The 72,089-nt window shown below is 38.3% G+C and overlaps 1 protein-coding gene across 1 annotated transcript; it reads left to right on the top strand.

Moving 5' to 3' along the window:
* The first annotated feature begins 11,721 nt into the window (after window positions 1-11,721).
* On the top strand, window positions 11,722-59,944 carry MYO3A (myosin IIIA). Its single transcript, XM_049885222.1, has 6 exons — window positions 11,722-11,889; window positions 14,467-14,601; window positions 31,977-32,081; window positions 34,177-34,276; window positions 50,987-51,063; window positions 59,786-59,944. The coding sequence occupies exons 1-6, from the start codon at window positions 11,722-11,724 to the stop codon at window positions 59,942-59,944; spliced, it is 744 nt and encodes a 247-aa protein (XP_049741179.1).
* Window positions 59,945-72,089: the final 12,145 nt, after the last annotated feature.

Raw genomic sequence — 72,089 nt, 5'->3', positions numbered from 1 at the left:
TCTCAATGGGAATGCTTTCAGACTCTCTCCATTTAGAACGATGTTGGCTGTTGGCTTTGTATAAATGCCCTTTATTATGTTTAGGAATTTCCCTTCTATACTCTGCTTTGCTGACAGTTTTTATTATGAGTGGGTGTTGGTGTTTTTCAAATGCTTTTTGTGTACCAATTGATAATATCATGTGGTTCTTGCTTTTGTTTTATTTATATGATGGATTACATTGATTGTTTTTCTAATGTTGAACCATCCCTGCATACCTGGTATGAATCCCACTTGGCCATGTTGAATTATTTTTTTGATATGTTGTTGAATTTTATTGGCTAGAATTTTGCGGAGGATTTTTGCATCGAAGTTCATGAGGGATATAGGTCTGTAATTTCCTTTTTTTGTGGTGTCTTTACCTGGCTTTGTTATCAGGGATATGGTGGCTTCATAGAATGAGTTTGGAAGTATTCCATCGTTTTCTATGCTCTGAAATACCTTTAGTAGTGGTGGTGCCACCTCTTCTCTGAAAGTTTGGTAGAACTCTCCAATGAAGCTGTCTGGGCCAGGGTTTTTTTGCACGGTGCGGGGAGTCTTTTAGTTACCTTTTCAACCTCCTCTTTTGTTATGGTCTATTTCATTGTTCTACCTCTGTTTGTTTTAGTTTAGGTAGGTAGTGTGTTTGTAGGAATTCATCCATTTCTTCTAGGTTTTTGAGTTTGTTAGAGTACAATTTTTCATGGTAATCTGATATGATTCTGTTAATTTCAGTTAGGTCTGTTGTGATATTGCCCATCTCATTTCTTATTTGGATTATTTGCTTCCTCTCCTGTTTATCTTTTGCAGTTTGGCCAATGGTTTATCAATTTTGTTAATTTTTTCAAAGAACCAGCTTTTGGTCTTGTTAACTCTTTCAATTATTATTCTGTTCTCTATTTCATTTAATTCTGCTCTAATTTTTATTATTTGCTTTCTTCTGGTGCCTGAGGTTTTCTTTTTTTGTTCTCTCTCTGTTTTTTCAAGTTGCAAAGATAATTCCTTGATTTTGGCCCTTTCTTCTTTCTGTACGTGTGCGTTTATTGATATAAATTGACCTCTGAGCACTGCTTTAGCTATGTCCTAAAGGTTCTGATAGGAAGTGTTTTCATTTTCATTGGATTCCATGAATATCTTTGTTGCATCCTTAATTTCTCCTATAACCCAGCCGTTTTAGAGCAGGGTATTGTTCTTTTGCCAAGTGTTTGATTTCTTTTCCCTGCCTTTTCTGTTATTGATTTCTTTTTATGGCTGTATGGTCAGAAAAGATGCTTTGTAATATTTCGCCCTTTTGGATTCTGTTAAGGTTTGCTTCATGGCCTAATACGTGGTCTATTCTGGTGAATATTCCATGTGCGTTGGAAAAGAGTGTACTAGAGTGCTATTGGGTGCAGTGTTCTGTATATGTTTGTGAGGTCAAGTTTGTTGATTGTGGCATTGAGAACTTCTGTGTCTTTATTGAACTTCTTTCTGGATGTTCTGTCCTTTTCAGAAAGTGGTGTATTGACGTTTCCTACTATTACTGTGGACCTGTTATCTCCCTTTTCAATGCTGTTATTGTTTGTTTCATGTATTTTGGAGTCCTGTCATTCAGTGCTTAAATATTTATTATGGTTATATCTTCCTGGTATATTTACCCTTTAATCAGTATATAGTGTCCTTATCCTTTGTGGTGGATTTTACTTTAAAGTCAGTTTTGTCAGAAATTAATATTGCCACTCCTGCTCTTTTTTTATTGTTGTTTGCTTGATATATTTTCTATCCTTTGACTTTTAGTATGTTTGTTTCTTTAAGCCTATGTGTGTCTCTTGTAGGTAGCATATAGAGGGATCTTTCCTTTTTTTTTTTCAATCCATTCTGCCATTCTCTATTGGTGCATTTTGTCTATTTACATTCAGCATAATTATTGATAGGTATGAGTTTTTTTTTATGAGTTTACTGCTGTCATTTTGAGGTCTTTTTTTGTGTATTGTTGATAGTTTCTTTTTGCCACTTAATTTTTTATGCTGATTAGTTTATCTTTATATATATTCTTTTTCCTTTTATTCATTGTTGTTGATTTTGTTCTTGCTCAGTCTTTATTTTTTTCTTGCATTTTAATTTGAGGAGTAGGATTATTAGTCTCCTTTGGGGTTACCTTAATACTTTCCCCTATTTTTCTAAGTTTAAACCAAACTTTTATTTTTTTTTATATTGTCTTTCCTTCCTGTCCATACAAGAGATCTATGACTACATTTTTTAGTCCCTCTTTATTGTTTTAATGTTGTCATCTTTTACATAATGACATCACTGTTTCCCTGTTTTGAGTGTTTTTTTTACCTTGGTTTATTTTTGTGATTTCCCTGTCTGGGTTGATATCTGGTTGCTCTGTCCGGTGTTCTAGTCTTGGGTTGATGTCTCTAACCAGAGAACTCCCTTTAATATTTCTTGTAGTTTTGGTTTGGTTTTTACAAATACCCTAAACTTCTGTTTTTCTGGAAATTTCATAATTTCGCCTTCATATTTGAGAGACAGTTTTGCTGGATATATGATTTTTGGCTGGGAATTTTTTACCTACAAGGCTTTATATATGTCATCCCATTGCCTTCTTGCCTGCATGGTTTCTGCCAAGTAGTCTGAGCTTATTCTTGTTGACTCTTCTTTGTAGGTGACTTTTCATTTATCCCTGTCCATTCTTAAAATTCTCTATTTTTTATTCTGGCATGTTTGATTATAATGTCTTAGTGAATTTCTGTTGAGATATACTGTCTGTGGAGTTTGATGAGCATCTTGGATAGATATCTTCCCATCTTTCGTGATATCGGGGAGGCTTTCTGCCAGCAAATCTTCAACAATTCTCTTTGCATTTTCTGTTATCCCTCACTCTTCTGGTACTTGGTTGTTTCTCTTGATAGAGTCTGACATGATTCTTAGGGTTTCTTCATTTTTTAAAATTCTTTTATCTGATTTTTCTTTGAATATATTGGTGCCAAGTGTTTTATCTCCAGGCTCACTAATTCTGCCTTTCATTTCCTCAATTCTGCTCCTCTGACTTTCTATTGAGTTCTCTAATTCTATAATTTTATTGTTAGTCTTCTGAATTTCTGATTGTTATCTCTCTATTGATTCTTGTAGCCTATTAAATTTTTCATTGTGCTCCTGAATAACCTTTTTAATTTCTTCAACTGCTTGATCTGTGGGTTCCTTGGCTTGTCCTGTGTTTTGCCTGATTTCATTTCTGATGTCTTGAAGAGACATCTGGTAATTCCAGGAGGACACCTTCATCGAGAAGATTCCTTGATTCTTTGTTTCGAGACATTGTTGAAGTGGTCTGCTGCTTATGTGACTTGATATTGACTGTTGTCTCCAAGCCATCTAGAAATTATTGTATTAATTTATTTTGTTTGCTTACTGTATACTAGCTTCTTGCTTTGTTTTGTTTTGATATGCCCAAATAGGCTGCTTTGGTGAGCTAGCTTTATTATTTTGCCTTTGAAGCTCAAACGTCTTGTCACCAGATGGCTAAGCTGTTACCAGATATATGAGCAGTGGGGTCCATTTACTTTTCTTGTATGGTTTCAGCTCAGGTGTCCAGGTAGTTGGTAATCAAGCATGTGGTACAGGCTCTGTCCTACAGCCTTAGAGGTGTAGGGGTGATTGATGTAGGCACAGTTATCTGGTTGCAGCTGGGGGTCATGGGCTGAACATGGCAGGAGGCTGACAACCATCTCCTGAGTGTCTCTGAGGAAAACGTGTCCCTGTTCCCTAGAATACACAGGTGGGTGGGTGTGCAGCCAGACCATGGGCATCCAAGGCTTTTGGTTGTAAGGACTGGGAGGTACCACTTATCCTTGGAACCCTATTGCAGTTGGCTAGGTGACGTTGGTGAAGCCAGTATTCCTTAGGCCCCTGATGCGGGTAGGTGAGGGCGCTGTTTAATAGGCGAAGTGGTGTCAAACATCAAAAACTCACCTCTCCACCACACAGCTGAAACAGTTGCAGTCTTCCTGCAAGTGGCTATTCTCCTGAAATTAGCCCACACAAGTCTGTGCAGGGGTGAAAGTTATTCAAAGTCCACAGACTGTTTATGCCTGGACAGGAGCTGCTTCTGTCCTCAGCTACCCAGCTTAGTGGAGCTGGCAGATTATCCTTTTCCCAACTGTTAATTTATTCCTTCTCCAAAGCTGGGAGAATGGCTCAGGACACACAGCCAGACCTATCTCAGGCCCAGGGAAATTGACAGACACTGAAGCCAACTTGGGGGCTAGGGGTGCAGAAAAATGAAGGCAAGTACTTAGGTTTTGCCGAGAGCACCGTTCTTCTCTGGCTCCAGAGGTATGAGTAGGCTGTGCAGCTTGCTGTCTCTCCCTGAGGAAATCGCATCCGGAATGGTATCACCAGCCCCGCCATGGTAGCCCTAGGGGAACGTGCCTGAGGGATGCTGGTTTCTGCCGAGCCAGGTCCGGCAACTCATCCCCGCTTCTGAATCGTCTCTGCCTCCCCCTGCTGCTCAGTCCATTTTCTAACTTTGCCTTTGATGTTCGGGCTCCTACCTTGTCGTATATACAATCGTTTCACTTGTTTTTTCGGGTCTATGTTGTAAGAGGGATTACTGGAAGCATTTGACTACTCTGTCATCTTGGCCCTGCCTCCCTTGGGGCTTTTTTTTTGGAGTTTTTTCTTATTACCTTTTCAACCTTTCTCTTGTTATGGGTCTGTTCAGATTTTCAATATCGTTTTTTGTTAGTTTGGGTAGCTAGTGTGTTTCTAGAAATTTTTCCATTTCCTCTTGGTTTTTGAATTTGTTGGCATATAGTTTTTCTTAATACTCTGTTTTGATCCTTTTAATTTCAGTTAGTTCTGTTGTAATGCCTACCATTTCATTTCTTTTTTGGGTTATTTGCATCCTCTCCTGTTTTTCTTTTGTCAGTTTTGTCAGTGGTTTGTCGATTTTGTTGATCCTTTCAAAGAGCCATCTTTTGGTTTTGTTGTTTTTCTATTCTCTGTTTGATTTGTTTATGCTCTGATTTTTATTATTGCCTTTCTTCTGTTGGCTGTGGGCTTCTTTTGCTGTTCTCTTTCTATGTGTTTGAGTTGTGTAGCCGCCTTAGCCATCTAGTGCTGCTATAGCAGAAATAAAGCAAAGGGATGGCTTTAACAAAGAGAAATTTATTTCCTCACGGTAAAGTAGGCTAAAAGTTCAAATTCAAGGTGTCAACTCCAGGGCGAAGGCCTTCTCTCTTTGTCAGCTCTGGGGGAAGGTATTTGTACTCCATCTTCCCCTGGTCAAGGAGCTTCTCAGGTGCATGGTCCCCAGGTCCAAAGGATGTGCTTTGTTCTGGTGCTGCTTTCTTGGTGGTATGAGGTCCTCAACTCTCTGCTTGCTTCCTTTTTCTTTTATTTTTTGAGAGATAAAAGGTGCTGCAGGCCACACCCCAGGGAAACTCCCTTACCTTGGATCAGGGAGGTGACCTGAGTAAGGGTGCTGTTACAATCCTACCCTAATCTGTTTAACCAGAGGCAGAGATTATGGTTTATAACACATAGGAAAATCACAAAATGGAGGACAACCACACATGGTCTAACCAAGTTGACACATATTTTGGTGGACAAAATTTAATCCGTTAGAGTAGCTGATGTTTCGATTTTGTCCCTTCTTTTTTAATATGTGCATCTATTGCTATAAATTGACCTCTGAGCACTGCCTTTGCTGTGTCCCAGAGGTTTTGGTATGATGCATTTTCCTCCTCATTTGATTCTAGGAATTTTTTTATTCCATTTTTTTTTCTTCTGTTACCTGATGGCTTTTAAGCAGGGTGTTAGTCAGTTTCCATGTAAATGATTTTTTTTCCTTACTCTTCCTGTTGTTAATTGCTACTTTGATGGTGTGATCAGAGAAGATACTTTGTAATTATCTCCGTGGTTTGGAATTTGTTGAGGATTGCTCTGTGGCTTATGATGTGATCTATTCTGGAGAATGCTCCATGCACATTGTTTTTTTTATAGCTGTTGGGTGGAGTGTTCTATGTATGTCTGTGAGTTCAAGTTGGCTGATTGTGGCCTTTAGATCTTCTGTGTCTTTGTTGAGTTTTTTTCTGATGTTCTGTCCTTTACCAAGAGTGGTGTTTTGAAGGTCTCCTACTAATATTGTGGAACTGTCAATTTCTCTTTTCATTGTTATTAGAGTTTGTTTTGTGTATTTTGGAGCCCTGTCATTGGGCAGATAGATGCTTATTATGGTTATGTCTTCATGACGGATTGCTCTCTTAATCATTACATAATGCCTTTCTTTGTCTTTTATGGTAGATTTTGTTTCAAAGCCTGATTTACCTGGGATTAGTATTGCCATTCCTGTTCCTTTTTGATAGCTGTTTGCTTGACATATTTTTTTCCATCTTTTATTTTTAATAAATTTACATCTTTGTTTCTAAGGTGTGTCTCTTATAGACAGCATATTGAGGAATCTTTTTTTTTTTTTTTTAAATCCATCTGTCACTCTGTCTCTTTATTTGTGCATTTAGGCCATTTACACTCAGTGTAGTTATTGATAGGCATGAGTTTATTGCTGTCATTTTGTTGTTTTTTTTTTTTGTGGTGCTTAATTTTTCTTTATTCCTCTTAGTCTCCTGTGCTGATTTCCTTTTGTTTGTGGAGTTTTTTTTTTATCTTCATTTCTTTTGTTTTTGTAGATATTGTTTTTACTGAGATTTTATGTTTTTCTTCTTTATTTTGATGAGTAAGTTTGTTAACTTTCTTTGTGGCTACCTTGAAATTTACCCTTATCTTCCTAGGTTTGAACTGGTCTTTTATCGTTTGATATCACCTTGCCTTCTTCTCCAGTAGAAAGTTCTATACCTACACCATTTATTCCCTCTTTTATTGCTCTACATTGTTGTTCCCCATTGTAAATCTTTTAGTTTTGAATGATTCTTGAGAGTTCATCTCCTCAGTTGGTGTCTGGCTGATGCGATCTTGCATCATGGATTTAGGCTGTTTTCTGATGTTGTTTGTTTTCAAATAAAGGAATCTCTTTAATAATTCTTGTAAGCTTGCTTTGGTTTTTACACATTCCCTTAATTTCTATGTATCTGGAAATGTCCTAATTTCACCATCATATTTGAATGGCCTTGGAAGCAGCATTCAAGAAATCAAAAGATGCGTTGCATTGGTCAGTGGAAAAGAGGAAGACTCTGAATGAGATGGATTGACACAGTGGCTGCAACAGTGGGCTCAAGCATAACAGCGATTGTAAGGATGGCACAGGACTGGGCACTGTTTTGTTCTGTGGTACATAGGGTCTGTATGAGTTAGAATTGACTCAATACCACCTAACAACAACAACATGTGAATGAGAGTTTCGCATAATATATTATTCTTGCTCAGCAATTTTTTTCTCTCAAGGTTTTATATATGTCATCTCATTGCCTTCTTCCTACACAGTTTCTGCCAAGTGGTCAGAGCTTACTGTTTCCCCTGTGTATGTGACTTTTCAGTTTTCTTGAGCTGCTCTCAAGATTCTTTCTTTGTCTTTGGTTTTAGTGAGTATGATTATGATATGCCTTGGTGATTTTCTTTTGGGGTCTGTCCTGTGTGGGGTTTGTTGAACTTCTTGCATGGTCAGCTTTTCATCTTTCATGATATTAGGGAAGTTTTCTGTCAGCAATTCTTCAGTGATCCTCTGTGTGTTTTCTGTTTTCTCCCCCTATTCTAGAACTCTGATCATTCACAAATTTTTGCTTTTGATTGTATCCCACATTATTCTCAGGGTTTCTTCATTTTTCATCCTTTTCTCTGATTTTTTCTCAAAGAAATTGCCATCCAAGTATTTGTCTTCAATTTCGTTGATCCTGTCTTCCATTGTTTTAAATTTGCTCCCCAGCCCATCTCTGACACTGTCCAATTCTGAAATCTTTTTTTTTTTTTAGTCTTTTGGATTTCTAATTGTTGTTTTTGTATGAGTTCTAGTTGTGATTTTATTTTGACATTTTTTTTTTCTGTATTATTTTCCTGAATTCTTCCATTGTTTTGTTTGTATTTTCCATGGGTTTTTTTTTTTTTTTTGGCCTTTTTCATGAATTTGTCTATTTCTTCCTCATTTTTCCCTGCTTTTTACTTCCACTCTTGGATAGCTCTGAATATTAGAGATTTGAGTTCCCTGTCAGGTAGTTCTAGTGCCTTTTCTTCTACTGGCAAGTCATCTGGTGTTTTCTTTTGAATGCCTACTGGAACCATCCTGTCCTGTTTTTTTAATATGTTTTGATATTGTCTGCTGTCTTCGGGATATTCAGTAGTTATTTTCTTCATTTTTTGGTTATAGATCTTTGTTTTTTCTGCTTTTTTGTTTTATTTGGTTATGTCTGAGCAGGTGGGCTTTGTGTTCGTTGTTGTTTGTTCGTCTGTGGTCATGATACTTTTCATCTCCTTGTCCGATGGACAGGGCCATTTGCTCAGCTATGATGCAACAGGGTAGGTCCAACAGGTGCTCTCTGTCCTGCTGGGAGCTCTGTGAAGCTGTTTTACAATACTCCCTGTCTGCTGATATCCAACAGGAGTCCAAGATAGTGAGTCCGTGATGCGTTAGCTGATAAGGGACTCTGCTCCATAACTCTCCATGCTCTCTCTCTCAGTTTCTTATTCCATTTGGTGCTTGGTTGACTTCTTTATCTCTTCATTTTATGCTTAGAGTTCCAGGATTGACATTAGTCTCTGTTTTACTTAGTTTTTCTGGTCTTTGCTGTGGAGGGATTGAGTGCAGTTTCTGTCTATAGTGCCATGTTGGCTCTACCTTCGATGTTCAATAATTTTTAATTAAATTTTTATGCCTGTATATTTAAAGATCAACAGTTAATTCTTAACTGTTACTGTATCAGAAATTAAATTTTTGTTCACTTACATTACCACTTGAAAGGCATTATTCCATATAATGAATTTTTTCTTTTGGTTTCAGACTCCAATTTCAAGCATTTAACAAGATTTAATTCGGTCTTTTGGTCTAACCTTTACATCTTAAGGATGGCATAAATGCTTATTTGCATGACTCAAGTGGATAGATCTAAAGAGTAGTTATCTTGTCACTGATTATGAAATTGTTAAAGAGGATGATTATTACTGATTACCTCTTATTTGTTCCTTTGCATTTTGCATGAAAGGCAAAATTTTCCTAAAGAGTAAAAGGGTAAGTGTTCTGAGAACTATTCATTAGTGATTTTTAATGCACTCATGTAATTTTTTGCAGGCATTCATAACCATTTAGTAGATTATGTGCCTTTAAGTATAATGATGTGGAACATGATCTTCATTTTGTTTTGAATTTTCAAATTCATTTCAGTTTTTCCTAATTCTTGTTTCCCCTCCTTAAAAAAATTTTTTTTAAAGAACCGTATTTATTCATTTATTCAACAGCTATGTCTTTAACACTGCAGCCTTCCAGGCACAGTGGTTAAGAGCTATGGCTGCTAACCAAAAGGTCAGTAGTTCAGACCCACCGGCCACTCCTTGGAATCCTCTGAGGCAGTTCCACTCTGTCGTATAGGGTTGCTATGAGTTGGAATCAACTCGAAAGCAACAGGTTTGGTTTTTGGTTTTATGTCAGGCACAGAGTTAGGCATTGGTCAGATATAGAAGTGAACAAGATAAAGAAAGTCTCTGCCAATAGAACTAACAGGTAAACAAATAAACATTTGCCCGTTTAACAATCATTTTCTGATTGCCTACTATGTGCCAGGCATTGTTCTGGGAATTGTGGATACAGTAGCAAAAATAACAGTGTATCCTCATGGATCTTACATTCTAATGGAGGAGTAACAGAGTAAGTAGGGAAGGGTAACTTTACATAGCTTGGTCAGGAAAGGGCTTCCTGAGGAAGTGTTATTTGAGCTGAGATTGGAAGGATGAAAAGAAACCTGTCAATCAAAGAATAAGACTAATTGAGGCCAAACAGCAATCACTGATGGTAGGAATGAATTTGCTATGTTTGATGTGCATTGGTTTGTAGTTTTGGAGGTAAGAAGATTAAGTTTAGTATTGCTTCCATTTTCTCAATTAATTGTGAAATGAGGGCATCAACTAGGAAGTTTTATGGGAAGCGGATAGACAGCGAACAGAAGAATTTGAGGAGAGAGAAGTCTGTGAAATAGTCACACCAGAGAGAGGGGAATATACAAACCAGGAAGTGCAGTTGGACTGCTAGGCAGTGTTGAGGATCTGCTTGTAGGTTTGTTGTCCTGAATTAGAGCAAAACTATTCAATGTGACATGGTTTTTTTCTAGCCATAGTCACAGGTGTGAAGAAGACATAGGGTTTAACCAGTGTTGTTGCTTTTCCCCAGGAGAATGTGGTGGAGAAAGAGGACAAGGGTATTGAAGGTTTGTGCAAGGGAGTTATAATAATACAAGCCATACAATCCATGTTGGAGAAGGAGGGAATGAAGACTGAAGAGGGTTGATAAATATAAAGGAAGGGGGAAAATCAGTGTATTGGTGGTGTGGATGAAGCTGAAAGTTGTTATTGTGGTCAGATAGGCGAATTTCAGGGGCTGATATTAATACATATCTAGTAATAGATCTGTTTCTATGTGTGTGCATACACCTACACACCCAACTGCAATCAACTTTTTAACATTGAAAACAATGTTTTTACACAGAGAGTCGAAAAACTGCTAGGGTCACCAGAAGTGCTCAGAGCCCATGGTTCAGTGGCTTGCCTTTCCTTCTTTTTCTTTTAACTGGCTTTTTTTTTTTCCCCCCTGGTAATTTTATAGAAATGGTTAAATGTCATATAGAAAGGACACTGAAGAATAAGAGCACTAATTGGAAGTCAGGAAACCTGGGATCTTATTGCAATAGATAGATAGATAGTTATTCTCCTTTAGAAAGTCACTTAACCTCTTTGACCACATTCTATTAGTTAACTCAGCACTGTACCAGGCAATGAGCATACAGTAATGTCATCAGATAACAGTAGATATGGCTTTCTGTCAGAGCACCGAGATGGGGCATGCAACCCAAATGAGGTGGAGAGTGATTACATTCGGAGGAAGTAATATCTAACCTGAGACTTGAAAGATAAGTAGAAGTTAGAATTTAGCAAAGAAGCCAGGGACAGAGATGGGGGTGGATAGCTGTATTAAGACCCTCAAACAAGAAATATATGAACTAAAAGATCCAGGGTTGCTGGATTACAGCATATGAAAGAAGAAAACTAGGGAAGTAAGGAAGGGCCATATTCTAAAGGAGCTGGTGAGTTACGTTAAGAAAACCTCATCCGAAAAGCACCGGGTTTTACATAGAGAAGTGTCAGAGGACTTGGTCGCTTATAAAGTGTGGGATCTGCTTTGATGGAGAAGTTGAATTTTATCATCTCTAAGATTCATTCTAAAATTCTTTGATTCTGTGCACTAATACCTGAGTATAAAGAAGTAAATCAGGATGATTTAAATATGTGCTTCTTATTTTAATCTGAAAAAAAAAATATTAGTTACTAATAAGTTTATTTTAAACATAGAAATAAGTTACAAAACACTATCAAACTCATATTAATTTGTTTTTTCAAAAAAAGAATCTAAAATTTTTCTATGACTCTTGGTTACTGAGGTATATATTCCATCAAATCAGTATAAATATTAACTCATCTTTTCGTAAATATATATGTATCATCTAATATCCTCAATGAAATGTAGATTGAAACTCTCTATATTTTTTCTCTCCAGTGATTTAAGCCTTTGAGATGCTTCCATTAATTGGAAAAACAATTATCTTTGATAACTTTCCTGATCCCTCTGATACCTGGGAAATCACTGAAACAATTGGCAAAGGAACTTATGGGAAAGTTTTTAAAGTGCTGAATAAGAAAAATGGCCAAAAAGCAGCAGTCAAAATTCTGGATCCAATTCATGTGAGTTCTATACTTTTTTCCCTGATTTTGTTTTATCTGTTTTAATTTGTTAAAAAGTCTATAATATCTTGTCTTGACTTATTACTCAAGGGCCATTCTAAAACAATTTATAATTTGAAAAAAAATTCAAAAAAAAGTAAAGAATGTCTGTTTGTTATATTTTCATGGTTTATATATTTACCATATATAATAGGGCCCAATAAGTGCTTGATAAATGAGTAAATAAATGCATAAACACATAAAAAAATACATCTCTCAATAGCTCAATAGTTGATTGAATATCATTTTAGATTTCATAAAATTGTAAGAATGCAGATTCGTGGGTCTAGAAGTAACCCTAAAATGTCATCTTGACTCAATTTCCTTTCTTGCTGCATTTATTTAGGCATCTGGCAGAATTTCTCTTAAGCCAAACCAGAAAGATTTTTTTTAATTTTAAATTTCTTTCAGAGAAGCAAAATCCATTTTCAGGTTTGTGTAAATGTTTCTAAAGCGGAAATGGTGTCAATTTACAATCAGGGTGAGATTCCTTGCTGCGATTAATTGAATTTCATGTTCAGTTCCCTTGGCCCCTGCTTAAGTGAGACCCCACTGGGGTCTCACTCTTGCTTTTTTTGGGTAGCAGTTGTGATAAAGGAACCTACCAACCTTTTCTTTTCCCTTAAGGGCATGAGGAGACTGGTGATATTCTGTTTTCTGGGAATAAGAGCTGGTAGCTTTTGGAATATCTTCAGACTCATGGGAGATTTGTAGCCTTCCCATAGAACTGGGTGAGCCAGAATGAGCTATGTGATCATGTGATCGCAGAACTTTCATTGAGAACAAGTTCTCTGGACTCTTGCCTCTTGCACACGTGGGGGAAGCCCAGCCTGATGGAAATACTGCATGCGGGGAGGACATGGAAGCCCTGAGTCTTTGCCGCAGCTCTTCTACAAACACACTGGAGGACCCTGAGAAAGGTTTCTGGGCCTCGGTTTATTTTCCTTATGGCTGGTCTGTTCTTTTTGATAGTTTATTTTTTCATAAAAGCATATATACAATGTCCCACATTATTTTGGGGGATTTATTTTAAAGTAATAAATAAGGTACAGTGGAGGAAAAGAAAAGTGAGAAGTGCCATGCTTAGGCATAACTGATACTGAATGTTACCACATTCTGCTATTGGAAATTTCGTACCATTGTGAATGAGGGAAGAGAGGCACAAGTTAAGGTCTGCCAAAATGACTGTACCTTTTAGGCATTCGAGTTCACAGAGACAAGAGAAAGGACTCCAGTTTGATCGCAATGCCTGGTCCCGTAATCAAGATGTCCTACCCATTCTCCTAATTCTTGATGAAGAAAAACAAATGGTTTATGAAGACATGTAACCACTATTCTTTTATAAGTTACTCTTGTATGGAATACTACAAACCTTAAAAATCATGTTTCATAGTATTATATTAGTGGAAGACATTGATTTCATAACTATAGTGTTAAATATGTTCTTTTGCTGCTTTTACTCTTGTCACAGTATGTATATGGTTTTCTAAGGATTATTTATTTACTGTTCATTCATCATGTCACAAGTCAAATAAAAAAGATTTATAACAAGAGATTATAATCTTACTAAAATAAATTTAAATGCATCCAAGCATTTCACAAAGAGTAGCTTTTTATTAAAGGACTCTTACTATTTGGAATTTTGAACTGTAATTTTCTCTTTGAGAGCGGTGAAATGAGAGGGATAGAAGTCAGTGGGTTTGGTGTCTAACCCTGTATCTTTCACTAACCAACTCTATGACTCTAACTTCTCGGAGCTTGGCTTTCTTCCCTTAAAGTTCAAGTGCTGAACTAAAATTCTTTCCAGCTTTGTGATTCTATGATTTTGTAATAAAACAACTTATACTCTAAATGTCACTGTAAGAGCAATATTAATAAGGCTTTTTTAAGTTTATTGTTTTGTGAGTCATTTCATGTGTATGTGGTTTTCCTGAGGCGTGACCAAGTGGCTATGTTGCGTTTTTAAAGATGCGATAGCAGTCTGTTCTACTTCTGGTGAATGAGCTTTTAGCTGACTAATGGCCATTTTATATAATGTAACTCTATCTTACTTCTTTTGAGAAGTCAGAATTTATTGCACATACAACTCATTCTTGATAGCTTCCAAATATTCAATATTTCAAAGAAACAAAATGAACCAGCTTCTTGATCCTAGAAGTTTCCATTTCCAGTCAATGGCTTGGTGATTGTAACTAAGTTAAGACTACAAAGAAATCAAAATCATCTGGGGTAGTTCTCCGTTCCGTATATGTTTCTCCTTAATTGAATGCAGAAATGGCCTTTATACTAACCATTTATTTGTCCTTTTTCAATTCAGTGGAATTAACATAATTTGAGATGCATTTGATTAGTGCAAAAATCTCTCTCTCTCCCTTTAAGCAATGTAATGTGAAATTTTAATACGTACTACTGAGCACAGTAAAAACTATTATGACCTTGCTTTGAAAAATTTAAATTTTATACTTGGTAGTCTATAAGTGTCTTTGACATTACTCACATTTTTCTCACAGTTCTATTTTTATGACTTTTTAAATCTAGGATATTGATGAAGAGATTGAAGCAGAGTATAACATCTTAAAAACACTTTCGGACCACCCTAATGTAGTCAGGTTCTATGGGATGTACTTTAAGAAGGATAAAGTAAATGGGGATAAACTCTGGTTGGTTCTTGAGGTAAGTGTTTCGACATTATTCGTATGGGTGGAGATTTGCAGGGTGGTCTTAATATTTATGTAATGTAATTCCTGAAGCAACCATTTTCCTGTTAGAATTTATAACTGGTTGCCATCAAGTCAATTCTGACTCTGGATGGAGCTGGACCTCCAACTTTTCGGCTACAACCGAGCGCAGTTACTGTTTGTAACACCCAGGGACTCTGCTAGAATTTATAGACACATAAAACAATTCTTCTAGTATGCTCCTGACCTGTCATATACTCAGTAGAACATCGTGCCTGGTTCTGGCCTTGTCATCCTAAGATAAACATCAGGAAATGTCATCCTAAGATAAACATCAGGAAACAAAAGAAAAGCCATAAAGATGATTAAAGATTAAAAGGAAATGACTCCACAATAAAAAACTAAAGCAACTGGGATTATTTTTTCTGGCAGAAGAACATGCTATAAAAGGACTTCATTATGATGTTTCTTTATTCATCCATAATTTGTTCAACTAACATGTGACTAAGACTCTACACCAGGTGCTAGAATATAAAATTGATGTCAGTGAGGTTTTTAGATAAAAATGGTGAGCAGCATTTTTCTTTTTTTGACTTCATTGGCTGTTAATGGCTTAAATAACAGAACAAGGTATTTACAGATATGAGGAAAAGACTTACTAAAAATGGTGTTGAATATCGAATAAGTTTCCAATAGGAAGCCATAGAGTCTCTTTTTTCAAGTCCTGAGAGTAGATTTCCTTGCATTTGGACAGTTTTCTCTAAGCCAGCTGTTCTAGAAGGTAACAAAGGTAACTTTGAGTCCTAGAAGAATGTAGTTTTTCTTTCTGACTTTCACTGGACATTATTATTCAAATATGGTAACTGTTTGTTCTAGTAAAGTTCCCCTTATCAAATTCAGTCCTAGTAAACACTTTTATTAGACCAACATAATGACATATATTTATTGTGGTTTTCATTATTTTATTAGCATTTGCCTTTTTTTTTTTTCTTTTTTGAATGTTCCATGGGTTTTCCTGCAGTGGCATAATAATCATTTGTAAATTATATTGTTTCCATACCTTATATTCAGATTTTTTTCTACCAAGAGTCTTAAAAGATTCTAAAATTAAGTTTAGAATAGCTTTACATTTTAAAATTTAAATCATATATTTAAAAAAATTTAAATTTTGTTGATTTAAACTTAATTACCCAAGTAATAGAATGTAAGTTATGAACTTAAATCATTTTGCCTTCAAGTTACTGGAGAATTTTAAAGAGTCCACTTTCATGTCTGTGTTTATATATTTAAAGTATAATGCTGACCAAATGTTTCATGTAGTCTTAAGTAAAATATTGCATCTTTATATCTTTCAAAACATTTTCAACAATCCATTTTCCCGTGTAGAATCATTGACAGATTAAATGAGAATTCAGGTATTCTGCCTATTGTAGGCCTAAATGGGCGAGGAATTGAGTTATTAATCTTTGCCCAGAGGTTAAAAAAAAGTGAATGACATCAGTCATTTTCTTTTATGCCCACCAAATCCTTAATCTTATACTGGCATTTCTCAGTATTATCACTTGGAATTAGGTTAGCATTGGAGACTTATGATCATAGTTTTATGTTCTTTTGAGAGAGCTGAAAAGATTGATTAAAATAGTTTCAGAACATGCAGTACAAGTGAAGCAGTGTCCTGCTATAAATGAGTCAGTAGGGAATTAATGACGTCTTCAAGGGTTTTTTTTAATTTTTTTTTTCAAGCTTTGTCCTTATATTATCAGAAGGATGTATTGGAAATATTCCTAAATGGCTTGAAAAGAGAACAAGTGATAGTATATTATGGCATTTTAGAAATTTGCTCTATCTGAACCACAGAGTATGAAAAAAGGGTAACAAAACTGAGAATTGGCAAACTGTATATAATTGACTTGCATATGTAAATTAGACTAATTACAGATACACGTAAGTGACTGGATGTACAATTACCTGATTTATAACCATGAATGGTGCAGGTGCTGCTTTAGAGGCATTTTTCAGAAAAGGGGCTTGTGGCATCAATACTGTGTTCCATGAAATGACTGCTAATTACAGCTTTTACCGTAATAAGGCCCGAGTAAATTAGTTTCCACAAGGATACCAAAAGGGTGGTCAGAGAGGGGCTGCCTGTGTGACCCAGAGAGTTGTGCTAACAGTGCCAGGCATCTAACGCAAATCAACGTAAAGGAGGTGTGCCCTGTCTTTCTGGGTGGTAGGGCATTATATATTATAAATTCTTGTATTTTAGACCTTTGAAACAACATCACCTTCTATTGTTTTTCCCTCATTAAAAAAAAAAAAAGTGTGTACTGGAGGGAATATCTGAAGGATGAGGTACACCCCTCATTATCAGCCTGGCGTGTGGGGAGGGGCGCTACCACCCTGGACAAACCCACTCACTGCGACTCTTCACCAGGAGTAATCATTTTATTTATATTTCAACCCAGAATTGACATCCTGAAAAGATCAACATTTTCTCTATTCTTGCTGGGCAGCCTGTTTTCTCATTCTGCTATTTAGATTTTTAAGTTATTTCATGTTTTCATAAAATTTTTCTCTTCCTCTACTGAATGGCAGTGGGTTTGGTTTTGGTTTAAACTTTTCTTCATGTTTTTCTTTTCATTCCACAAGTTTTTGAGCAGGTCTGATATATAGAACTCTGTTTAGGAATTATTTCTTTCTTAATTCTCTGTATGTTCATTTTCAGACTCTAAATGTTGCCCAGGTTGACTGAAATAGCACTAGCTGTTAGCTCCCTGAAATCCCAGCAATGTTCTTACAATGAAACTTATTTAAGAGAAGGGGTAGAACGTTTCCTGTTGTAGAAACAGGTTCGGTTTTTTACAGAATGACTCTGGGGATTTTTATTGCCCTTAATATTTTAGATTTTTCTAATGGTGCAAATATAAAGGGAGAACCATTTTTTTTTTTTTTTAACTTATGCTTCGTTTTAAAATACCATACTTAATGTTCCTTTTGGCCTATTGCCACCACATCTCTTGACTGAGCTTTCTGGTAAGACTCATGTACTTCTTCTGCCTTTGTGCTTCCTTTAACGATTAGTGTCTGCTATGGCGCCAGAGGTCGGGATGGAGGAGCTGGGAGAGTGAGGGCTGCATTAAAACCTGTTCTAGTGGCCCTATAAGACAGACTAGATCTGCCCCGTAGGGTTTCCAAAGCTGTAGTCTTTTCAGAAACAGGCTGTCACATCTTTTTCCTAAGACATGGCTGGTGGGTTTGAACCGCCAACCTTTCCGTTAGCAGCCAAGCTCTTAACCACTGTACCACCAGGGCCCCTTGAGGGCTGCATTAGATTTCTACAGTCAGCTTGCCAACTGAACTTAGAGATCAAAAAACAGAGTTAAAATTGAGTTAAATTAGTCCGGAATTAAGCATTTGCTGCTGATGAACATGAAGGAAAAAATTGAGAGATAACTAATTTTCCCATTGTTGGCTGGATGAACAGTCACATTTTAAGTTTGAAGGGAATCCAGTCTTCTCTTTCAGGAGCTATTTGCATAGTGTGCCTTCAGCCATAATGAAGGGAAAATTCAGTTAGGTCATCATTCCGTTAAAACACCCTTTCCCTTATAATCCGAGCTTAGCTGTAATTGCTCTTCCATGGTGGTGCTACAGGCTGCATTCTATTTTTCACCTAAACTGGTTCTGATTTGTTCATTGCTATTAGTGATACTGGTTTCTCTCATTGCTTTCCAGTTATAGCAATTTTTCTCTTTGAAATTATAGCCCTTTCAGAAGATCAAAGACTTGAAATTACAGGTGTCATTTGGAAGCACAAAACTTCAGTAAACAGTCATGGTTGTTGTTGTTAGGTGCCATCGATTGGCTCCAACTCATAGCAACCCCATGTACAACAGAACAAAACACTGCCTGGTCCTGCACCATCCTCAAAATCTGTGCTGTGTTTGAGCCCATTGCTGCAGCCACTGTGTCAATCCATCTCGTGGAGCATCTTCCTCTTTTACACTGATCATTTACTTTACCAAGTATGATGTCCTTTTCCATGGACTGGTCCCTCCTGATAACATGTCCAAAGTACATGAGACGAAGTCTTGCCATCCTCACTACTAAGGAGCATTCTGGTTGTACTTCTTCCAAGACATATTTGTTTCTTCTGGCAGTCCATGGTATATTCAGTATTCTTTGCCAACGCCATCATTCAAAGTCATCGAATCTTTGGTCTTCCCTATTTTCAGCTTTCACATGTGTACGAGGTGATTGAAAACACCATGGCTTGGGTCAGGTGCACCTTAGTCCTCAAGGTGACGTCTTTGCTTTTTAACACTTTAAAGAAGTCCTTTGCAGCACATTTGCCCAGTGCAATGTGTCATTTGATTTCTTGACTGCTGCTTGATTATGGATCCAAGTAAAATGAAACCCTTGAAAACTTCAATATTTCCTGCATTTAGCGTGATGTTGCTTATTGGTCCAGTTGTGAGGATTTTTGTTTTCTTTATGTTGATGTGTAATCCATACTGAAGGCTGTGGTCTTTGATCTTCATCAGTAAGTTGTACAAGTCTTCTTTGCTTTCAGCAAGCAAGGCTATGTCATCTGCATATTGAAGGTCGTTAATCAGTCTTCCTCTAATACTGATGCCATGTTCTTCTTCATATAGTCCAGCTTCTCAGGTTGAATAAGTATGGCGAAAGGATATAACCAAGATGCACGCCTTTTCTGGTTATAAAACACTCAGCATCCCCTTGTTCTATTCAAATGACTGCCTCTTGGTTTATGTACAGGTTCCTCGTAAGCACAATTAAGTGTTCTGCAGTTCCCACTCATCCCAATGTTATTCATAATTTGTTATGATCCACATAGTTGAATGCCTTTGCATAGTCAATAAACATAGGCAAACATATTTCTGGTATTCTATGCTTTCAGCCATGATCCATCTGGCATCGGCAATGATATCCCATGTTCTACATCTTCTTTCAAATTGGCATGAATTTCTGGCAGTTCCCTGTCAATATACTGCTGCAGCAGCTTTCCAATTATCTTCAGCAAAATTTTACTTGCTGGTGGTATTAATGGCATTGTTCGATAATTTACATATTCTGTTGGATCTCCTTTCTTTGGAATGGGCACAAATATGGATATCTTCCAGTCAGTTGGCCAGGTAACTGTCTTCCAAATTTCTTGGCATACATGAGTGAGCGCTTCCAGCACTGCATCCCTTTGTTGAAACATTTCAATTGGTATTCCACCAATTCCTGGAGCCTTGCTTTTTGCCAGTGCTTCAATGCAACTTGGACTTCTTCCTTCAGGACTGTCAGTCCTTGATCATGTGCTACCTCCTGAAATGGTTGAACATTGACCAGTTCTTTTTGGTACAGTGACTCTGTGTAATCATTCTTTTGATGCTTCCTGTGTCGTTCAATATCTTGCCCGTAGCATCCTTGCATATTGCAACTTAAGGCTTGAATTTTTTCTTTAATTCTTTCAGCTTGAGAAATGCCGAGTGTGTTCTTCCCTTTTGGTTTTCTAACCTCAAGTCTTTGCACATTTCATTATAATACTTTGTATTCTCAGGCCGCCCTTTGAAATCTTCCGTTCAACTCTTTTACATGATCAGCTCTTCCATTTGCTTTAGCTACTCTATGTTCAAGAGCAAGTTACAGAGTCTCTTCTGACATCTGTTTTGGTCTTTTCTATCTTTTTAATAACCTTTTGCTTTTTTCATATTTGATGTCCTTGATGTCATCCCACAACTCACCTCGTCTTCAGTCGTTAGTGTTCAATGCATCAAAAGTATGCTTGAGATGGTCTCTAAATCCAGGTGGGATATACTCAAGGTTGTACTTTGGCTCTCATGGACATTTTAAATTTTTTTGCAGCTTCGTCTTGAACTTGCATATGAGCAATTGATGGTCTGTTCTGCAGTCGGCCCCTGGCCTTGGTCTGACTGATAATACTGAGCTTCCCCATCGTCTCTTTTCCACAGACGTAATGGATTTGATTTCTCTGTATTCCCTCAGGCAAGGTCCATGTGTATAGTTGCTGCTTATGTTGTGAAAAAAGGTATTTGCAACGAATAAGTCATTGGTTTTGCAAAATTCTATCATGTGATTTCTGGTGTCATTTCTATCACCAAGGCCATATTTTCCAACTGCTGATCCTTCTACATTTCCAACGTTTGCGTTCCAATCACCAGTAACTTTCAAAGCATCTTGCATATTTGATCAATTTTAGACTGCAGAAGTTGGTAAAAATATTAGATTTCTTCACCTTTGGCATTGGTGGTTGCTATGTAAATTTGAATAATAGTTGTATTAACTAGTCTTCCTTGTAGGCATATTGATATTATCCTATCACTGACAGCATTATACTTCAGGATAGATCTTGAAATGTTATTTTTGATAATGAATGCGATGCCATTCCTCTTCAAATTGCCATTTCCGGCATAGTAGACCATATGATTGTCTGATTCAAAATGGCCGATGCCAGTCCATTTCAGCTCACTAATGCCTAGGATATGAATCTTTATGTGTTCCATTTAACTTTTTACCGCTCCCAATTTTCCTAGATTCATGCTTTGTACATCTCATGTTCTGATTACTGATGGATGTTTGCAACTGTTTTTTTCTGATTTGAGTGATGCCGTATCAACAAATGAAGGTTTCAAAAGCTTTGCTCCATCCACATCATTAAGGTCGCCTCGACTTTGAGGAGGCAGCTTTTCCCCAGTCATATTTTGAGTGCCTTCCAACTTGAGGGGCTTATCTTTTGATACTATATCAGATAATGTTCTGCTGCTATTCATAAGGTTTTCACTGTCTTAGTCTGGAAGCTCTGCTGAAACCTGTCCACTATGGGTGACCCTGCTGGTATATGGAATACTGGTAGCATAGCTTCCGACATCACAGCAACATGCAAGCCACCATAGTACAACAAACTGACAGACGAGTGGTTGATAAATAGTCATAAAGCCTCTCAAATTTGTGTAACATGCATTATTGGTTATCCTGTTGTTGTTTTTTTAATATCAAAAGCAGTTTAATGTTTAGATTATAATTTCTTTTTTATGAATTCAGTTTAATTTTTGTTGTTGTATAAAATATACACAGGAGAACATGCACCAATTCAACAATATCTACATGTACTATTCAGTGACATTGATTTCATTCTTCAAGTTGTGCATTCCTTCTTCCCCGCTCTGGTTATTTTGATTTTATACTTATGTCTAGTAAGTGAGATCAGGGTGTCATGAAGAAAGAAAGCATGGGTAAGAGAAAGAAGATGAGTTAGAATGAATGAGTGGTTTCTGTTTGTTCAGCTATCAGTCCTTTACTGTTACTGCCCTGGAGATAGCATATAGACGGAAGGGAACTTGAAGCCCCTGCAGGCTTGTATGTGTGTGAGGGGTCGGGGGGTGCACGGAGGAGGTGGAGCTGGGTTTCTGAGTTGCTGTGAATGCACAGCCTTGGCCTTCTCCCTTTGGCAGGCACAATTGCAGTGGAGTAGCAGGCTGGCAGGGTGATTCCTTTCATGTTTCAAAGGATAGAACAAACATTCCCAGCTCTCACGTAAAAAGCTGTTAGTGTACTTGCAACAGAACAGACAGCCAGTTACCTAGGGTCATTTCATTTTATTTTTATTTTTGTTTAAAGAGTAAGATGCAAAAACAGTCTAAAAGTGTTCCTTGGTAATCTTCTAACCCAGGAAATATATAAATAATATGCATAACACCTGTATGCGTTTCTTCCCTAATAGTACTTCAGTGCTGACAGAAGCATTTACTTCTCTGAATAAGAGTGCAAGTTTATAATATTACTTTAGGAGAGAAATGTGAGGTATCCAAAGATGCCTTGCCATTTGATTAAAAATTCAGTAGATTTTTACAAATATTTTTGCTGATTAAAAACAAAAACAAGAATTGCTCTCTAGTCAGTTCCCACTCATGGCAACCACATGTATTTCAGAGAACTGCGCCCTATAGGTTTTCAGTGGCTGTGACTTTTCCGAAGCACATTGCCAGGCCTTTCTGTATACTTAGTGTACAGTTTTAGGGGTTGTATGTTATGTATGAAATGGTATAGTATTATTTTAAGGTAGATTGTGATAAGTTAAAATGTATATTATAAACCCTAAAGCAACAGTAGAAAACAATGAAGAAGTATAGCCACTAAGCAAATAGAGGTGCTGTTGTGACCTTGGCTTAGGCAGTTTTTTTAGATATGACACGAAAAGCACATTCCTTAAAAATTTTTAAAAATTCAAAACTTTAGAACTTCTGCCCTTCAAAAGGCACTGTAAAGTGAAAGGGCAAGCAAAAGATTGGAAGAAAATATTTGCAAAACACCTATCTGATAAAGGACTTGTATCCAAAATCTATAAAGAATTCTCAAAATTCAGTAATAAGAAAACAACCAACCAATAAAAATATAGACAAAAAATGTGGATACTTCACTAGTGAAAATATATGTATGGCAAATAAGTACATGAAAAGATGGTTGTCTTAGTTATCTAGTGCTTCTATAATAGAAATACCACAAGTGGATGGTTTTAAGAAAGAGAAATGTATTCTCTCATAGTCTAGGAGGCTAGAAGTCCGAATTCAGGGTGCCAGCTCCAGGGGAAGGCTCTGTTTCTTTCTGTTAGCTCTGAGGGAAGGTTCCTGTCATCAATCTTCTGCTGGTGGAGGAGCTTCTCAGCACATAGACCCCAGGTTCAAAGGACACGCTATTCTCCTGGCTCTTGTTTCTTGATGGTCTGAGTCTCCCTGTCTCTCGCTTGCTTCTATTTATGTATCTCAAAAGAAATTGACTTAAAACACAATCTAATCTTGTAGATCGAGTCCTGCCTCCTTAACATAACTGCCTCTAATCCTGCCTTATTAACATCATAGAGGTAGGATTTACAACACGTAGGAAAATCACATCAGATGACAGAATGGTGGACAATCACACAATACTGGGAATCATGGCCAGCCAAGTTGGCACACATTTTTAGGTGACACAGTTCAATCCATAACAATGGTCAACATCATTAATCATCAGGAAAATGTAAATTAAAACCGCAGTGAGATGCCACTACCCCCTTATTTGTTGTTGTAGCAGGTGTTAGTTGCTGTTGAGTCGGCTCCAACTCATGCTGACCTTCCGTGTAATAGGATGAAATGTTGCCCTGTCCTGCGCCATCTTCATGGTTGTTGATATGTTTGAGTCCATTGTTGTAGCTATTGTGTCGGTCCATCTCACTGACGGTTTCCTTTGTTCTCACTGACCCTCTACCAAACACGATGTTTCTTTTCTAGTGATTGGTCCTTCCTGGTGATGTGTCCAAAGTAAGCAAGCCAAAGTTTTGCCATCTTCACTTCTAAGAAGCATTCTAATAGAATTTCTTCTACAACTAATTTGTTCTTTTGGAAGTCTGTGGTATAGGCGATACTCTTTGCCAACACCACAGTTTGAATGCATCAGTTCTCCTTCTGCCTTTGTTCTCATTGTCCAGCTTTCACAGGCATATGAGGTGATTGAAAGGGCCCACCTTAGTCATCAAAGTGACATCTTTGCTTCTTTAAAACTACAGAAGCTTTTTCCAGCATATTTGCGCAAATGCAATATGTCGTTTGATTTCTTGACTGCTGCTTCCATGGACACCGATTATTGATCCAAGTAGAATGAAATTGTTGAGAATTTAATTTTTTTCCCCATTTATCATTATATCGTTTATAGGTCCAGTTGTGAGGCTTTTTGTTTTCTTTACATTCAGGCATAATCCATACTGAAGGCCGTATTCTCTGGTCTTCATCAGTAAGTGCTTCAAGTTGTCTTAATTTTTGGCAAGCAAGGTTGTGTCATCTACATATCACAGGTTGTTAATGCGTGTTTCTAGTCTTGATGCTAAGTTCTTCGTATGGTAAAAAAACAAAAAACAAAAAAGTGACAGTACTAAATCTTGATGAGTAGTGGAACAACTGGAACTGCCGTGCGCCGCTCCTGGAAATGGTACAAGTGCCTTGGAAAACAGTTTGGCACGTGCTTAGAAGGTTAAATGTATGACCCATGTTGTTGTTGTTGTTAGTTGCTGTTGAGTTGGCTCCAACTCATGATGAACCCATGTACAACAGAATGTAACAGTTGTTCAGTCCTGCACCATCTTCATGCTCACTGGTGTGTACAAGTCTGTCGTTGAGGCCATTTTGTATTTTGAATGACTTCCAGCCTAGAGGGTTCATCTTCCAGCACTATATTGGACAGTATTCTTTTGTGATCTATAGGGTTTTCATTGACTAAGTTTTGGTAGGAGATTGCTAGGCCTTTCTTCCTAGTCTATCTTAGTCTGGAAACTCCACTGAAACCTGTCCACCATGGGTGACCCTGCTGCTATTTGAAATAGTGATGGCATAGCTTCCAGCATTATAGCAACATGCAAGCCATCACGCTACGACAAACTGACAGACGGGTGGTAGATATAACTTATAATAGTACCTAGCAATTTCCTCTCTTAGGTATTTACCCAAGAAGAAAGAAAACTTAGGTTCACATAAAAGTCTGTATGTGAATATTTATAATGGCTTTATTCATAATTGCCAAAAACTGGAAACAACCCAAATGTTTTTCACTTTGTTAATGAATCAACAACCAGTGGTTCATCCGTTCGATTGAATAGTCAGATTAAAGAAGAAATAAACTACCGATACGTGCGGCAACATGGACACATCTCAAATTTAGTATGCCAAGTCAGAGAAGCCAGGCTCAGTGGGCTACATACCTTATGATTCAGATTGTATGACAACGTTGCAAACGCAAAACTGTAGGGGCAGAAAACAGATTCGTGGTTGCCAGGAACTGGGGCAGAGGTTTGCCTGCAGAGAGATAGGAGGGAAGATTTTTGTGTGATGGATTTGTTTAATACCTTGCTTGTGGTAGTGGCTAGATAATGAATGCATTTGTCAAAACTTGGAACTGTACACTAAAACTGGTGAATTTTACTGTATACAAATTTTACCGTATACAAATTTTACCTTAACGTACCTTACTTAAAAAAAAAAAAGTGTATATTACAAAGAATCCTTTAACCTAAATGTTATTAGATGGAAAAAAAAAAAAACCTATGTTTCTGATAAAAATAGGTAACAGAAAGTGATGTTTGAACTACTTAGTGCAAATTCTCTGGCTGCATTAGTTCTCCTATCTCATTTTTCTTTCCTGCACATTCTTTGGTGGTCTTTTATTTCCCTGTAGCATTCCAGTTTTTCACTCTTCCGTTTACATCATAGTCAGCTGTGGTGAAAGGTGCAGAGGAAGAAAGGCCACACTTTGGAGAAACAGGAAAAGAAGTTTACTTCCCTGCAGTGAGCTTTAGGAATTTTAAAAATAGTCCTAAAACTTGGGTTTTTTGAAATAAGTGTGTTGCAGTTTAAAGCACTCTGGATTTCTTTTCAGTCAATGGTGAGTAATTTTGTGAACCAGTCATACTGGTCCATAGTGGGAGGCAGTCCGACCATGTTTTCTGCAGCCAGGGAAGCCACACTCCTCTGTTTGTCCACCTAAAGGGGCCCTCCCTTTCCGGATACAGAAGAAAAAGCAGCACTTTCAATGCTAACGTTGCAGTTACTCCTATAGAAGCTGAAAAAAGTTTTCTTTGAATGTAGAACGACCCTAATTATAAGTGGGGTTGTGTCTAAGTGTTCATTTGTAAGTCCGTGTTTAGATCTTAAAATAGACTTTTATAGAAACAGTATCTTACATGGTAGTTAGATCGGTCAGCCAGCCCCAAAACCTACTGGGGGATCAAATCAGACTGTCCAAATTCGTATTTTAGCTTTGTCACTACCGTGTGATGCTTTGCAAGTTACTTAACCATTTTGTGCTGCAATCTTCCCATCTTTAATATGAAAACCAAAAAACCAAACCTGTTGCCATCAAGTCGATTCCAACTTATAGCAACCCTGTAAAATGGAGTAGTACTGCCCCACAGGGCTTCCAAGTTTGTAATCTTTATAGAAGCAGACTGCCACATCTTTCTCCTGCATAACAGCTGGTGGGTTCGAATCGCCTACGTTTTAGTTAGCAGACAAGTGCTATAACCCCTGTGCCACTAGCGCTTCTTAGGTATTACTATTATCTCCATATTAAAGGGCTCGGCTGCTAGCTGAAGGGTCTTCGGTTCGAACCAACCAGCCACTCCAGCAGAGAAAGATGTGGCAGTGTGCTTCTGTAAAGATTTACGTCCTTGGAAACCCTTTTGGGGCACTTCTGTTCTGTTCTGTGAGGCCGCTATGAGTTGGAATCGTCTCGAGCAGTGGGTTTGGTTTTGGAATACTACCTACTTCAAAGAGTGGTGAGGATTAGAGATAATTCATGTAAATGGCTTAGAAATGTGCCTCACACAAAGTCAGGGCTCCATAATCCGTAATGTACCAGAAGTGTTCAGGCCTCCACATGGTAAAAATCTAATTACCATGTTAGAAAATGTGTTCAGTACAGGAAGTTTCCCCTGCACCCTGCCACACTCTGTCAGTTTGTTGTACTGTGGGGGCGTTTGTGTTGCTGTGATGCTGGAAGCTATGAGAGGTATTCAAGTACCAGCAGGGTCACCCATGGCGGAGAGGTTTCAGCTGAGCTTTCAAACTAAAACAGACTAGGAAGAAGGACATGACAGTCAACTTCTGAAAGGAATTAGCCAGTGAAATTCTTATGAATAGCAGCAGAACATTGTCTGATGATTGTGCTGAAGATGAGCCCCTCAGCTTGGAAGGCACTCAAAACACGACTAAGGGAAGAGCTGCCTCCTCTAAGTAGAGATGACCTTAATGATGTGGATGGAGTCAAGCTTTCGGGACCTTCATTTGCTGATGTGGTATGACTCAAAATGGGAAGAAACAGCTGCAAACCTCCATCAATAATCAGAGTTTGGAATGCATGAAGTATAAATCTAGGAAAATTGGAAATTGTCAAAAATGAAATGGAATGCATAAACATCTATATCCTAGGCATTAGTGAGCTGAAATGGACTGGTATCAGCCATTTTGAATTGGGAAATCATGTGGTCTGCTATGCTGGGAATGACAACTTGAAGAGGAATGGCATTTCATGCATCATCAAAAAGAACATTTCAAGATCTATCCTGAAGTACAGTGTTGTCAATGATAGGATAATATCCATATGCCTACAAGGAAGACCAGTTACTACCACTATTATTCAAATTTATGCACCAACCTAACGCCAAAGGTAAAGAAATTGAAGATTTTTACCAACTTCTGCAGACTAAAATTGATGGAACATGCAATCAGGATACATTGATAATTACTGGTGATGGAATGTGAAAGTTGGAAATAAAGAAGAAGGATCGGTAGTCGGAAAATATGGACTCGGTGGTAGAAATGATGCCAGGGATGGCATGATAGAATTTTGCAAGACCAAGGACTTCTTCATTGCAAATACCATTTTTCAACAACATAAATAGCAGTTGTACAGGTGGACCTTGCCAGATGAAATACACAGGAATCAAATTGTGTCTGTAGAAAGGGGTGGTACAGAAGCTCAATATCATCAGTCAGAATAAGGCCGGGGATGACTGTGGAACAAACCATCAATAACTCATATATAAAAGTTCAAGTTGAAGCTGAAGAAAATTAGAACAAGTCCACGAGAGCCAAAGTACAACTTTGGCTATATCCCAACTGAATTTAGAGACCATCTCAAGAATAGATTTGATGCACTGAACACTAATGACCAGATGAGTTGTGGAATGACGTGAAGGACATCACACATGAAGAAAGCAAAAGGTCATTAAAAAAATAGAAACGAAAGACCAAAATGGATGTCAGAAGAGACTCTGAAACTTGCTCTTCAATATCGAGTAGCTAAAGCAAAAGGAAGAAATGATGAGTTAAAAGAGCTGAACAGAAGATTTCAAAGGGCGGCTCGAGAAGAAAAAGTAAAGTATTATAATGACATGTGCGAAGAGTTGGAGATAGAAAACCAAAAGGGAAGAACATGCTCGGCTTCTCAAGCTGGAAGAACTGAAGAAAAAATTCAAGCCTCGATTTGCAGTGTTAAAGGATTCGGCAAAATATTGAATGACACGGGAAGCGTCAAAAGAAGATGGAAGGAATACACAGAGTCATTGTACCAAAAGGAATTGGTGGACGTTCATCCACTTCAGGAGGTAGCATATGATCAGGAGCTGATGGTACTGAAGGAAGAGTTCTAAGCTGCACTGAAGGCATTGGTGACAAACAAAGCTCCAGGAATTGATGGAATACCAATTGAAGTGTTTCAACAAACAGATGCGGCACTGGAAGTGCTCACTCACCTATGCCAGAAAATTTGGAAGACAGCTACCTGCCAACCAGCTGAAAGAGATCCATATTTCTACCTATTCCAAAGAAAGGTGATCCAATCAAACGCGGAAATTATTGAACAATATCCTTAATATCACATGCAAGTAAAAGTTTGCTGAAGATCATTTGAAAGTGGCTGCAGCAGTACATCAACAAGGAACTGCCAGAAATTCAAGCTGGATTCAGAAGAGAATGTGGAACCAGGGATGTCATTGCTGATGTCAGATGGATCCTGGCTGAAAGCAGAGAATACCAGAAAGATGTTTACCTGTGTTTTATTTTTTTTTATTGACTACGCAAAGGCATTCAACTGTGTGGATCATAACAAATTATGGATAACATTGCGAAGAATGAGAATTCCGGAACACTTAATTTTGCTCATGAGGAACCTGTACATAGAACAAGAGGCAGTTATTCCAACAGAACAAGGGGATACTGGGTGGCTTAAAGTCAGGAAAGGTGTGCTTCAGGGTTGTATCCTTTCACAACACTTATTCAATCTGTATGCTGAGCAAATAATCCGAGAAGCTGGACTGTATGAAGAATGAAGCATCAGGATTGAAGGAAGACTCATTAACAACCTGCATTATGCAGATGACACAACCTTGCTTGCTGACGGTGAAGAGGACTTGAAGCACTTACTGATGAAGATCAAAGGCCACAGCCTTCAGTATGGATTGTACCTCAAGATAAAGAAAACAGAACTCCTCACACCTGGACCAATGAGCAACATCAGGATAAATGGAGAAAAAATCGATGTCGAGGATTTCATTTGACTTGGATCCACAATCAACCCCATGGAAGCAGCAGTCAAGAAATCAAACGATGCATTGCATTGGGCAAATCTGCCGCAAAATACCTCTTTAAAGAGTTAAAAAGCAAAGATGTCACCTTGAAGTCTAAGGTGTGCCTGACCCAAGCCATGATATTTTCTACTGCCCCATATGCATGAGAAAGCTGGACAATGAATAAGGAAGACTGAAAAAGAATTGATGTCTTTGAATTATGGCATTGGCAAAGAATACTGAATATATCACGGATTGCCAAAAGAACAAACCAGTCTGTCTTGGAAGAAGTACAGCCAGAATGCTTCTTAGAAGCAAGGATGGCAAGACTTCATCTCACATACTTTGGACATGTTGTCAGGAGGGATCAGTCCCTGGAGAAGGACATCATGCTTCGTAAAGTAGAGGGTCAGTGGGTGGAGGCTAAGAGCCTAGGAAACATGATTTTAAGATAGTTTTCTAAAATATTGTATGTAAGCTTTACTTCATTGCACTCTGAAATTTTGCCAGAGAGGACACATGTTTTTTAATTAATGCACATATAAAATAATATATAGCTGAGTATTAAGAATCTGTTGTACTATTAATAAAAGTTTCAGAAATCAATAATGCAGTATTACTCAGTCATAAAGAGAAATCAAGTCCTAATTCATACAACAACATGAATGAATCTTGAAAACATTATGCTGAGTGAAGTAAGTTAATCACAAAAGAACAAATATTGTATGATCTCACTTATATGAAATATCTAGAATAGGCAAAGGTATAGAGAACAAAGTTTTTCACTGGTTACCAGGAGTGAGAGGGAGGGAGAAAGGAAGATTCATTGTTTAGGAAGCATTGAGAATCTGTTTACGGTGATGAAAAATTAGTCAATGAATATTAGTAATGGTTTCACAGCATGATTATTGTAATTGTTGTTAGGTGCTGTAGAGTTGGTTCCCACTCATAGCAACCCTATCTATGTACAACAGAATGAAACACTGCCTGGTCCTGCACCATTTTCACACTGGTTGTTATGCTTGAGCCCATTGTTGCAGCCACTGTGTCAGTCCATCTTGTTGATAGTCTTCCTCTTTTCCACTGACCCGCTACTTTATTCATTGTGCAGCTTTCTCATGCATATGGGGCAGTAGAAAATATCATGGGTTGGGTCAGGCACACCTTAGTCTTCAAGGTGACATCTTTGCTTTTTAACTCTTTAAAGAGGTCTTTTGTAGCAGATTTGCCCAATACAATGCATGGTTTGATTTCTTGACTGCTGCTTCCATGGGGTTGATTGTGGATCCAAATAAAACGAAATCCTTGACAATATCAATCTTTTCTCCATTTATCCTGGTGTTGCATATTGGTCCAGTTGTGAGGATTTTTGTTTTCTTTATGTTGAGATGTAATCCATTCTGAAGGCTGTGCTCTTTGATCTTCATCAGTAAGCGCTTCCTTCAAGCCCTCTTCACTTTCAGCAAGCAAGGTTGTGTCATTTGCATAATGCAGGTTGTTAATGAGTCTTCCTCCAATCCTGATGCCCCATTCTTCTTCATATAGTCCAGCTTCTTGGATTATTTGCTCAGCATACAGATTGAATAGGTGTTGTGAAAGGATACAACCCTGATGCACACCTTTCCTGACTTTAAACCACCCAGTATCCCCCTTTTCTGTTCAATTAAACAATTTTTTTTAAATGCTCTGGGGAAAACCTTTTATAGCGAGAAGTTAAAATGTCATACCCATTTTAACATTTGAACAGATCTATGTACACGTTCCTCATGAGCCCAATTAAGTGTTCTGGAATTCCCATTCTTTGCAAATATCCATAATTCGTTATGATCCACACAGTTGAACGTCTGTGTAATTGGTGTCACAAAGTCATACAAATGAAAAACATTGAATTGTAAATGTTGCATGATATGTATTTTTACAACAACAAAAAGGAAATCAATAACGTTTTTAAGTCCTAGATCCTGAAATTTGGGAATAACATAATTCTTCTTTGAATGTTAAAATCAAGCCCAGTGCTTCTCAAAATTCTACTCTAAAAATTTATTGATATGAAAGCTGTGTTCCAATAATTGACTGTACTCAAGTACAAGTTTATATGTTCATTTCATTTACGAAACCATAAAGATGATGGGAGTAATCATTCGAAACACCAAATTGGAGCAATTTTTCAAAAATGCTCTGGGGAAAACCTTTTATAGGGAGAACTTAAAATGTCATACCCATTTTAACATTCATCTTGAAATATTCTTTTATAGCTGTGCAATGGAGGCTCAGTGACTGATCTTGTGAAGGGATTTCTGAAGAGGGGTGAAAGAATGAGTGAGCCCATAATTGCTTATATTTTACATGAAGCACTCATGGTAAGGCAATTTAAATAGTCTGTACATTAATTATAAGGCTGTTCTAGTTAAATAAAAAATGTGGATCCACTGCTGGTGGGAATGTAAAATGGTACAAGCACTATGGAAAACAATATGGCACCTCCTTAAAAAGCTAGAAATAGACATACCATAGGATCCAGCAATCCCACTTCTAGGAATATATCCTAGAGAAATAAGAGCCGTCACATGAATAGACATGTACACACTCATGTTCATTGCAGCATTATTCACAATAGAATAAAGATGGAAACAACCTAAGTGCCATCAACAGATGAATGGATAAGTAAATTATGGTACATACACATGATGGAATACTATACAATGTTAAAGAACAATGATGAATCCTTGAAACATCTCACAACGTGGAGCAATCTGGAGGGCATTATGCTGAGTGAAATAAGTCAATCATAAAATGACAAATATTGTATGAGACAACTATGATAAAAACCCAAGAAAAGTTTTACACACAGAAGAAAACAATCTTTAATGGTTACCAGGGAGGGGAAAGATGGGGAGGGGAAATCGCTAACTAGAGAGCAGACAAGTGTTAACTTTGGTGAAGGGAGAGACCACACACAGTATAGTAGAAGTCACCACAGCTTGACCAAGGCAAAGTCACTGAAGCTTCTTAGACACATCCAAACACCTTGAGGGGCCTAGTTACTGAGGCCTAGTACTAGAGACCATGGCCTTGGGGGCCATCTAGGTCAATTGGCATAACATAGTTGGTAAAGAGAATGTTCTACATGCTACTTTGGTGAGTAGCTTTTGGGTCTTAAAAGCTTGCTGGTGGCCATGTAAAATACATCTATTGGTCCCGTCATGTCTGGAGTAAGGGAGAATGAAGAAAGCCAAAGACTCAAGGAAAATACCAGTCCAAAGGGCTAATGGACTGCATGAACCACAACATCTACCAGCCTGAGTCCAGAAGAACTCGATAGTGCCTGGCTACCATCACCAACCGCTCTGACCAGAATCACAACAGAGGGTTCTGAACAGAGTGGGAGAAAAATGTAAAAAAAAAGTTCAGATTCACGAAAAAAAGAGCAGACTTACTAGTCTGACAGAGACTGAAGGAACCTCTGAAACTATGGCCCCCAGACACCCTGGTAACTCAGAACTGAAGTCACTCCCCAAGTCTACCTTTCAGCCAAAGATTAGACTGACCTATAAAACGGGCCCTGGCAGCACAGTGGTTAAGAGCTCTGTTGCTAACCAAAAAGGTCAGCAGTTTAAATCCACCAGCCGCCCCTGGGAATCCATATGGGGCAGTGCTACTCTGTCCTATAGGGTTGTTGTGAGTCAGAACCGACTTGACAGCACCTAACAACAACAACAACATGAAACAAACAGTAACACGTGAAGAACGTGCTTCTAGTTCAATTAAGTATACGAGAGCAAATGGGCAACATCTGCCCAATAGCAAAGATGAGAAGGCAGGAAGGAGCAGGAAACCTGGAGGAGTGGACACAGGGAACCTGGGGTATAAAGGGAAAGGGGGAGAGTGGCAACACATTGCAGGGATTGCGCCAATGTCACAAAACAATTTGTGTATAAATTTTTCAATGAGAAACTGATTTGTGTTGTAAACTTCCACCTAAAATACAAAGAAATTTTTTTTAAAAAGATAGATCATATTTTTAGAAAAATACAACTGCATTAATACTTATTGTGCAAGAGTATATGCAAATATGACATGTTTGGCTTAACTAATTCCTTTTTCCATTAGAAATCTACCCTCATATCAACAGAATCCTAACTCTGAACTCCTAAGAGTATTTCTGGGGTTGTGATAGTGATGAAGTTAGATAATGTGTATTTAATAATTAGGTTTTTATGTGCCAAGGGAATGTTTTTATAAATGTTTTATAAAATATTTGGTAAAAGCTCTGGCACTGTGAATTTTGAGATGATATACTTTGACTTGACTAACTCAATATGAAATATTTTCAGACATTTGAATGTTAACTTTAACATGTTTCCTATTGATTTTGCATAAAAGTATCCATCTGAAAAATCATGTTTCTTTTTTAATGCCTTCTTTAAAAGTCATTATATATTTCCAAACTTCTAGGGACTTCTGCATTTGCATAAAAACAAAACTATCCACCGTGATGTAAAAGGAAATAACATCCTGTTGACCACTGAAGGTGGAGTTAAACTAGTAGATTTTGGTAAGTTTAGTGTGAAATGCATGTGTTCATGCTGCATAATGAACTAGTGTGATACGATTTGATCAGTTCCCAACAGCTTTGTTTCTAGACAATGCAAGTTGAGAAAAATCAGTATCTGAAGGTACAGAGATATTTTTTTAATTTGACAAATGAGCCAGCTAGCTTGTGCCCATAACTTCACTGTAGCAATTTGTGGGTCTATTCTCCAAAATAGGAGTCACCCCAGATGACTACTCTAAGCCTGTAATGATAATCCCATTGTCTTTATTAGCGATTGGTTTCCCAATGGGCATGTGATCCAGGATTTAGAATCAAGAAAGGAAATCTTCAAGGGTCTCCTGAGAAACTTCCTTTCCCTTAGGAAGGAGACACAGGGAAAGATGGCCTCTTTCTTCTTTGGGATTCTCTGTGTCTTCCTGTGATGCCTGAAATTGCTGCAGCCATTTTATGACTAAGCAGCATTCTCTCCAGAGTAGAAAGTCAACCCTGAGAAAGGCAGAGGTGAAAGACGGGAAGGATGTAGGTCCTCAGTGACATAATTGAGCCACTAAATCAACCAACATTGGAGCTGGCCCTATCTCTGGAACTTTTTTTTATGTGAGATAATAAATTTTTATATTTACTAAGCCAATTTGGACTTTATATGTTGCAGCCTAAGGCACCATAACTAATATATTTTCCATTTGTTTGGGTAGTTATTCTTCAGTTTTGACAGTGCTCTCCTGTGCCTTCTCTTGTTTGACCCTTGCTAATACACTAATGCTGTAAGAATGGGTGATATTATTCCAGGATGCCTCAGTATCCTTCTGTCATCCTTCCCTTCCCTTCCCATTCACTCTATTGGATAAGGTTTCCCTTCTTATGCTTCTGTTCCCTGTGTATATCTCTGTTTTTACATTTGTCACCTAGAAGTATTATTACCTTTTTGGTCTAGATAGGTAGGTAGGTAGATTGGTAGACAGACAGACAGAGATAGGTAGGTAGTTAGGTACATGTAGAAGTAGAGACAGATAAAAATGCTTAGTAAGATGGACAGATAAACAGAGGCTTTGAGAGGTGGTACTATGATCTTACTCTATTTTGTATCCCTGGTGTTTTGTCCAATGAGTGCTAGTTGAATTAATGAATCTTCATTTTGCATTTTGGAAACTGAAGTTCAGAGAAGTTATTTGATAAATCTTAAAAATTAATTGTCTTAATATCCAAGTGTGTAGTTCTCTAGTGATCTGGCTTAACTCAGGAATGAATTTCAGAGCATCTCAAGGGGGATGGATGAATAACATATCCTTAAAGCGCCACGTGTGCACATTGTTTTTCTCCGCTGAACTCTTGAAAACTACTGAGCAGCAGTGAGCTTGACAGTGAGTTCTGGGGTGCAACTAGTCTGTGTTGCCAGTTGAGTTCAGAGCTCTGTGCGTGAACAATCTGGCTGGGTTAGAATACTGCTGCCTGAAATTAAAAACAACAACAAAACACTCATCACGGCTGCATAGGAAGGGCCATGATTCTTCCCAGAAGATAGCTTTAACTTCACTCTAAGATAGATCCAAATGGAGAATGTGACATTTAACTTGAGATCATAAGTCCTTTGTTCTAAAAAATGGCTAAAAGAAGTATAGCACAGACTGAATACTGTTAAAACAAGTATAAGTAAACATCATTTTTAGCCATTAAAGAAAAACTAAGTAAGCCAGCAGCTTTGAGAAAGTAACTTCCTGGGATATCCACCAAAATAAACTAGATTAAAAACATATGCCTAGATAATAAATAAGATGACCTTCTGTATGATCTTTATACACTAGTCATAGGTTGGATAGCTAGCAAAATGAGAGCTTTTGTTTTAGATTTATTGATTTGAAGATTTTCCTTATAGTAATAATTAGAAAAGAGGGCCAGTTACCTATTAAAGCAGTCCCTGAGTAGTGCAAACAGTTAACACACTTGGCTGCTAGCTCAAAGGTTGGGGGTTCTGAGTTCACCCAGAGGTGCCTCAGAATAAAGGCCTGGCAATCTACTTCTGAAAATCAGCCATTGAAAACCCTATGGAGCATAGTTTTACTCTGACAGACATGAGGTCGCCATGAGCGGATGGCAACTGAATTTTTTTTTTTCCTATTAAAGGAGTACCAAGTATCTGATATTAAAATGATAGTATTTGCATATAAGATAATGCTTATATTCCTATTCTCCATGGTAAGAGGACATGAATTCAGTTCACCCATTAAGATTCGTAGGTCTTAATATGAATTTAATATGGGTTTAATTCATATAAAAACCTGACAAGTGTAGTGAAGCTTCTCAAGGGCAGAAGGAATAAAATGTGGTATACCTCAGACTCCAGAATCAAGCTGAAAATCAATGTCCCCACTTTATGCTTAAATCAAATTTCCAGAAAAGGATACAGATCTCTCTGTCTTGGAGGAGATTAAGATTTGTTCAAAAAGAAGTGCAGGGAAAAGACTGAGGTAGTATTCAGGATTGAACATTCTAAAATAGGAATTTGTAGCAAAGCCAAAACTCTCTCGAGAAAGGTCTGTCTGAAATACTTTACCTTCTCTTTAGCATATGGAGAGAGAATTTCCAGGGTGAAACCATAAGGTTTCATGTGAGAAAGAATAGACAGAAAAAAGAAGAGCGGAAACATATATCATTCCAATTCTAGGGATTGTGGAAAGAAGAAATGGAGAAAGCCAGGAGAGGGAGATGAGCTTCAAATAGGTGAAGATGACCATGAGGGCAGAAAGGCTCTCTTACCCTCCCGTTTCTCCCCATGTTGGAGGAAGAGAGTACTTCATAGTCTGCCCCAGGGCAGACTGGAGTGAGCCACACTGTAGTTACTTTGGAGCTGTAGAGTGATGAGGTAGAGAAAACAAAAAAAACAAGCCCATTGCCATCGAGTCGATTCCGACTCATAGCGACCCTATAGGACAGAGTAGAACTGCCCCGTAGAGTTTCCAAGGAGCACCTGGCGGATTCAAACTGCCAACCTTTTTATTAGCAGCCGTAGCATGAGGTAGAGAAAAAAACAAATTCACCTTCCCCAAACTGTTAGCCTTAGTTTCCATAAACCCAGAAGGAACTGAGAATTTGGCTGGGGAGTTTCCAGAGGGGGTTGTTCAGGGGTCGAGGGGCTGGGTAATGAGGCCACAGAACGGATCACCTGGACCAGGTCTGAATGGGAGTCACAATCAGACCTCAGAGCATCCTCAGCTGCAGCTGGAGCCAACCTGAGTTTTAACCTGTGAGGAGGAACTACTGGAAGCCCTGCCTGCACCAGGGGAACAGACCACAAGTTCACCAGATGCAGACTCCAGCTTGCAGGTTGCTAGGGCACCGAGCAGTGAGCAGACAAAGACATGTTGCTCCAGAGACAACTATGCCTGAGGATCCTACCTGTTCCCCTGCCACAAGGTCTTCTAAGTCATGCCATACCCTGTACAGACAGTACCATCTTTGGCCGGGGGCGGCGGAGGTGGAGGTGGATGCGTATCTAAGAGACGGAGCAAGCACTTTTATCTGAAACTGAACTGTTTCTAAAAGGACTTAAGGATTTCTTAGATCTGGTTGAGCTTTTCTTTCCTCCCAAGCATGTGGGTAGGGGCATGGGGAGAGATCATATTTGTTATAGGCAAAATGAAGAAATTACAAGTTCTCTGTGTTTGTTGTTATTGTTCACTGCCATCGAGTCAGCCCCTGACTCATGGTGACCCCATATACAATGGGATCAGATCATTGTGATCCATAGGGTTTTCACTGGCCGATTTTCAGAAGTCGATCGGCAGGCCTTTCTTCCTACTGTGTCTTAGTCTGAAAGCTCTGCTGAAACCTGCTTCAGCATCAGAGCAACACGAAAGCCTCCACTGACGGACGTGGTGGCTGCGCTTGAGATGCACCGGCTGGGAGTTGAGCTCAGGCCTCCGCCTAGAAGGCGAGAATTCTACCACTGAGCCACCACTGCCCCATCCTAGTGTCGTTGATTTTGTGACCAGTTACAAATATGATGTCCCTCTGGATGAAAACCTCCCCTCACTCCTTTATGCGCCGGACTTTGCCTGGCTGAGTGCCTCCTTGTTTATTGGAACGGTTATCAGACTTTACCGTGATTACATGTTTAATTTGCCTGCCTTCCTGCTAAACTGCAAGCTTCAGGAGGATGGGGTCTCTGCCTGGTCTATCCCATTATGGTCGCTGGCACACTGAAATGGCTCAGTAAGCACTGTTGAATGAACGAATAAATGAGAGGCAGGATTTTTCATACAATTGTGTGACCACAAGAAGTTAACTTAAAATCTCCAAGGGCATCAATCTGCTTATCTACAAAGTGTGACAAAGAACAGCACCCACCTCAGGGGGCTGGTTGTGATGAAGAGTAAATGGGATGAGAGAGGTAAACTACTTATTGTAATTGCTGGAACTTTGCAAGCCGGCTCTTACCATTGTCACGAATAACTTTCTACCTACTAAGAGCTACGGCTGCTAACCAAAAGGTCGGCAGTTTGAATCCACCAGCCACTCCTTGGAAACCCTGTGGGGCAGTTCTACTCTCTCCTATAGGGCTGGTGTGAGTTGGAATCGACTGGAGGGTTTGATTTGGCTTAGCCTCTAGCTCACTGCTGTATGCATAGTAAATGCTTGATAAAAAAAAAAAAAATAGCTGCTAAATAATGAAAATCTGAGTTCCTAAAACCAATGCTTCTTTATATTCCAAAAAAAAGCAGTCCTTTCGTAGAATAAATTCAGTATTACTTTAAAATCTGTTTAATTATACTAAAAGTAAGCTTTGGTCTGATAGTACTAGTTATGAATACAGTCCTTAAGAAAACATTTTGTGTGTTTGTTAAGTGGGATAGGCGTTTACAGAAAAGCACCAGATAGATGTTTCAGAGAGCAAAAAAGGCAAGTGAGCTTGTAAACGTTATTAACGAAGTGCATTAGCTGTCACTGCTGTGTGATCGACCAATAAATACTGTGACCTCCCAGGAGACAGACCTCTTTAGGCAGGTCAGCTAAAAGTTTAGTGTCTAAAAAGCAGCCCGTATCTTGCGCAGAGAGTGCAAGAGAGACTAAATTTAAAGGGCAGTGCTCAGTTCTCATTCCTGTGGATTTCTCTCTGGGGAACTTCATTTCTAATAGGATAGTTAACATCTCAATACAAAAGTACAGAATGTACTTTTTGTGATTTACTTAGACATCATTCTTAAGACAGAATATTTTATGGCTTTAAATCTCTTATTACCCACATGCCCAATTTTAGGCCAAATCCCCAAATGTGTCATGTAGGTCAAAGAGAAATTGTGATTTATTTATTAATAACCTACTTTTTATCATCGAGTGAGGGAGGTACACCTGAATTGAAAAACTACCAAGTATCCTCTGTTTCTTCCTTCTTCCTGAATAATTCAGAGCAGAGGCCATTAGGTGGGGCCCTGCAAGCATGGCAGTGGGGGTGCAGCTGAGCACATGGTTTGGAGCCTTAGAGGGGCAAGGAAGATGTCCATGCAGTGAGGTGATCTGACATGGTAGAACCCTGAGTGGGATGAGGAAGGCATCTGTGTAGGGGGACGATGGTTGCCCCAGGTGGGCTGTCAAAGTTCGAGTTAGGGGGAGATAAGGAGTCTGCATAGGGGTCAGGAAGGAGACAGAAAATTGGTTACATAACGGGGGTTTGATACCATGAGAAAACGCATTGAGGACCACGAGAGTCAGGTTTCTTACTGTTGGAAAAAATAGTCACAATAATATGAAAAAGGAGAAAACTAGATTGATATTGGAGGTAGCAATGTGAACTCATGCTTTTATGTATATATATATATATATACACACATACGTAAAAAAAATACAGAAATAAATACACTGTAATATGTATGTGCTGTGTGTGTACGTTTTCCCTAGCTCTTTCCAGTGAGAGGATTTGGGAGCATCGGTGCCCAATTATCTAGCACAACTTGTGCCCAGATCTTGGTTTTTAAAACCAGTCTAAACTAAAAGGAACCAAGGATTCTTGGAGAAAAGCTAAGTTTGGTCTGGGGCAGGTGAAGTACAAGATGATCCAAAAAGTAAGGAAATGCTTAAAGGATCTAGAAGCCAACTTGAAGCAGTTTTCACTGACCAAGTCTGGGATGAATTACAAGCCATTGAATAAAGTAGAAATCCATTAGTCAATACTGGCATAAATATGGAAGTAAATAAATAAACGGAAAGAAGTGAAAGCTTTTCCTTACAGAAGAATTACAACTAATAAACATAGAAGGAATAATGAAATTTTAAAATCATCATTTGGCAACCATCATAGTAATAATTAATTCATCCAAAAACTTCAGTGGGTGCTAAAATGAGTGGGTGAAATTTTGATGGGAAGTAGGATATTTACAAAGTGCCTTTCCAAGAATACTAATTAATTACAAAAGGAAAAAGTGAGGCCGTGCAGTGGAGAAGCCTGGCAGATACCACCTCCATCAGGTGATCAACATCAGCATCACCAGTGACAGGAAAAATCAAAGCCTTTCACCACCTGATAAGACGCAATGAGAAAGCCACAGCATAACTGCTGTGATATTCCTGACAAAAATATAATCATGAAGGAATATCATAGCAAACCCATATTGAGGAACATCATACTAAATATCCTGGCCTGAAGTCTTCAAAAATATCAAGGTCATGAAATTAAGGAAAGACCGAGGAACTCTTCTATATTGGAGACGAAAGAGACGTGACAACTAAAAACAACACATGAACCTGGATTGAATCCATTTGCTATGAAGGACATTTTTGGGCCAACTGACGAAATTTGAATGGGGTCTATGAATCAGATGATAGAAATAGATCAGTATCAATTTCCTGATTTGAAGATTGTATTTTGGTTATGTAAGTTATTATGAAAGAGTCCTGGTGACAACGGTTAAGCACAAAGGTTGGCAGTTCGAACCCACTCAGCGGCTCTGCAGGAGAAAGACCTGACGATCTGCTCCCGTAAAGATTACAGCCTTGGAAACCCTTTGAGGAAATTCTAGTCTGTCCTGTAGGGTCACCATGAACTGGAATTGACTTGACGGCAATGGGTGGGTTTGGTATGGAAGGGAGGGTAGTCCTTGGATGGTGCAAAAAACTAATACACTCAGCTGCTAACCGAAAGTTTGGAGGTTCAAGTCCACTCAGAGGGGCCTAAGAAGAAAGGTCTGGGGATCAGCTTCTAAAAAATCAGCCATTAAAAATCACAGTTCTACTCTGACACACATGGGGTCACCAGAAGTGGAAGCTGACTCCATGGCAACTTTTTTGGTTTCTGGTTATGGAAGAGAAAAGACAAAGATATCCTCTAAATACACAAAAGAATGTTTTTCTAGACTGACGTGCACTGCGCTGTATCCTGAGTGAAGATGTTCGAGATTTTAGTTTTTCATTGTTGAAATTAAATTACATAAAAATTAAATTATGTCAGAAAAATTCTATAATGTACGTGAATATGCACGAAGTTAAGAGTGGATTTCAGATGGTTGAAGTGAGTTGCTTTTTATTTAACAGCAGATAAAAGAAAGGTCTATATCTAGGGATGTGCTAACACAAAAACAATCTCCTTATATAAAATATATTAAATTTTAAGAATAGCTACACCCATGTTTGCCTTTCCGTGGTGGGATAAATTCAGATGAACCAAAGAGGACTTTACTTACATTCTTAAGAGTCACTTCTTTGCCCCTCAGTTTTTCTCACTGTAAATGTTTTGGAGTAGAACTAAGTAACTAAAATATTAATTCCTGAAGAGCTTCAAGTGAACAGAAGATTGTTTATAGTGGAGGCAGGCAAGAGGGTAATGGGAGGGAAAAAAGGGAGTGAAAAAATAAGGCAAGTGGCCAGTGATGATAGTGTGCCATGAATGAGGAGCATGCTATCCTCAGCTCCACCACTGAGGTCCCAAACCAAAAAAACCCATTGCCGTTGAGTTGATTCCAACTCATATCGACCCTATAGGACAGAGTAGAACTGCTCTGTAGAGTTTCCAGGGAGCACCCGGTGGATTCGAACTGCCGACTTTTGGTTAGCAGCTGTAGCTCTTAACCGCTATACCACCAGGGCTGAGGCCCAGCCCTGAACATGTACACAGGTACACTGTTGGAATTGAATGACACAGACAGCTGACAGTTGTAGGTACATAGTGCATAGATCCAAAGCCAAGGAGAGTACAGAGAGCAGCAGTGTCTTGATATCTTCAGAGAAAGCCCGACACCTTCTCCATTATAAGATATGAGCTGAGTATTAGAGAAGGGAAGAATCCAGAGCCAGGCAAACAGGTGAGAGGATCGATTTCCTAGGAAAATCACATAAGTGTTGATCAGTGTGGTGGTTGGAGTGAGCCTTGTGTGATCTTCACAGACTCATTGACTTAAAGCTGAAGAGGACCTTGAATATCATTTAGTATATTAAGTACAAGGGCATCAGAAGGTATTTTATTTCCCTTAAAAGCATAATGTTATGTGAATATGACTTTCCAGGTAAGAAAGTATATAGCTTCCATGATTCACTAAGTAATTTGTGACTCAAAAATAATAGGGAATCATTGATTTAGTCCAACCCCCTAAATTTACGAATGAGAAAATTAAAGCCCAGAGAGGTGAAATGACTTGTCCAAGAGCAAGTGCACATTAATATTCCCTTTGCCAGAGATGTAAAACTGTTTTAACAGGTATTAACTCAAGACTATAGCATTCTGTTTATGTACTAAAGATGTTACTTTTACACTTAGTGTACATTATTTAAAAGCTCATTTTAAGAAGAGAGTTGTCTATCTGATGAGGAAGTATTTTTTTTTCTTCTATGTCAATTCTAGTATGTTCTAAAGTTGCCAAAATCTTTTTAAGGAGAACATTTTGCAATTCAAATATCTGGCAGTCTAATAAGATACTCCCTCTTTCATCCCAAATCTGTGGCTGATAAGTCGATTTTAACTCATAGCAACCTTGTAAGACAGAATTCAGCTGCCCTATAGGGTTTCTAAGGCTGTAAATCTTTATTGAAGCAGACTGCCACATCTTTATCCCAAGGAGTGGCTGGTGGGTTCAAACCACCAACCCCTTCGGTTACCAGCCAAGTGCTCAACCACCATGCCCCCAAGACTCCTAAAAAGTGTTGCAAACCTGATTGTCAACCTCATCAACAAAATGAGGATATTAAATGGTATAAATATGGCCACTTCCTGTTGACAAAATTTTATATTATCATAACTTCAAGTCTTTTTCTGCAATATTTTGTTAGCAACAACAATAAAATCCGTATCTTCCCTTTGTTTTCTTGAGATGCCCTGGGTTTTGCCGTATGGTTATAGCAAACCAAATTATCTGGTATGCTTGAACCACACTGGAAACCACATACAGTTGACTCTTGTTATTTGTAGTAATTGTGTTCTAACAAGCCTTGGTGATGCAGTGGTTAAGAGCTCCACTGCTAACCAAAAGGTCAGCAGTTCAAATCTACTAGTTGTTCCTTGGAAACCCAATGGGGCAGTTGTACTCTGTCCTGTAGGGTCACTGTCAGTTAGAATCGACGCGATGGCAGCTGGTTTGGTGTTCTATAAAGTCACCATGAACACTGAATTAGCCTAAACTGAACCATTGCTCCTAGGGAAAATAGAGGGCTAGGTACCTGTGAACCTCTGGTCATGTTTTCATCAACCAATCAAAATATAATCTTGTTTTAAGTGTGTTTCTATTTAAAGATGCCTTATTTAATATATATTGTTGATTCATTGACAATGAACACACAGCCAACAGCACTATAACTCATGCCTGAACAAAGCTTGTCTAACACACATGCTTTCTCTGGAAGGCGCATCACAGCCTTCTTGAGCTTACGAACACTAGACAGCACTTCAGCACTAGGTTCGGGGGCCATTTTAAACAGTGAAATCACCAACAAATGTGCAAAAAATGTGGTAGTTTAAGTAGACCTTAAAAAGGACGCTTGTTTACAGTATGAGAGCTGAAACAAGAAGGCAGAGTGTTGCCTCGTTCAACCACAGCTGGGAGCGTGCATGTTGTGGGACTCAGAATTTTCATTGCTCCACTTATGTCTGTAACTGACCATGGAAATGCCACAAGTATTGGCTTCGAGGAGTCCCTGGGTTGTGCAAATAGTTAATGCACTCAAGCTACTGACCGAAAGTTTGGAGGTTAGGTTAGAGTCAACCCAGAGCTGCTACAGAAGAAAGGCATAGTGATCTACTCCTGAAAAATCAGCCATCGGAAACCCTGTAGAGCACAGTTCGAACGCACACATGGGATCATCACAAGTCAGAATCCACTGGACTGCAACTGGTTTTTCTGGTTTAATTGATTTGGGGGGTTATGAATAAATTTTAGCAAGCAAGAGAATTCATAATTACAGAATCTGAACAATGAGGATCAACCGTGTTTGATGCTCTTGCTGAGTCCCTGAGGCCCTAGGTGATCTTCCCACTGAAAGTATGAAGTCTGCATGTTCCCTCCTAGAAATAAGATGCGTGCAGTAGGGAACAGGATTGCTATACAGCTGCCAGGCAGTCCTAGATGCCTTAGTAAAAACCTAAAATGGCGTGAAAATTCCTCAGCACTGTAATCAAAGCAGAAAGCTGAAGGATCACTAATGCAGACCGCCTTCATGTTCCTGTGGCATTGACTTTTAAAAAGCCCTGCTCTCCTGCCTTCCCTTTTGGATTATTGCCCTCCCTTCGAGCCTGTTTTCTGTGCAGGTCTGATCTCGTCTTGGCCTCCCATTCCTTTCGGTATCCTCTCACTATCCCGACTTTCTGCCTGGAATTTTCCAGCTTCCGTAGCTTCTCCCTTGAGGTGCTTATGTAACTGTTTACTTTGGTGACTTATTCCGTTAGTTACTGTCTGCACAAGAAGATTTTCCTAATCTTCTTTACTTCCTAGGGCTCTGAACCCACTTTTTGGATCCTATTGCTTTATAATTTATGTTAATCGTATTTTACATTTTAGTATTCCTACCTTCTTACCTGCCTTTCTTCTGAGAATTTATAGTAAATAAGAATGCCATTTGTCCTCAGGAAAGTGGGTTGATCTCTCCACCTTAACTTTACTAACTCAAAAATGAACAAGGTGGGCTTCAGGACCTTTAAATTGCCTTCTAGCTCGGAGGCCAAGTGGTTGGGGTTGGTAAAATTATCTCGGGTTTGAACAGACATTGTATAAGCACTCAAAAAACATGAAATTCAGTAAATTCCTTCCTTTGTCATTCTTTCATAATTGGGCATGTGTAGTGTTTTTAATGTGATTTAACGTGATATTCATCGAGCCAAAAAAAGTGTTGCCACCGAGTCGATCCTGACTCATGGAGACCATCCAGTGTTCTCAAATTCAAGGGTTTCTTACTTTACCTAGTTACATTTTTCTCTTTTCATTTATTTTGGGACATTTTGTTTTTCCTTCTTCACATTCTGGGCTGAATATTCCTGGTTTCCATATAGATTATTCCTCCCAGAACCAGGCTGAAAAAGTTGTTTTTGCAGGATCCCAACAGACACCAAATGATCTATGAAACTCTAAAGGCGTGTAATTCATTATCTCAGCTCACCTTAGGCCAGTGGTCCTTGAAATGGGACCTGCCAGTGTCAGGATGTGTGCAAGACATTGTACAAATGCAGGAAGAAATATTCATAACCTCTTTTACAATTATTTTTAAAATTGCATCATTTAAAATGACCTACATTGATATGTTTTATAATGTATGTATTGATGTATAGTAAAGAGACTAGTCTATTGACATATACAGTACGTTTGCTTGAAAATTTCTTACTGTTTGGGAGATATGATTGAAAAGCTTGGAGGCAAAACATTTGCCTTAGAAAATGCTTAATCTCATATTAATATAAATCTAATACCCAGATAAATCTAATATAATCTCTAATTAATATAGAGTTTAATGACTCTTATTGTTAGCTGCCGTTGAAGTGGCCCCTGACTCATGACATGGACAACAGAACGAAACTGACCATGCCATCCCCAGGATCAGTTGCGGATCATTGTGATCCATAGGGTTTCATTGGCTGATTTTCAGAAGTAGATCACCAGGCCTTTCTTCCTAATCTGTCTTAGTCTGGAAGCTCTGCTGAAACCTGTTCAGCATCATAGCAACATGGTGGCTGTGAATGAGGTGTCTTGGCCTGGAATCGAATGTTAGTTCCCCACATGTAAGGTGAGAATTCTACCACTGAACCACTGCAGCCTCAATGACTCTTAGGCTTAGTAAACCTGTTATTGACTATTGTTGTTGTTAGGTGCTGTTGAATTGGTTCCGACTCATAGTGACCCCGTGTACAACAGAATGAAACACTGCCTAGTCCTGCACCATTCTCACAATTGTTATTCTTGAGCCCATTGTTGCAGCCACTGTGTCAGCCCATGTCATCGAGGGTCTTCCTCTTTTTCACCGACTATTTTACCAAACATGATGTCCTTCTGCAGGGACCGATCTGTCCTGATAACATGTCCAAAGTATGTGAGACTTAGTCTCGCCCTCCCTGCTTCTATGGAACATTCTTGCTGTACTTCTTCCAAGACAGATTTGTTCATTCTCCTGGCAGTCCATGGTATATTCAACATTCTTCATCAGCACCACAATTCAAAGGTATCAATTCTTTTTCGGTCTTCCTTATTCATCGTCCAGCTTTCCCATGCCTGTGAGGTGATTGAGAACACCATGGCTTGGGACAGGCGCACCTCAGTTTTCAAGGTGACGTCTCTTCTTTTTAACACTTGAAAGAGGTCTTTTGCATCAGATTTGCCAAATGCCATGCATCGTTTGATTTCTTGACTGCTGCTTCCATTGGTATTGACTGTGGATCCAAGTAAAATAAAATCCTTTACAACTTCAACCTTTTCTCCATTTATCATGTTGTTGCTTATTGGTCCAGTTGTGAGGATTTTTGTTTTCTTTATGTTGAGGTATAATCTGCGCTGAAAGTTGTGGTCTTTGATCTTCATCAGTAAGTGCTTCAAGTCCTCTTCACTTTCAGCATGCAAGGTTGTGTCATCTGCATAACGGAGGTTAATGAGTCTTCCTCCAATCCTGGTACCCTGTTCTTCACGTAGTCCCCCTTCTCGTATTATTTGCTCAGCGTACAGATTAAGTATGGTGAAAGGATGCAACACTGATTCACACTTTTCCTGCCTTTAAACCAGGCAGTATCCCCTTGTTCTGTTGGAATTTCTGCCTCTTGATCTATGTACAGGTTCCTGATGAGCACAATTAAGTGTTCTGGAATTCCCATCCTTTGCAATGCTATCCATAATTTGTTATGATCCTCACAGTCGAATGCCTTTGCATAGTCAATAAAACACAGGTAAACATCTTACTGGTATTCTCTGCTTTCAGCCAGGGTCCATCTGACATCAGCAATGATATCCCTGGTTCCACATCCTCTTCTGAATCTGGCTTGAATTTCTGGCAGTCCCCTGACAACATACTGCTGCAGCCACTTTTGAATGATCTTCAGCAAAATTTTACTTGCATGTGATGTTAATGATATTGTTTGATAATTTCCACATTCAATTGGATCACCCTTCTTGGGAATAGGCAAAAATACGGATTTCTTCCAGTCAGTTGGCCAGGTAGCTGTCTCCCAGATCTTGGCATAGGTGAGTGAGCACTTCCAGGGCTGCATCTGTTTGTTGAAACATCTCAGTTGGTATTCCATCAATTCCTGGAGCCTTGTTTTTTGCCAGTGCCTACATGCAGCTTGAACTTCTTCCTTTAGTATCATTGGTTCCTGATCATATGCTACCTCCTGAAATGCTTGGACATCGACCAATTTTTTGGTGTAGTGACTCTGTGTATCCCTTCCATCTTCTTTTGATGCTTCCTGCATCATTTAATATTTTCCCTGTAGAATTCTTCAATATTGCAACTTGAGGCTTACATTTTTTCTTCAGTTCTTTCAGCTTGAGAAATGCTGAGAGTGTAATTTCCTTTTGGTTTTCTATCTCCAGGTCTTTGTACATGTCATTATAATACTTCAGTTTGCTCCTTCATATGTAAAAATCATTGGGCTCTTAAATTTGTCAGGGTTCCTTGGTTATAAGCAATGGAAACTAACTCTGACCAATTTAGGCGAGGATACTGAAAAGGACATTGGCTGGCTTGCATAATCAAGGAAGAAAGCGGGCAATTTGGCTCTCTCAGAACAGAGCTATGACAGCCCTTGATCTCAGGAGAAGCATCTCCTGAACTAACCTGTAGCCCCTGCCATTGGTTGACTCAACTCTAGTTACCCTCTCTCCCTGAGTGTCTCTACGCAATATTTACATTTCCAAGAAAGAGAACCTGAATGGTCTACGTTGGGTCACGTGTTCAGCACTTTACATGTATTTCCTCTTTTCCTCTGTTGTGGAAAGTGAAGGGAACGTCCTTTCCATCTATCCATGTCTATAAGTTCAGACACCAAAACAGGACTACTTGCTGAAAAATGCCAATGCTAGTGACATACCAAAAAAAAGAAAGTGTCAAATGATTAATTTCAAATGTCACATTCTGGCCTGGAATAAAACTTTTGATTTTGTACTTGGTTGAAGTTTTTTTCTTCCCTTTACATTTTGGTTAAATGACATTTGAATTCTTATGCTATCTATGACATTGAAAAAAAAAATCCACCAATGGTCAGATATAATTTAATTATTTTTCCATAAATAATTGGAAATCCTTAGAATAAGTTAATCTTATTTTTAATTTTCTTTTAAAGCCCAATTACTTTTCTCATGTATATAAACAAATTATAACCCTCTGATACTATCACAAAATCTCAGCTTAATCATGTATGCCTTTAATTCATAGGAAGACAAGATAAAATGTTTACATTTAAACTTAATTTTTCTGAAAAGTAGAATAGTTAGGGTAGAGGTAGGGCATATATATTTGAGAAAAGTGATATCAAGTGATTCCTTCGTATATTTTTTAGAAAATATTTAAGGCACAGTTTTCAAGCATAGATTAGATAATCATCTTTGGATTTGAAAAATGATTCAGTGAGTTTTTTTTTATTCTTGTCAAATAATGAATGTTTTTAAAGGTCAGAATTTGAAGGGCGTAGGTTAAGATTCTGTTTAGGATAGAATTTATGCATAGGTAGAGTAGATCACTGAGGGATACAATTAAAGTGGCACCAAAAGATACTGTCCACCCCTCTGCCTAAATATATTTCCACCAGTGAAATACCCATGTGATAAAATCAGGACTTTGAATTTCATGATAAAAGTCAAATGCCATCTTGGAAGAAGCAAATATATCCCATTTTAAATCTCGACTAGTGCTTTTGGTCTACTTGGTTTATAAGGTCAGCAGCCAGAACCTAAAAGAAATGTGATACCTGGGAGGTACCCTCTGTGGCAGGGAAGTCAGGGAATGAAAGCCCATGATTTGGTTGTAACCCACTGAGGACAGAGTAGGTCAAGGCTAGGAGCTCTGCACAACCAGAGGGAGCCAGGCCCCTGCTGCATGAGGAACAGTGGTGTATAAAGTGAGAAAGGAGACCATGCTTCAGATTCTCTTCAGGGTCAGTGACGGTTGTGTCTAATCGGGTGAAATTAATGGGATGACATGACTGAAATATTTGGTCATACTTTAATCATAACCCCTCTGTCCATAATCTTCCTAAAGGAAGAGAACTAATTCTATTATTAGACCTGGTTTAAATAAACCAAAACATCAAACCAGTTGACCTCGAGTTGATTCTGACTCATGGATACCCCACGTATGTCATGGTAGAACTGTGTTTCATAGGGTTTTCCTTGGTTGGTTTTATGGAAGTAGATCATCAGGCATTTATGGTGTAAATGTTACTGTTGTTGGGTGTCATTGAGTTGATTCCTAATCACAGAGACCACACGTGACAGAGTAGAACTGCTCCACAGGGCGTAGTGGTTAAGTGCTACGGCTGCTAACCAAAGGGTCAGCAGTTTGAATCCACCAGGTGCTCCTTGGAAACTCTATGGGGCAATTCTACTCAGTCCTATAGGGTCGCTATGAATCGGAATCAACTCAATGGCACTGGGTTGGTGTTGTTTGTTGCTGAACCTTTATAGCAACAGAATGCCAGGTCTTTCTCTTGTGGAGCCTCTGGGTAGGTTCGAACTGCCAACCTTTCAGTTAGCAATTGAGCACTTTATTGGTGTAAATAGATATAATTAACTGAAAACTTTCAGTCAGATGTGATTTGTCCAAGGTTGATAGATGGAAATCATTTTATTCACTTTCACAAGTCACCTACTATGTACATGACACTATATAAAACATTCTCAAACTCACTGGAATTTGTTACTAGGGTGAGTGGGGTACATGCCATTCAGATAACAATTGCATGCCAAAATATGTAATAGAGAAAAATAGTTGAAAATTCAGAAGATCAAAGGAAACAAAAGCCAACATGATCAGGAAAAGGTCATAAGTCAGCATGGTGGAACTAAGACTCTAAGTGGGGCTTTGTTAATGGATAGGATTTGGAGAGAAAAAAAATAGGAGGACCATTCTCTACTAATTTGACTATGCAGATAATCCGGATTTAAAATTCTTTAATGCCAAATTGAAGTGTGGTGGCAGCTTTGAGGGAATTTTAATATTTAATTTTATTTAAAATTAATTTTGATATTAATTTGTGAGAAATTGCAATTGGAATATCTTAACATGAGTGATCAATGCAAGAAGTTAAATCTCGTCTCTTCTTTTCAGGTGTGTCTGCCCAGCTCACCAGCACCTGGCACCATCGGAATACGTCTGTAGGAACACCATTTTGGATGGCTCCTGAGGTTAGACAGGGAGTTTTTATTTTTTTAATAATTTACTGAGGAGAAAGTCACATAACATAAAGTTAACCGTTTTGAAGTGTACAATTCAGTGATGTTTAGCTCATTCATGGTATTGGGCAACCACCACCTCTATCTAGTTCTAAAACATTTCCATCATTCCACAGTACAACCTCTTACACATTAAGCAGTTTCTCCCATCCCCCCAGACCCTGGCAACCACCAAGTTGCATTCTGTCTCTACGGATTCTGGACATTTCATATAAATGGAATCATACAGTATGTGGCTTCTGGCACTTAGCATAATGTTTAAGAGGTTCATCCACATTGTGGCATTTATCAGTATTTCATTCCTTTTTATGACTGAATAATATTCCATTTTATGTATAAATCACAATCCATTCATGCATTGATGGACATTTGGGCTGTTTCTACCAGTTGCCTGTTGTGAGTGGGCAACTGGCAGAATACACATGTACTTAGTTGAGCACCTATTTAAAGTTATTTCACTTATATACATATTAGTGGAATTTCTGGGTCATACGGTAATCCTATGTTTAACTTCTTGAAAAAACTTTTTGAGGAACCACCAAAATGTTTTCCACAGCAGCTGAACCATTTTACATTCCCACCAGCACTGCACTTGGGTTCCAGTTTCCCCACATCCAACAATTGTTATTTTCTGTTTTATCATAGCCATCGTAGTGGATGTGAAGTTGTAACTTATTATGGTTTTGGTTTGTAGGTCTTTAACGAATAATGAATTAAACATCTTTTTATGTGCTTGTTGGACATTTATATATCCTCTTTGAAGAAATGTCTATTCAAGTCCTTTGCCAATTTTTTAATTTGTATTTTTGTTGCTAAGTATTAAGAGTTGTTTGTATTTTCTTGACATGAGACCCTTATCAGGTACATGATACACAAATATCTTCTCCCATTCTGTGGACTATCTTTTCACTTTCTTTATAATGTTCTTTGATGCATAGAAGTTTTAATTTTGATAAAGTCCATTTTATATATATTTTTTTTTTCTTTTGTTGCTCATGCTTTTGGTGTCATGTTTAAGAATCCTTGCCAAATCCAAGGCCGTAAAGATTTATCCCTATGTTTTCTTCTAGGAGTTTTATGCTTTTAGCTCTTATATTTAAGTCATTGATCCATTTTGAGTTGTTTTTGTATATAGTATGAGGTGGGGATCTAACTTCGTTCTTTTTCCATGTGGAAATCCAGTTGTCCCAGACCTATTCATTGAAGAGACTATTCTTTCCTCATTGAGTGGTTTTGTTAGCCTTGTTGAAAATTAATTGATCATAGATGTATGAATTTATTTCTAGACTCTCAATTCTATTCCATCGGTCTTTATGTCTGTCCTTACGCCAGTACCAGATGGTTTTGACTACTATAACTTTGTAGTAAGTTTTGAAATGAGGTAATGTAAGCCCACCAATTTTGTTCTTCTTTTTCAAGTTTGTTTTGGCTATTAGGCGCCCTTTATAATTCCATATGAATTTGAATACCACCTTTTCCATTTCTGTGAAAAAAGCTGTTGGAATTTTTAATAGGGATTGCATTGAACCTGTAGATTGCATTGGGAGATACTGACATCTTAACCCTGTTATGTCTTCCAATCCATAAACACAAGATATATTTGCATTTATTTAGGTCTTTTCAAATTTCATTCAGCAGTGTTTTGTAGTTATCAGTGTATAAGTCTTTTACCTCCGTGGTTAAGTTTATTCTTTTGAATGCCATTTTAAGTGGAATGTTTTCTTTATTTCCTTTTCAGATTGCTTATTGCTGGTGTATAGAAGCACAACTGATTTTTCTGTGTTGATCTTGTACACTACAACTTTGCCGAATTCATTTATTAGCTCTAGTAGTTTCTTGTGGATTCCTTGAGATTCTGTCTATATAAGATCATGTCATAAGCAATAGAGATCGTTTCACCTCTTCCCCTGATTTGGATGCCTTTCATTTATTTTTCTTGCATAATTGCTCTGGCTAGGACTTTCAGTATTATGTTGAATAGCAGTGGTGAGAGCTGGCATCCTTGTCTTGTTTCTGATGTAGAGGGAAAGCTTTTAGTCTTTCTTCATTGAGTGAGATGTTAGCTATGGGTTTTTCATAAATGCTTTTTAGCATGTTAGGGAAATTCCCTTCTATTTCTGGTTTTTGGAGAGTTTTTTTAAATCATGAAAGAGTGTTAAATTTTGTCACATGCTTTTTCTGCATCAATTGAGATTGCCATGTGTTTTTTTCACTTCCTTCTGTAATATATATAACATTGACAGATTTGCATATGTTGAACCACCTCAGATAGAGTGTCGAGAGAGAAAAATGTAAAATTTGATCCTTTTTGACTTTCCTTTACATGCTTACTCTGTCTCTATATGTGTTTTGGGATCTACGAGAAGAAAATGTCAGATCTGTTATTATGAGATTTTTGTGCATGTGTGAGGAGTAACAAAGGCTGTGTTCAATAAATAGGCTATGAATGAATTTATGAATAAATGAAAGACTGAATGAGTGAATCACATGAGGTAAAGAGAAACTATTTGCATTCTTAATTTTTCATTAAATTTACTTTTCATTATTTAGCATGTATCTGTGTTAATGGTATAGTCTGTTTTTAAATTAGAAATATGAGATTCCCTTAACCTTCAGGTTCATTAAGCTGTATGGCAGGTTCCCATATTGAGTCAGTAGGCATGGGGGCTATGTTCAGCTTTAGTGAAGTCTTTTCACCACTACCTTTGGGAAGTTATAGATAAATAAGGAAAAATTTTTCTAGAGTCACAGCTTCTCTCTCCATAGTCACTATTAATGCCTTTAATCTTTTTAATTATGTTTATTAGTACAGAACATTTATTTTTGAAAATGCTGTTTGCAACCTTTGGGAAAAGGTCTGCTATTTATCTGCAATTTTCTAGGGAGTGAAGGAAGAAGGAGTAAATCAAGTACAATATTAGTATTACAAACTCACAGAATTAAATTTGAGGATTAAATCTTGATGTACTGTTTCCGTTTGAATACTAATGCAATTACTGCTTATACAAAAAGTTAAAATGTAAACTTCATATGAATCATAAAGCGAGAATAAATTATCTTAAATAATGTTTTTAAAAATCCCGTGGATTAAAAACCTTTTAACAGGGAGGACATCTTAGAATAAAAATAGAAATTATAGTCATATACCAACGATATTTAATAAGGGAATCTCAAACAAGTTTCTTTAAAATTTATTCTTGTCTATTGCTTGTCTTCTAAAAGCTTATCAAAAATGTTCATAAATGAGAAATTAATAAAAATGTATTTATAGTTCCAAACTTTTGCATTTGCTTTGCATATATTAATAAAAATATATAAATGCTATAGATTCCAGCTTTATATTTGCATGTATTAATTTGCAGTAACAGAAAACCATTATTATATCTTTTAAGTTTTCCATTTAGTAAAAGCAATTTTGATTAGTGGATCTTGGAAACACTTTAATCTATGAATAAAGGGAAATATTTTTCTCTAAGATTGCCAGAGTGTTAAATGAGTTAATAATTAAAATTGACATTCCTTCATATATAATTACCAGTCATTTTTCAGATAAGTCATTATTTATTATTAATAAATCTACTGTAGCACAAATAGGGTTTGAAAGTGCTTTGCTGTTTAGCAAAATGATGGATATTATATAAGAGAAAAAAGATTCACTGAAGTCTTTTCAAGCTGTCATGTAAATATTTGTTCTAGATTTTCTCCATGCTACATTCATCTCTTGTAATAAGCGTTTTCCAACCTGTGAATGGTAAGCAAAATTTCAGTAAACTTCCAACATCTATGATTGTTGAAGAAAAGTATATTTTGAATAACCAGCTATCTAGTTAATGAAGAGATAGTTAATATACCATCTCTACGTTATTAATGAAAATTTTCTGAAAATGAGAAAGCAGTAAGGTAAAAAATATATACTTGCCATAATTCAAGGCCTTAGAGGCAAGCTTCTCCAAATCAATTATCAGTTGAAAAATGAAATTCTTTATTTGGAAAATTTTTAATTTGATTCTAGATCAAAGGTAGTTTATGTTGGTTACATAAAGCCATCCTTCCTGAACTGGAGTTCATCTGTGCCAGGATGAAGAGGACAAGAGATAGTGACTGTGGTAGGTGACCGTACAGTTTATCATACAAACCAGGACACTAGAGAATGAAAACCAAACCTGTTGGCCTTTGAGTCTATTCCGACTCATAGCGACCCTACAGGACAGAGTAGAACTGCCCCATAGGCTTTCCAGGAAGTGGCTGGTGGATTGGAACTACAGACCTTTCGGTTAGCAGCCCAGCTCTTAATCACTGTGCCACTAGGGCTTCTGGAGAGTGAAAGGGGATGGTATTTATCTATAGTGACACTAGGACAGCTGGCCCAGTGGTTAAGAGCTCGACTTCTAACCAAAAGGACCGCAGTTCAAATCCACCAACTGCTTTTGGAAACCCTATGGGGCAGTTCTCCTCTGTCCTGTAGGGTTGCTATGAGTTGGAATTGGCTGGACAGCAACGGGTTTGCTTTTTTGTTTTTGGTTTTTTTCTAGGACAACTAGTGTCCTAGGCAGAGACACAAATTCACCCTTGTCTCTGGGTATGTATTCCTGGACTACATGTATGAAGCCATAAAAATGATGCATTATCCTGAAGCAATAATTTTAACAAGGAAAAAAAATGGTGTGGCAAAAAACCTTATTTTTATACTGAGGCAGACAAAGATATACAACAGAATAGAAAATTAATATGATTTTATTTTTAAGTTTTATTGAGTTATAAACCAAAAAGACCAAACCCGTTGCCGTTGAGTCGATTCCGACTCATAGCGGCCCTATAGGACATTATTGAGATGTAACATTATTGAGATATATGTACCATAAAATTCACTCATTTAAAGTGTACAATCTAATGATTTTCAGTACATATACACAGAGTTATACAGCCATAACCACAATCTAATTTTAAAACATTTTTTGTTCTCTCTAAAAGAAACCCTGTACCCATTGGCAGTCACTCCTCATTCTACCTAAATCTCCCCCTACACTGAAACCAAACCCTTTGCTGTTGAGTGGATTTCAACTCACAGCAACCCAGTAGGATGGAGTAGAACCGCCCCATAGGGCTTCCAAGGCTGGAATCTTTATGGAAGCCGACTGCCACATCTTTCACCTACAGAACAGCTGGTGGGCTTGAACCACTAACTTTTTGGTTAGAAGCGTAGTGCTTAACCGCTGTGCCACCAGGGCTCCTTCACCCACACTAACCCAACCCGTTGCCGTGGAATGGGTTCCGACTAATAGCAACCCTATAGGACAAAGTAGAACTGCCCCACAGGGTTCCCAAGGAGTGGCTGGTGGATCCAAACTGCCACCCCCCCACACCAGGAAACCACTAATCTACTTTTTGTCTGTATAGGTTTGCCTATTGTGGTCATTTTATGTAAATGGAATCATACAATATGTGATCACTTGTGACTGGCTTCTTTGACTCAGCGTAATGTTTTCAAAGTTCATCCATGTGGTCCCATGTATCAGCACTTTATTCCTTTTTAAGATGAATAATATTGCATTATATGGATAGACCTCATTTTATTTATCCATTCATCAGTTGATAGACATATGAGTTGTTTTTACTTTCTGGCTATTATGAATAATTTGTTGTTGTTAGTTGCCATCCAGTCGTTTCTGACTCATGACGACACCATGTGTGCAGAGTAGAACTGTTTCATAGGATTTTCAGTGACTATTCATCACATAAACTTTTAATATAAAACTTGAGACTCTTATGCTTGCTCTGGGTACTTTATCACATAAACTTTTAATATAAAACTTGAGACTCTTATGCTTGCTCTGGGTACTTTACATTATATCTCTGATTCCAGAAAAAGTGTTCTCTCTCCTGTGACATTAAAAATATTTTGGTAGGAAACACTGACGGGAAGCACCATATAAGATGATACTTCCAACATACCAATTCCAAGTTGGGAGAATATGTTCTATCTCTATCTGTCTGTCTGTCTGCTTGCCTGCCTGCCTGCCTGTCGGTCTGTCTATTATCTATCTATCCGTCCATCCATCCGTCCATCCGTCCATCCGTCCACCCGTCTAATCTGTCCATCTAATCTATCCATCTATCTATCCATCTATCTATCCATCTATCTAATCTATCCATCTGTCTGTCCATCTGTCTGTCCATCTCTATCTATATCTATCTATCTGTCTATCTGTCTGTCTGTCTATCTGTCTATCTGTCTATCATCTATCTATCTATCATCTGTCTATCTAATCTATCATCTATGTGTAGTTGTATATCTATTTATATGCATATAAATATATATATATGGAATCCCTGGTGGTGTAGTGGTTAAGTGCTACAGCTGCTTACCAAGAGGCTGGCAGTTCGAATCTACCAGGTGCTCCTTGGAAACTCCATAGGGCGGTTCTACTCAGACCTATAAGGTCGCTATGAGTCGGAATTGACTGGACGGCGGTGGGTTTGGGTTTATATATATATATAATTTGTTTATGTATTTACTTATTATTGGCCTTTGGGTGCCTAGAATTAGTTTGGTTCATGGCCTTCTTGCTTGTTTATATGCCCAGGAACTTGCTACACAACCCAGAACTAGAAAGTTTCCAATACTTATGTCTACCTCTGTGCTCTTCCTCTATCCCATCTTCTTGCTTCATGCCTAGAGGTGACTCTTTATCCTTTCATGTTTATCCTTGCCTTCCTTTTATTTTTCAATCACACTCGTGTGCTTATGCTTAAACTGTATGACACCATTGCTATTGGTGTGAGGTATGAAAAATGATTTATTCATGGATAAAAAAAAATTCATGGATTATATATGTGTAAATGTTACCAAATAACTCTAGTGTGCTAACACAGTGATTTTTTTAATGTGTTAACACTGATGTTATTTGGAGTGAGAAAGATGAAATACTGTTTCAGACAGGGCCTTTGACTCCTTTTATCTTATGTATTATTTCTCAGTACTATAGTTAAATCATGAGACTGTAATCCACCATCGTTTCCAAAATTGTATTTTATTTTCTTGGTGGGTTAACATTCACAAAATGTAAAATTAAAAAAATGTAAATGGTTTTTAAAATGTGAAATTGAATTTTCTTTGTGCGGTCACTGATTTTGAAATTAGCATTTCAGTCCATCTGTATTTATATTTATACATTTAGAAGCAGATTGTGAAGTAACTATGTAATAATTGTTTTATGTAATACTATTTTATAATATTGCAAAAAAGAACCTCCCCCCCTTTTGTCTCTCAATTACATCCTTTGAGTCACGGCATTTTTTAAAAAATTGATTGCAGTTTTACAGTTTATGGAGGCCCCAGATGAACTGTTGGTAAATCCTTATTTTTATTGAGTTTACTTTGTTTTTGTTTTTTTTATAATTTTTATTGTGGTTTAAGTGAAAGTTTACAAGTCAGTCTCTCACACAAAAACCCGTATACACCTTGCTACACACTCCCGATTACTCTCTCCCTAATGAGACAGCCCACTCCCTCCCTCCACTCTCTCTTTTCGTGTCCATTTCACCAGCTTCTAACCCCCTCCACCCTCTCATCTCCCCTCCAGGCAGGAGATGCCAACATAGTCTCAAGTGTCCAGCTGATCCAAGAAGCTCACTCCTCACCTGAGTTTACTTTGTTTTATTAGGGATTTGAACTTGTTTTGCATTCCTCCAAACTTGTCTGATTCCTCCCTTGGGTACCCTTGACTTTTATTTGCCAGAAAAGATCAAAGCCATTTAACTAGGCTGCCTTCAACCTATTCTTCTTTACCTCCTGCACTTTTAATTCTTTAAAGATATATTCTTTATCCTTGCCAAGGTGGAACATCTCCGTTCACTCATCAAATGTTTATTGAGTGACAACCATTGTACAGTCTTTAACTATGCATTTGAGCCCAATCCTTTCCATTTGGGACACTGTTTCTGCTCCGTTTCTGTTTTTGCATTTCCCAAATCTTTTCCATGGGCTTTTCCCCTTATATTTGCAATCCTGCTGAGAAAGTCTCTGTTCTCAAAGTAGTAATACTAATAATGATTTGATCTTTTATTCTCCCAAGTTACTGTCTTATAGCTACCAGACTTCACCATTTTAAACAGATACACATTTTTAAAATAATTTTTATTGTGCTTTAAGTGAAAGTTTACAAATCAAGTCAGTCTCTCTCACAAAAACTTACATACACCTTACTACATAGTCCCAATTACTCTCCCCGTAATGAGACAGCCCACTATCTCCCTCTACTCTCTCTTTTCATGTCCATTTTGTCAGCTTCTAAGCCCCTCTACCCTCTCATCTCCCCTCCAGGCAGGAGATGCCAACATAGTCTTAAGTGTCCACCTGATCCAAGAAGCTCACTCCTCACCAGCATCCCTCTCCAACCCATTGTCCAGTCCAATCCATGTCTGAAGAGTTGGCTTTGGGAATGGTTCCTGTCCTGGGGCAACAGAACGTCTAGGGGCCATGACCACCAGGGTCCTTCTAGTCTCAGTCAGACCATTAAGTCTTTTTATGAAAATTTGGGGTCTGCATCCTACTGCTCTCCTACTCCCTCAGGGGTTCTCTGTTGTAAACACATACACATTTTTCTAGACATTTTGCATGTTCTTATGGAAGTCAAGAACTTTGCTTCCCCCTCCCCCCATTTTCTCCCACCAGGTCATTGCATGTGAACAGCAATTGGATACCACGTATGATGCCAGATGTGACACGTGGTCCCTGGGTATCACGGCCATTGAGCTGGGGGATGGCGATCCCCCACTTGCAGATCTGCATCCCATGAGAGCCCTCTTCAAAATACCGAGGTCAGTGGACTAGCATTTAGTTGATACAGTCTTTGCAGCCCAGTCTTTCTCCCTGCAGCCACTGTTCTCATCATGCTCATTGTGGAAATATTCAGAAGCATTCCTACAAAGTGGGGGCAGAGTGGCCTGGTATATCTTTCTGCTTCTTCCAAGACACTGTATTTGTTCAGTAATTTCATCTCCCTAGTCAAAGTAAAAGTCAAAGTAAAAGAGGTTTCTCTTGATAATTGGTGTGTCTTGCTCCCTTTTACTAGGATTTGATCTCAGAAAATAGGAGCTCATCCCACACCTCATCCACTTCTAAGTGAGGCAGCCAAAGCACTGGTGCACATTCAATGCAGCCATGATTTTCTTCTCTTCACTCTACCAGCCTAGTCATTTTTTACTACTTGCTAAGACTTTGTTCTGAGTTTTCAAATTAAAATATTATTTCAATGATTTTAAATAAAAATGTATTAATAAATGATTTTAAATTTGTTGATATGTTAAGTGTATCAATATAAAACAATAAACTGAGAAGAATAACCACTTTGAGCATGAAAGCACTTTACTATTTATGTAGACCATTCCCCTTTAGTAAACTTTCCTCTACTTACCCTATCACTGATTACAGGTAGTCCCCGACCTACAATGAGGTTCTGTTCTAATGACTCCATTGTTAGTTGGTTCTCACTAAGTTGAACACTTCATTTTTTTCTTTTTTTTTTTAGTTTTCATTATTATTGCCTTTTATTATCAGTATCTTTATAAATCTGATCTTTGTTTGTCTTTGGGGGTTGGCACGAGAATGATTAACCAACCCAACCCACTGCTGTCAAGTCGAATTCTGACTCTGTAGCAAAAGCAAATTATGCACTGCAATGTTGTATGTAGTCCATATTTCTAAAGACAAGATGTACAGAAAGAGAAAAAAAAGGACAGTCATAAGTGCAGTTGGTCGTGATTGAATATGTTGTAAGTTGGGGACTGTCCGTACTTTGAACTTCATGCATGTTTTGGATAGTTTCTCCTTATTTCAGAAAGCTGATGTGAGAAGACTCCTATCCACCTTGTAGGAATACATCTGAATTTGAAGACCTTCAGGATTTGGGCTGGAGAACACAGAATCATTATGTAGAAAGCCCCACAGGTCCTAAAGAAATAATGTTAATATGTTATATTCATTTTAGAATGGATCCATTTTGAATACTTAGCATGTAATTAAATTAATACGGAGCTGAAGCATTTGAACTAGGATTTAATTTTACCTTTGAATTTCTTGTCCTGTCTATAGGCTCCAAATTATAATAGCTTTGGTATTTATCATTCTTTGCATTACAGTTTCAGCCTGTAGCTCTAGTCTTACTGTCTATAAAATATGCTGTTTTGTAAGTGGGGGAACCAAGGTTACAGAAGAAAGGAAAACCTGCTTTGTACCAAGTCCAAGATATTGCATTAAATTTGAGGAAAACAGAAAAAAAAATCTGTATTTCTTAACCCCTACTGTTATTCACTATGTAAGAGGAACGCTGTACTTCTTTCACCATTTTAATTGTAGCTTCGACCCCCATCATTGGCCTAATGTTATTATTACTCTTGGTGATGATGCCAGATGGAGGAGGGATGACACCACTGATACATAGTGTACCTGTGATCAAAGCGATTCTGGAAACTGCATCGCCTTTGTTATTTCTCAATATTTCTGCCACCAGTATCTCTCTCAAATGGAATTCGAGCCTACTAGTTGAAGAAACAGTTAGAAATAAAAGTATACGAAAAGCCACCCAGCGCTAAGTGGTCTGAAATCATCAGAGCTTTGTTTTACTGCAAGCAAGCCAATAAATTTCTAACAAAGGAAATTTTCAGGAGGACAAGGAACAAAACAGAAATGTTGGTGAAAATAATTACTTCTTTTAGTCTGCAAATCAACAATGTTCCAGTAGTCCTAAGGATTGTAAAATGAGTGTTAGGGGGGATCTACGGTAGGTGAGGAGCTGCAGTTTTCTTTAATGAGCTGTACAAACTGTACATTAATTTCATTGTAAGCTATTTAAGGAGTAATGCAGAACTGAAGGCAAAGTCTTTCCATTCCAGTAATGAAAACCAAGAGCTGTTAGAATTAACATAAAGCAGCACTTCAGCAAATTCAACTATCATGGTTGATCAATGTTGCTTGATTACAGAGTTGGAATGGCCTCATTTTCAAGCTATGTTCTTTTGTGTTCAAGAACGTGCTAAAAAAAGAAAAGATTTGTTCAGTGTAAAATGAAAGGAATTAATAACAAAATCTTTTAAGTGATATTCAGAGCTTTATTGCTAATAATATTTTCCAGTCCTTACTTTTGAAACATTGCTTCCTGCCATGTGCCCAGTAACAACAAAAAGCCAACAATTCATAAAGGCATTCGTTCTGCTGGGCTTCTCTCTGTGGCAGCTTCCTCCGCATTCCCAACGACTCTCCTTTCAGGTCACCTCTGTTTACCCAGAGATACTCCTCAGAGACTTTTGCAGAACTTAGAGGAAAAAAATCTTTTCTCTGGTATTCATTGTTTCTGTTCTGCTAAGTATCGATGTCTTTCCCTAGGGCTCTCAGGTAAAAGCAAGAAAATTCTTTGGGAAACAAAATTAACAGTTTGAAAAATTGGTTCAGTGCTTTCAGAGAAACAAGGGGCTTGTCATTTAATGCAAAGGATGATTAATAACCAATTATCTATCTTTGAATTCAAAAATGATGGTGATACTTGATTATACTTCTAGAACCTGTGACTGCATCCAGGCATTATTAGTCTTATCTGGCTCTGCCTCCCTTTGGGCCCTGGTGAAGAGCTACAGCTGCTAACCAAAAGGTCAGCAGTTCAAATCTACCAGCCGCTCCTTGGACACCCTATGGGAGCAATTCTACTCTGTCCTGTAGGGTCGCTATGAGTCAGAATGGACTCGATGGCAATGGGTTCGGGTTTTTTGGACCAACGTGTACTACCTAGACTTGCTTTTTGTTTTTCTAGGAATCCACCGCCAAAACTAAGGAAGCCTGAGCTATGGTCAGCTGAATTCAATGACTTCATTAGCAAGTGAGTAATAATAGAGTCTTAAAAAATAAAAATAAAAAAGGTATCACGTGGCTGTTACCTTGAAATGTGTCTTTTACGATACGTTCTTGCTTTTGAATCTCCTCATATTTTCTCGTCTGTTAGATCACCTCAAAGGTTTCCATTATTTTCTTCAAAATAAGCATTTGCATCATCTTCCAAAAGTTCAGCGAATCCATCATTGTTCAAATAATGATCTTAGGGTTATGTTTATTTATTTGTTGATAGCTGTACTTCTGAGCAGAGTCCCTGGATGGTACAAGCAGCTAACATGCTTGACTGCTAACAGAAAGGTTGGAGGTTGGTGTCCACTCAGAAGTGCCTTGGAAGGTCTGGCGATCTACTTCCAAAATAATCAACCTCTGAAAACCCTAAGGAGCACAGTTCTACTCTGACACACTTGGGGTTGCAATGAGCTGGAATCAACTCCACAACAACTGAAGACAAACAAAAACTTCTGCAGACCCTTCAGTGTCCATGAACGTGTTCTTCTGTCTACCTGCCTTTTGCAGCTACGTACTCAACATGTCTCACTGATCACCCACGATCTATTTAGACAGTTGTTTAACCCTTCATTTATATACATCACAAATTTTCATTACCATAAATTATAATCAGTGAATCAGATCATATTTATGAAATGCTTACATATTTGAAATTAGTTAACATTTTCAATTTGACAGATATTTAGCACAAATATCTGTCCCGCAAAACTTTTCCCCACAATCTTTACTGTATCTTCACCTTAAACAAATAAGGTAAGGGATGATCCCAGGTTGTAAATGGGAAACAGTTAAGATGTGGTATGTCAAACTCCACTCAGAAGATGCAGAAAGGAAGGGAAAGGAAGGGGAGGAAACAGCCATACTTATACATATTGCTATCTTTGGTTTTCTACCAAAAATATCTGCTTATTCATATCAAGACAAGAGGCTTAAATTTAAGAGTTTGTGGAAATCTAACAAGGATTGATAACCTGCTGTCTTTAGTTTTTGCCTGATCATCATTCAACAAACATTACTAAGCACATATTTAGTAATGTTGCTGTTCTTGTTGGATGCCATTGAGACAATTTTCGACTAATAGCGACCTCCTGTGTCACAGTAGAACTGCCCCATAGCGTTTTCTAAGCTGTAATCTTTATGAGAGCAGATTGCCAGGTCTTTCTCTCAAGACGCTGCTGAGTGGGCTCCAACTGCCAGCCTTCCAGTTGCCTGCCAAGTCCTTAACTGTTGTGCCACCAGGGCGCCTCACAATACACTACAGAGTATTTAATAAACTTCAATCAAATTTTGCAGGTCTTTTAGGATAATCAGTAGTAACTTTGAAGTGATCCCAACAATTCACAATTATGCCTCAAGTCTGCAGATCCTTTCATGCAGATTCTCGGTGCAACTTGGGAACTTTTACATCTTCCGTCCAGCTTCACTTCTGCGGAACGTTTCCTGATCTCCTCCAGACAGTATTCTGTCCTCACTGCTGTCACTGTATTCTGTTCCTTTTCCTTTAGCAACGCTGCCACTTTTACATAACTTACCTGTTTAGATGTCTCTCTCCCTGCCTAGTCAGTAAACAGCTTACTTGTCACTGTCACTCTGATTTCTAGCAGGGTGTCTGATGCACAGGAGCTGCTTGATAAAGTTCTATTTAAAGGAAATAATTTGTTTTACTGTACTGACTACCTAGATACAAGTGCTAGAGATGTCAGAAATGGACACATTCGGTTAAATTAAATGAAAACTAAGAGCACTTGTTATTTTCAGACATCATCATCCTCGTTTTCTTAGCACATTTTAGCACTCTAGAAAGCATCTTACTGCTTAACGCAGTAAGGTAAATTGCCGAATTATCATTCCTAGAGGTTAGCAACACTGATTAGAAAATGTACTCCTCAAGCCAAGGCGTGTATTTTTATTTTATTTTTTAATTCATGTAAAATTATGTGTACCACAGCATTTGCCAATTCAGCATTTTTCATGTGTGCAATTTAGTGATACCGATTATATTGGTCATGCTGTCCAACCATTTTTCCGTCACCATAAACAGAACCTCCCTGCTTCTTAAACAGTGATTCCCCTTCCCTCCTGCCCCTGGAAACCACTAATAAAACTTTGGTCTTTTTATCTTTGCTCAAGCAAGGCATGTTTTTGTTTTCTTTTGTTTTAATATCCACAAATGACAGCCCAACTCTGACCAGTTTTCTCATAATCACAGAACTACACAATCTCGAGATTGGAAGGGTGTTTGAAAGTGATTTAGCTCAAACTCGTATCCAGAGGTTAAATACATCTCAAACAGGCTCACTGAGTTGTCATCCAATCAATATTTAAACATCCCCCATAGCAACAGTTATACCCCCAGTGCAGCCCATTTCACCTTTGAGTAACCCTCACTGTTAAAAAGGTCCTCCTTATACTGACTCGAAGTCTGTTTCTCTCCTGGTTCTACTAACAGATCCTAGGGTTGCTGCAGGTGGGAATTGACTCAGTGGCAAAGGGTTTGGGGTTTTGGTTTGTTTGTTTTTGTGACCCCTGAGAAATAGTCTAATCCTTCCTCCAAATATTTGAAGGTAGCTGTCATGGCTGATGGAAAGCCTGGTGGCATAGTGGTAAAGTGCTACGGCTGCTAACCAAAACATCGGCAGTTCGAATCCACCAGGCACTCTTTGGAAACTCTAGGGGGCAGTTCTACTCTGTCCTATAGGGTCGCTATGAGTTGGAATCGACTCGATGGCAGTGAGTTTGGTGGGTCATGGCTGATTAAGCATCCTAAGGTTGTTCAAATTCTTTTCCTGCTATAACGGGTCTGGTGCTCCCACTAGCCTCATCCTTTCTCAGGAATATGCTCTGGTTAAATCTGTTAAGGGGTGTTATGTGCCTTGGCACGTTTGTGACCTCAGAAAACACCTACTGGCTCAGAATTGAAACATCCTGAATGCTTTTGCCTTCTCAAATGGGTTAGCAGTTTTATCCTGTAGGAAGAACTAGATCAATTGAGAAGCCTTTAAAAGCATTAACGAAGGGAAACTGCAAAGTTTGCTTTAGTTTTGGGTAAGCATTAAAGCTGTAATGATTTCCTGGTCGTTTATCTTTAGCTCCCGACTTACAGAAGAGACCTTGCAGTGGAGACAGCTTAATTATCACTGTGCAGTAATGCTCACGTCGAGACCAGGGAAGTGGCGTTTAGTTGAAAGTTGGTTTCACTACAGCGTAATTGCTCACAGATGTGTGCACTTCCACAAGCATTCATTTCATCGCATTGCAGTTTGAACACTTTTCGAGGTGTGCTTTTTGGCCTGTACATTTGTGTGGAATACAGCTCTCTAGTGTTAGAGTAGTTTTGTTTTTTTAAGAGTATGGATAATGGTTTCAAAACTCTACCTTATCTAATAATTGCATGTTCTTTTTTGCCAGTGCAGGTGCTTGACTAAAGATTATGAAAAGCGTCCGACAGTGTCAGATCTTTTACAGCATAAATTCATTACGCAAATTGAGGGCAGAGACGTGATATTACAGAAGCAACTCATGGAATTCATTGACATTCACCAACGCACGGGAAGCACAGAAAAAGCCAGGTAATCAAATGACGTCTTGACTCCAGTATGAGTTTAACTTGACAATTTTTTAATGCAGTAGTGGGTGAGATGAAAACAAAATCATTGATGTTTCCTGGTGTAGTTTGGGGGTGAGGTGGCTATTTGCATGAAAATTGAATGTCAAATGTTGAGTTGCATCCTGATTTTGGTAGATCTACTGGCAATATTTTAGACCAACTATACATTTTTAAAACCACTTCAGAACAAAGAATATAAACTTCAGTGGATAATTAGCTTTGGTGTGTACTTTCTTATGTTTTCTGTCCTTCTAAAATTTAAGAGAACTTAGATTTGGGATTTGAAAAAAGTTTTTTTGACTGTTTGCTGGAATCATTTTCTCTCGTTGAGTGTGTTCAAAAATTGTCTTTAATATCTCTCTTCATACTTTATATTTTTAAAATACCCTTCTATATGGTTTTTATAGCATTTAATATGTTTTTAACTTAATATAAGCCTTATAGATGTTTATTTTAGAAAGTTTAGAAGATACAGAGAAGTTCACAACATAAAATTAATCAAGTATAAACTTTTAATAAACTTCTAGTGTATTTCCTTTAAAGGGATATACATTTTAAAACAAAATTAGAATCGTATTTGTATGTTTTCTGGAGCCTGCCTTCTTTCACTTAAAAATGAATATCCATATTGTTCTACCACTAATTTTTTTAAATGGCTGCACAGTATTCTCTTGCATAACTATCCAATGATTGATTGAAAGAACCCCCTATTATTGGACATTTAGGTTGTTACTAGTTGTTTATACTCTAGTAAGTAACACTGTAGTAAACAGAGTTGTACATGCCTCTCCTATTGTCTCAAGATAAATTTCTGTAAGTGGTACTGTTGAGTTGAAGAGTAGTCCTTTGTAATTTACAATTATTCTTGAGACTCTTTCTGGTTTCGTGTCATGAAGATATGAGTAGAAAATACCACATGACTTAAAAGGCAAGAGCCAGAAATACAATTATATTTGAATTTCTGTAATGGGTTTTTATTTTTAATTACTATTTGTTTAAGGCCAAGTGTGTGTGCCAGACACTGTACTAGGACTTTATTACCTTGTATAATTTCACAGCAACCCTGAGGGAAAGGTTTTGTGATACACATTTTGACAGCTAAGAAGAACTGAGGTTTTAGGAAGGGCTGCACAGGTAATGAATAATACGTTGTTGTCAGTTGCCATCTTGTTGATTCCAACTCATGGGGACCCCATGTGTGCCAAGTAGAGTTGTTCCATAGGGTTTTCAAGGCTGTGACCTTTTGGAGGCAAATTGTTTTGATCTTCCAAGGTGCCTCAGGGTGAGTTTGACCCGCCAACCTTTTGGCTAATAGTCCAGCACTTAACCGTTTGCACCACCCAAGGATTTACCAAAAACCAAACCAAACCTGTTGCCATCAAGTGGATTCCAACTCATAGCAACCCTATAGGACAGAGTAGAACTGCCTCATAGGGTTTCCAAGGAGCAGCTGGTGGATTCAAACTGCGAACCTTTTGGTTAGCAGCCGAACTTAACCACTGCGGAACTTGGGTTCTGCCCAAGGACTTAGTAGAGATCAAATCCTGATCCCAAAGCCCATGCTTTATTCACATGAGTAAATGGCCTAAGGGCTGTGAATGTCCTTGGGAGATAATAATTCTTGCCTATATGAGTTTACAGCCTTGCTGGAGAAAAAATTACTTTTTTGAGGTGAATAAATTAAAATGCAAAAAAAGAATGGTGCAAGCATGTAGTTTATAGTGAGGAGGTGGTCATGGAGCTCATAAATGCCTATCTTTTTTTTTTTTTTATCTTTGTGTAGATGCAATTCATAGTCTGCCACAACCTCTCACAACTTCATCCCTTTCCAAAAAAATAAACAAATGAGGTGTACCAACATACGTAGAGTGCTCCATATCACGACTATAAAGGATCTGAGATTTTACTCTATGTGCAAGTTAACACATTAGCCTGTCACAATTTCATGAATGCTAGCAGAAAACATGAGACTCCCAGATTAGAGACAAAGAACTCTATTACTCACAGCACAGCCAGCAGTGTGAGTTTTATGTTTACACTGGTTGCCCCCTCTCCCCCCCCCCCCGAAGTCCCAAGGGTGATGTGGAACGAATCAGGTGTATGCCGTATACACAATGGGTTTGCCTCACAGCTGGGAAACCTGAGCTTGGGAAACTCCAGTCTTTTAAAGCCACTGCCGGAAAACCTGCCCCAGCTTTGCTCCAGAGGAGACATTATCTTTATTATCCTGGACAGCAAACAGAACTTCCCTCTGTCCTGGAGGGAGACACGTGTCTGCTAAGGCTATTTGTCACGCAGACATCCTTGACAATATAGTCTGGGTCAAGTGCTAATACAAGACGTGCAGAAAAGTAAGAATTGTCTTCCAACATCAAGCATCATAAGGATGGTTGAATTATACAATATTTACTTTCTCAGCCTGATATTCTAAGTTCCCATGTTTAAAAAAATAGTTGAGCTTTTTCTTTCTTCATTCCCTCCTAGTTTGAAGGCTTTGTGATTGCTGCCACCTGGCTTTAAGAATCCCCAGTTGAAAACCTTTTGGCCATCATGATTGCGAGGATAGTGCACACCTAGTCACTGAGCCAGTAGGAAGTTGGTCCTACTGGAGATGCGCTGTCCTACCATCTTGCACACCTGGCTTCATATGTAAGGCAGCCCCAGGAAGAAGGTGCAGATTTTTTTGAGTCTTCCTTTCTAGGCAAGGGAACTCCCACTTCAGCCCTGTTCTCTCAGCTGAGCTAGATCACAGCCTTCATTGTGAGCAGAGTGTTTTTGTTCGTTTATCCTCCGGCCTCTTCTGCCTATTCTGGCCCTGGACTTCCCTTAGGCTGTAGGTTCTGCTCTCTTATCCAGTGTGAATCTGATCTGTTCTTGCTATTCTTGTTTTAGAGCATGTCCTTTAAAAAAAAATTCTACTTGAAAATATTTTTTAAAGTATTTTATCTTTCATAGGTGTGTGTTTGTTTGGAGGGGGTGGGAGCAGAGTACAGCACCCTCTTGACCACAGGATCTTAGGTTCAAGCCATAGGGAGGGGAAGATCTCCCTGCTGTGCGCATTCTTAAACTAGTCCCAAGATGTGGGACATAGTCTAGCAAAAGAAAAGGGGCTCTGGCATGCCACATGTACACACTGACCTTGAGCTTTGTGCCACTCCTGTGATTTTCAGAGTCCCATACAGAACTCTCTGATTCCCCGTGTGTCACAGGCACACACTCTGGGTGAAGGCATGTGCTGAGAAACATGTGGCCCCACCTCACTTCCCATCACTATGTGAGAAGCAGGGTCCGACCTCCCAGCTATCTTGGAACTTCCCCCACGTAGGAAGGGCATTTGAGCAACTGGCATACTGCATGTCCATAATGTGGATATGCAAACAGATTCCTAAAATTTATTCTTTCACGTATCTTGGACATTTACCTAAAAATATTATTTAAGCTATGATTGGCATTCCTTGTATGCCAAAGGAAAAATCTAGCCCAGTGTCTGTTTGAATGATAACAAATTCCAAATTATATAAAATTTATTTTGTGGTAGTTAGGTTATTAACATAGGGCCCTGGTTGGCACAAACAGTATACACTTGACCACTAACCTAAAGGTTGGTGATTCAAACCCACCCAGCAATGCCAAAGAAGAAAGGCCTGGAGATCTGCTTCCCTAAAGTTTACAGCCAAGAAAGCTCTATGGAGCAGTTCTACTTGGTAATACATGAGGTTACCATGAGTCAGAATCGACTTGATGGCAACAGGTTTGGTTTCAGGTTTTTATGTGAACATGTTATCCTTTAAAATTTCTTTTGTATGTATATACTAGGTGAAATGACCTTAATATTTTACATGATACCCTCAATATGCTTATGGCGGTTAACCTTGATATGTATAAATTGCTGTATTTTACATGTAGTTTTTATAGAAGCACAGAGGAACACTTGGAAAAATTTAGTAAATCAAATGTAGTTATTTCTTAGGCAAAAAATGCTGGCTATGTTTTGTGTCTCTGTTGTAGTGAACCCAGTTGTGCTGGCATATATTCTTTTCAAAACAGAATATAAGGCAACTTTGAGATGTATCTCAAAGGATTAGCAAATAAAAGACAAACTAAAAAATTGTCCAACCATTCGGTTTTATAAATTCCTGGCTCAAGCTGTCAATTCTTTATTTAGCTGTGGGACTTTGTGCAATGTACATTCTCTCAAAAGGGACTTTGATTTTATAAAAACAGAACAATGAAAAGAGAAAGCAGAAAAATCAATAGGAAGTAATAATAGGGTTCTTTCAGTGTGACACAATGCCTAACTCCATTTTTTCTTGCTATTTTCTTTGCAAGATAATTTTTCTCTAATGGCTGTGACTATGTCCTGATGAGAATTATTCACCCTTTGGAACATTTACCCACTTCCTGAATACCACTTCCTGAATGCTATCCCGGCTGCTCTTATAATAACCGCACTTTCAATTTCCATCTCCACGTGAATGTGTCAGAGGCACTTCAAACTCAACAGACCCAAACTGGAACTTCTGCTACTCCACCCAAAATTAGTCCTCTTTGTGTGTTCCCTTTCTGATTCATGACAGCACTGCTCGTCCTAATATGCCAACCAGAAATCTGGGGATTATCTTGACTTATTACTCTCTTCTACTTTCTAGCCAGAGTAAGTTTCTAGTAAGACTAAAATTTCTTATGCGTCCACTGAACTGGCAATACTAGTTGTGAAATAATCCTTGCTACCGTAGAAATCATGGATTGAGACAACATTCATGACATCTCAGTATTTATTGAAGCCATTGAGTAAAGTTCTAGATAAAATGGTACAGATGGATCTGACAGCTGAGCAGCTGTCGATTCTGCGCTTTGGGTCTCCTTCTTTAGTAAAAGAGGTAAGACAAGCATGTAAATAACCTTTACACAAAGTAGGAAATCTTGGTCCCATAGAAGGGATCTAAATAATGCCCTGTGAAAACTCAGAAGTGTAGAGTATTTCCAGTAGCAGGGACAGGAGGGCTTATCTAGGAGGCTGCCTTTGAATTAACACTCCAAGGGATAAGCAGGGTTTTATCATGTGAAAAAGGAGTTACCACTAGATGAGCATTGGTGGAAAGAAAGCCTGAGCAAAAGCGCGAAAGCATGAAGATATGCTCACACAAAGACAAGAATTTCATCCAAGTTGTAAGAGGAAAACTCGGAAATAGTATTGGAAAGATAAACAGAGATGGGACCACAGAGAGCACTGAAAGTCAGGCTGAGGGGTGTGACCTGTGTTATTGACAACCCACATCAGGGAGGACCCCATCACCAGCGCCTTCCTGTATGCTACTGTGTACCATCCTGTCATCAGTTCTAAAAGGTAAACTATGGGTACACCTAGAGAGATGACAGCAATAATTTTGGATGCATTTTGCTTGTTTCCAGTCTGAGCTTTTCTGACTATTTCTTGCTAACCTTATGCTGTTTTTTTTTTTTTTTTTTTTTTTGAGG

Source organism: Elephas maximus, chromosome 4 (assembly GCF_024166365.1).
Source record: "Elephas maximus indicus isolate mEleMax1 chromosome 4, mEleMax1 primary haplotype, whole genome shotgun sequence".
In the NCBI taxonomy this organism is placed as follows: Eukaryota; Metazoa; Chordata; class Mammalia; order Proboscidea; family Elephantidae; genus Elephas; species Elephas maximus.
The sequence above is the reverse complement of the archived record's forward strand: the minus strand, read 5'-3'. Positions and strand labels throughout refer to the sequence as shown.

Bases quoted from the DNA above. Each gene is read 5' to 3' on its own strand.
- MYO3A (XM_049885222.1), top strand. From the start codon at position 11,722: ATGCTTCCATTAATTGGAAAAACAATTATCTTTGATAACTTTCCTGAT. The intron at 14,602-31,976 runs GTAAGTGTTTCG...ATTCTTTTATAG, and splicing joins AACTCTGGTTGGTTCTTGAG to CTGTGCAATGGAGGCTCAGT. The intron at 51,064-59,785 runs GTTAGACAGGGA...TTCTCCCACCAG, and splicing joins CATTTTGGATGGCTCCTGAG to GTCATTGCATGTGAACAGCA.